Raw genomic sequence first — 68,193 nt, 5'->3', positions numbered from 1 at the left:
CTGCGCAGGCCTACTTCCTCCTACCGGCGCACCTCTTCCGCTCCGTCCTCTCCTTCGTCTTCCTCGCCTCCTCGCTGCTGCTCCTGCTGTCGACGACGGCCTCCGCGCCCGACAAGGGCGCGGGCGCCAAGGCGGGCCCGGGCCACCCGTTCGAGCTCCACCGCACCGCGGCGGGCACGCTGCAGATCAAGTTCTCCGACGACTTCCTCGTCGACGGCGGCGGGGCAGACGGGGACGGGGCGCGGCGGGAGCCCGCGGCGCCGGTGCTGCGCGGGAACGTGCGCCTCGCCAAGGAGTACGAGGAGCTCGTCGGGTACGGCAAGTCCCGCCGCTGGGCGCCCAAGCTGGAGACCATCGAGGAGGTCGTCATCGTCGCGGCTGGCGCCCCGCGCCCAACTCGGAGCGCAGGAAGAGCCGCGCGCTGCTGTTCCTCGGGCGCCTCGGAAGTCGGGAGCCCTTGATCCGGCTGGGTGGATCCAGCGGCGGCGCGTTGATCCGGCGGCGAGGTCGTGGTGAGGCGGTCCGACGGCCTCCTCCTCCGGCTGTGTCTCCCCTCCCTTCACGAGCGGCGCGCGAGAGGAATGGCCGGCGGTTGCGCGGTTGCGTCTGCTCTTGCCTCCGCCTGTTGGAGATGAGTTTTTTTTTGCGTGGTTGAAGAAGTTACTGTATACGAGGCAAACAGAGTTATGCCTATCCCATTTTGCATCTTCTTGTTGACCTCAGCCTAAGTAGGGATGCTTGTTAGACATTTTGGGTTATTTCTCGATTCAAAAAGTTGATAAAATATATTAGAATGACATTATATGTAAATAATTTGGAAGGAGAAATTAACTACAGTGGTATGCCATCATAATTAATTAGCTGATCCAAAAATACTATTGGCTACCCACTTGCATCCTTACATATAAGCAACTCTCGATACAACGTCGTTTTATGACTAGTGAAAGTTTTCGAAAGCTAGGTCGCTTATACCTTACGCCAGTCTCAGCACATGGCTTCATTGCATATTTATGACTGGAAATTAGATAATCGTGCTAGCTGGATTTTATGGGGATGAAACTCTCACATATGATTAAATTTTCCTTTTCTCTCCATTATAGTGATTTGCCATGTCAGCAAAAATTGATAATATGGCATAGATTTTATTGTCATGAAATTCTCTATGAAACCACCATCAAGACTGACCTTAGAGCCTACTCCCTCTATATCTAAATAACTATCGCTAGGGAAACGTGTTCGCCTCACAAACACATATACAATTTTTTAGGGATGGATGAAGTAGTTATTAGGACCGAACCAGAAATCAAATCGGTGAAACTATCGATTCGTTAGTTTGCTGATCCAATAGTAAGCAATCGGTTGAACCGTTGGTTCAATAGATTCAGACTAGATGAATTGAGCTGCCCACAAATACTTCAAACTGGTGCAATGTCATAATAAATAACAAATAATTAGCAAGATTTTTTTTACATTTAGCAAATAAAGTTGACCACATGTACAAACAAATGGTTAAATAACATAATTATATAAACAAATTCTAACTAATCTAGTCTCCATAAAGTATATTCCAAAATTATCATTTTGCGTGTTTCTGGTTGTTAACTCAAATAATATGTAACCAAAAATTATAATAATATATTAAAATAATAATGTTTCATAATGCATAACAGCAAGATGTGTGTTAGTTTAATAAATTCCATAAGTTTTGGTGCTCTAAAGTTGTTTTACGTGACATACCAAAAAGAAATATGCATGAAAAGATAATATATGTACCATTTTATAAATTTGAAAAAATTAATTTAAAATTTTCATTTCAAAACAACCTCAAATGCTAAAATGAAAGTGCTCCATTGCAAAGTTCGTCGAAATAATCAAAATAGATATATTATTTGTCCTAGCTTGGAGCGCAAATGAAAATGTGACGGTTCAATTGAAACGGAACGGTCCACATATTCTGTGAAACGGCGGTCCGGCCGATTTTACTGGTCCAATTGCATGTACAATCCCGGGATGCAAACCAATCCTATCGGTTCGGTCTTTTACCTGTTGGGCGTCGGTCCTGTCCAGTCCGATCCTAAGGCTGTTCACAATGGCAAGAGCAAGAGCAAATTTGCTCTTGCCTCGTTTCCCACGCCCTCTCTGTCTACAGTGCCAAACAGTGCATCTACAGTGTCAAACAGTAGATTTACTCCTCCATTTCCTCCTATCGCTGTGGACGGTCTAATAATCAGATCTTAAAGTAGCATTTATTTTTCCTTAGGAAACAGTTTTCTATTATTTCTATGTATGCAGCATGTGATGTGGTGTATAGTATTGTGTTCGCAGATGCCAGATTCTTTATCCATATACGTGGCTGGAGACTATGGAAATGCTGTCAAGTGTCAATCTGAGGGTTTTAATTATTTATTTTTTGTTTGATTCCATAGAAATTCAATAAAACAATGCCAGGAGCCTGTGTGGTTGGATAAAAAAACAGAGACGGAGATTCCTTGCAAACCGAAAGAAAAGTGATATTGATTCACAGGAGCTCCTTTACACGAATCTCAATCGGCAAAAGGTATTGAATCGCGCGACCGCATCGCGATCCTCTTCGTCAAATCGCCAAGATTTTGATTCGCTCCTCGCAAACTTTGCCTTCTTTCACCGTCACAGTTACCGCTAAACCCCAAAGCTTCCACTCAGGAAAAAGGCCCGATCATGGCGGCGACGGCTGCCGCGCGCCAGTCGCCGTTCCTCGTGCCTAGGCTCGTGCCCCGCCCCGTTCTCCCTAATCGTCACCGCGTCCGGTCATTTTCGCTCGCTCAAGGCCTCAACGGCACGGCCGGGTGGACCTGCCACGCCCTCTGATCCGGATCACTCATTCTCCTCCCCCATTTCTTAATAACTTCGTAAGATGCCACCAGTGTCGTCCCAATCCTGTTATCCTCACATGCGCCGTCGCTTAAAAAAAAACACAGAGCACGCGGCGCCAGCAGGCAGCAGCTCCAACTCCCCGGGCTAATCATTCATCCCAGCAGCAGCGGCATTTGAACCCGCCGGCCGGCCGGCCGGCCGCGCCGATCGATCGGCAGTTCGGCACGGCAGGGCATCTCGAGATCCTCGACACCAGCACGGCCTCCGGCTAAACAAAGCCGAGCTAGCAGTGGTTGCACGAGCGAGGCCCAGGTTTACCGCTAATATTATACCGGAATGCTAGACAGTTTTATTAGAGACGTCTTAGACCAGGGTTATTTTTTTCATTATTCTCCCTGAAGAACCTCTTAGACCAGTGCCCTGTTACGGGTGGTCCCAGCGATCAGTGGGTGTGGGTCAGAGTCTCAGAGGGAGGCCCACGGCCCACCGGCCAGCTCGTGCCACCTGCAGCTGCAGAAATCTCGTCCCTGCGCTCGCACGCACAGCGCGGCCTGCAGAGTCCGGCGCAGGAGATGGGAATCGGCGCGATTTTTTTTTTAAAAAATAATCTCGTTCGGGCGCGGCAATTATCAGGAAGAACCGAGTAGAATAGCCGGATTCCCTCTCGCTCTCGGGATGATAAACCTAATCGCAAGTGGCCGGGGGTATGTCTAATTGGCATGTTTTTAATTTAATTCGATTAGTAATCGATCTACGCGGACCACCGGCCTCGGAAAGCTGAGTGCTTGTCCGGGCGCTCGTGGCTCCATTGCCCCGGCAGCTCTGCGCACACGGGGGGGCCCTGCACTCGCCGCGCCCATGCATGGGGTCGCCGGCGAGCGAGTGGTGGCTAGTGGCACCAGAGGGAGGAGAGGAGGAAAGGGAGGAGAGGGAATGCTGCATGGCGTGGGTGGCGCGAGCCCTTTTCTCCGCTGCTACTTCTGGAAGCGTGGGTCGTTTGGGGTCGCATGATGAGCCGAGGAGGATGTGGCCCGGCGTGTTTCACGCTCGAGCTCACGGTATCCCGCGCTGGATTTTGCTTGTGCTGCACAGACATGGCTGCGGACTGTGGTGGGTGATTCTGTGAGAGATGGATAAATTTTGGCACCCAACCAAATAGTGGCCAAAATTTTGGCATGACATGCCAAAATTTTGGCCACTAATTTTGGTATCAATTCAAGCAGACCCTTAGCTCCAAGGTTTTTCGCTTAGAAACAGGTAACTTTTAAGTTTAAAAAGAACAACGAATTTTGTTGCTTCCGGGCATAGTTGGAGAATACCTTATCAGTTATCACCTTAAAAAAAACGGCTTTTGGTGTGCATTCAAGGTTGCACAAGTGATGAACGCGGATCGCATGTTCATTGTTGTGGACAGGTCTATCTTGTTCGGTCTCGTCATGGCCTTTGATGGCAGTTCTCAAGTGCTCATGCAGCCATGCTAGAAGAAAGCCTTGGGCCAACTTGCACAAGTGGACGGAATATCGCCATTTGTCATCATCGGCGCGTTCGGCAACCTTTGGCATCGTATTTCAGTGGCAAGCATGACCGGATTGCTTTCAGGAGTCACCTCCAATTTTTTTTTTTTTGAAAGCATCCAGGAGCACTGGGGTGTCATGTAAAATTTTTGGACGCCCACGCTGACCGAACTCAACGCAGACGAGACTGTCCGAATAGTCTCGGAATGCGCCATACCGAGGACGCACACCACCACAAGCACACACATCCAGCACACACGCACACAACCCCGGTACCCAGGGTGAGAAACGTGGAATCGAACCCGCGCGGGCCGCCCGCACACCCGAGCTAGGCTCGGTTCTCCCAAAGTCACCTCCAATTGATTGCAAAACACCTACTATACTGAAAGGACAAACTGTGCACCGTCGTCTAGCCTATTGCGACCATAAATATTGTAAACGGTACTCCCCTACAACTACAAGGAAACGAAAAAAAAATCATTCCAAGTGGGTGGAATAATTTACAATTACATCTTTCTCACACTTATTTTCTTAAAACCTGTACTGAGCGCTATTTTCTCCCTGTCGCGTCCATCTTGTTTGGATGATCTCCAAGTACTGTGTAGGAGTACCGCGTAAAATGCCTCGGGAACACGGGACGCGGCAAGCCAAAGCAAAGCATGCCCTACAACTGCTTGGACGGCGCAGGCGGTGTCCGTGGTTGGGTTGCAGAAGATCCCGTGCGGCCGTGCCAACCCCACTGGCTGGCGAGTGGCAGTGGCGACCCCTCCTCCTGGGGACTGACCCGATCCGATCCGATCCGATCCGATCTCGCTCGGCCGTTGATTCGCGTGCACGGATCGGAGCGCACGCATTGGTCGCCGGCGAGCGGTGGCGCGCCTGATTCGCGTGCACGGATCGGAGCGCACGCATTGGTCGCCGGCGAGCGGTGGCGCGCCGCGCCCACTGCCGCTACGGGGAGCCGCGAACCGTATCCCCGTCTCGCCCCGCCCCGATATATACCCTCCTCCCCTCCTCACGTGAAGGGCACGCAGGCGGCCCCTTTCTGCCGAGCAGCATTCGCAGGGACATTCATCTCTTGTTCCAAGCCACCTGCATGTGGGCGTGCGGTGGCAGTGGCAGCGCGCATCGCGTTGGCACGGCTGGGGCTGCAGCTCGAGCTGGACCATGTCGTCAGAGGCCAGCGGAACTTTTTGAGGGGTTCGAAAAATTTCGCACTGCCGCTGCCGATCTCTTCAGAGGTTTTGCGGTTTTCAAACGCCTGGGCGTCGCGTCTGGCATGCTGCAGCCGTGGTGCGGTTTGAGAGGTCTGAAAAGCCGAGAAGTACCTGTACCAATCGGCCTGTGGAGAAAAAAAGCCCCACCAATTATTCTAGAGTACGCGAATGAAAACCACCCTAATCTGGGATTCTGGGCGTCAAAACTTTCGGACGCCTCGCTGAATTTTCCCAACCATGGCGTCGTGGCAGCACACTTCCGTGCCGCCTGAGCTGCCGAACCGTCCGCGGCGACCTGCGGCTTGGCACGTCTATTTGGCTCCTCCTCCTCCTCGACACTCTCATCAGTCTCTCACTCCTGCGCTCCAGTAGCTGGAGGATTCTTTTTGTACTCTTCGTGCTCGAGCTCTCGAGTCAAGGATGCGAGCAAATCTACCATGCGATGCGACAAGCACCGGTCCGGTCGTTTTCGGGGCCGGCCGGGCGAACGGACCGGGACGCGATCTTTATTCGGGCGGCGACGGAGACGGCGACGGGGTTCGGTTCCGGTCGGTTCGCCGGTCCGTGTCCCGCCGAAGCCCCCGGTTCCCACCCGTGGCTGGCTCGATCGATCCGATCCGTCGAGCCCTTTCACCTCACGCGCCGTCCCGTTTATCTATCTACCCGCCGCGTTCCCCTCGAGCACACAGGGATTACTAGTCGCTAACTAGCTGTCGGATCAAGCGCCATCATCACCTGCCGCGGGTTGATCTGCACGTCGTGATCGTCCAGTAACACCGGGCCGCGGCGAGATAGCGGCCGGATACGGGGGTCGCGTCACGCTGTCACTCGTGTGGTGTTCGGTGTTCTGCGGTGCGGGCTCGTCGCCGTGCAGCGCCGTGCGGCGCGGAGACCAGAGAGGACGAAACGAGAGCGCCCAGTGCCGCGCAGGGTTTTTAATCCCAACCGGAAACCGGTTACCGCCGCCCTCCGGTACCGGTTTACCGGACCGGTTAGGCCGGTAACCGGTGGAAACCGGTTGAATTCAAATTCAAATTCAAATAAATTCAAATTTTCCCGTGCAACCGGTTCCGACCGGTTTACCGGCCGGTTTGATCGGTTTACCGGCCGGTTTTACCGGTTTACCGGTCGGTTTGACCGGTTTGAAATTCAAAAGCTCCCGTGCAACCGGTTTACTGGCCGGTTTTACCGGTTTACCGACCGGTTTGACCGGTTTACCGGCCGGTTTGACCGGTTTGATCGGTGGGCCTTCATGGGCCGGCCCATTTTTTTCTTTTTCTTTTTTAATTTAACTTTAAATTCCCACAAACTATACTAAATGAATGAATTTTTGAGAAAATTTGACACCATTAGATTCATCACACCTTAAAGTATTTTTAGGAATTTTTTGAGAATTTTTCATTTTTTGAATTCAAATTTAAAATTTGAATTTTGGCCGGTTGGGTACCGGCCGGAACCGGAACCGGACCGGACCGGTTTGACCGGTAACCGGTCAAACCGGACGGGTTCCCACCGGTTAGGTTAACCTGGGTGCCGCGCCGTGCGTGCTCAGAACTCGGAAGCAGACGCCCTAGCTTTCGACGCCTTTCCCCTCGCCGGGGCGCCCCAGCGCTGCCGCTGCCGCTGCTCTTGCTGCCGTGCCTGCGCGCCGTACGTACGTGCCTGTACGCTTCCCTTGTTTCCATTCCCCTGGCCCTGGGCGCTTTGCTTTGCTTTGCTTTTCTTTTCCATGCCCATCGTGTGCGTCTTTCGTAGCCGCAGTACTGGTGGTGGTGGTGGCGGCTAGGGCGATGCTGCTGCTTCTGCGGGCTGCTGCCACGGCCACCGGCGCGAAAACTCCCAGCGGCGTCTTTGGTGAAAGGTGAGAGACGTTACAGAGGTACGCGACCCGTACTGGGTCGAAACTCCTAGCCGCGTTTAGGGTGATGTTGTTCCACGCACTCTTTTTTTTTCTCCCTCCTTTTCTTTTGTTTTCTTTTTTCGCTGTGAGGAAGGACGAGCGTGCATGTGAGCCCCTGCCGCGCGCGTACTGCTCCGAGTTGTGCCGGTACATTCCGTGCCACTCTATTTTTTTTTAATCCGGTGTCGCCTGTATTCTATTCGTGCGTTCAGAGTCAGGGGGCCTGTGCCCTGTCGTGTTGGAACACGTCGGAGATGCATTATGCGGAGGGCTCGTGTGGTAACAATTTCTCCAGCGAGTGCTTAGCAGGGGCAGGCAGATAAAAAGCTGCCGGAATTTCTTATCTGAACAGGGGCGTTCTTGTTTTTTTTTTCCCATTCTCTGTTCGACGGAATCGGAGGGGGGTTTGGCAAGTGACGTCTTGTCGGGTCGGAGTGAGTGCTGGTCGCACAACACACACACCTCATCCGTGAGGGGTGAGGTCCCGTCGCCAGCTTTAGGGACGCACCCCTCTGATGAGGCCGCCGAAGCGCCCGGCGCACCAAGATGACCGTGGCCGGAGCGCACCGTCGGCGAGCTCTTATGGCGGAGCCTCTGGGTGGATGGATGGAACGGGGTATCCGGCCATGGAAGACGACGGCGGGGATCGCCGTCCGTTGGGGACAAGGCGAGCATCGTGACGCGGCGGGGCCTCTCGGATGGGCCGTCGCGGGGTTTCTTCTCCGTCCTGTGGTGGCCCGGGGCCGGCGGTAGCCACTAGCGGCAAGGAAAGTGACCGCAACAGTGCGCGCGAGGGGACGTCTCAGCGCGAGCTGCTCTCGCAGTTATCAGCTGCCAAGTACCACTTGTCTGGCCGAACAGATCGAGCCATCTGGGAGTGGTGCCGTCGTCGCTGATGGCTGCGACTTGGGGCTTGGCGGCCGGCTGCCGTGCCAACCTGCCAGCCGCCGAGCGCGCGCGGCCGGGGGCAGGACGCCGGCGGGGCTGATCGGTGATGGCCTAAGAAACCACGGAAACAGTGGCGGAGCTAGAAATTTGTGGCTAGGTATGCCAAACATAAAAAAAAATCGAAGCTAATACACAGTATAGTTGACGATGAGTTGCATAACAAATTCATAATCGCACCGTTCGGCTACTGTTGCAGCTGCCACCGCCATTTTGCACTGCCGCAACACGCGGCAGCTGTAGCCGAGCGTGCAACAATAGTGCAGTTGAATGGTGCAAATAACAACCGGTGGCGGCCTCCTTCGCACTGATGCTGGGGCGCTGGCACTGGGACGGCGAGGGGCTTGCGGCCTACCCCTGCCGGAGTTGTCATTGCCGAGTTGGGGAGGTGATCAGGATGAGAGAGCCGTACGCCGGTCGCCGGAGTGCCCCCAGACGCCGATCCAAGGGACAGGCGAAGGGCCGCGGGCCGAAGGCAGAGGGCTCAGATCCGAGGGCCGGAGGTGCACTGGGGCGAACACGGAGCCGGGGGCTCAGGGCGAGCCGCGAGCAGAGACGGAGAGAATGATTCTTTTGTATTTGGGGCTTTCTTGCTAGGCTTTGTTGAATTGGGTCCATAAGTTGTATATGATACTCCATCCGTTCCAAAATAAGTATAGTTTTTGGCATTCAAATTTTGTCCCACAAAGAATGCAGTTTTAGCTTGTAATGAAATCCATCTAATTAAAGTAATATCAAGTATACGAAGAAAGCATTGCATAAAAGAACGTATAGAGCGAATCAAATATTCAGTAGATATTATTTTTTTAGTTTCAATGTCTATGCATTCATTAAGGATCCAGAAACCCAAATAAATAATACAGTTTCCGATCACAATTGGTAGAAATAATTATGGGTAACAAAGTCATTTTTTAAATGAGTAATGTGTTTGAATTTTCTAAAACTACACTCTTTGTGCAATAAAAAGAGTATATACATCTATAAATACATGTTAACATTTTTCCCTAAATCTTGGGTATACCTAGGCAGCAGGGACATACCCCTGGCGCCGCCCCTGCACGGAAACCCACCGCGGGGAACGAGCACGGGCACGGGCACCGACCGTCATCCCGGGGCAGCGAGCACGCACGCGCGCCGCGGCGAGGCCCCCCGTGGCGAGGGCGCACGGCGTCGGGGCGTACTTGCGGCCGTAGGCGCGGCATCGCACCTGCGCCGCGCCCACCACCCCGGCCGTACAATATTATTTGCGGTGGCCGGCCATGTGAGCCTGGTCGCTGGCGATCGGCGCGGCACATGCGTGGCCGAATCTGAGGCCGGCCCGCCCGGTTCCGGTCGCCATCGCCCACCTAGCTCTGCCGAGCTGGACGCGACCGCGCCGAGCTGTTGCGGTTGACGGGTTGGTGCGCGCGTGAGACCGGACCGCGATCAGATCCATGTGCCGGCCGGCCCGGCCGGCCTCGCCTGGGCGCCAGGCACAGTCAGCCGCAGTTCGACCGGTCTCACCGGCCGAGGCCCCGCACCCCTCCTCCTCGGTCTCGGACAGGGCGGTTGCGCTGGCTTGTCATTGGAAAAAGCGAGCCCTCGTTGCATCGTCAGCAAGCTACGGGCTCACGATCGGAGTCGGAGGCCGCCGGAGGGGGTAGCGAGGCGGCCGCGGCAGTACAGGTACAGCCGCGATCGGATCGTGGAGTCAACTGGGGCTGAGGCACGCATCGAAAGCAAAGTGCTCGTGTACGGGGATGGATCCATTCGTGCTGGTTCCGTCGGCCGGCCGGGGCCGGCCGGACGCGCGTCGCGGGGCCTCGCGTCTCCGCGGAGGAACCAACAGTTGCGTCGTACCAGCAGAGCAGAGGTTAGCGTGCGTGACATCGTGTGTGAGCGAGCTAGACTGAAAGAAAGAAAGAAAGGAAGGGTGTGTTTAGTTCCCACTAAATTTCCAAACTTTCCATCACATCCATCACATCTCTTATCACATCGAAACATTAAATATAACAAATAATCCGTACATGGAGTACTAAATATAGTTAAATAAAAAAACTAATTGCATAGTTTTGATGTACGTTGCGAGACGAATCTTTTGAGCCTAGTTAGGTCATAGTAGGACAATATTTACCACAAATAAATGAAAAATAATATAGTGACTGATGTGACTTTTTCTCCCTCTTTTCATCTCATCTAAACACAGCCGAAAGAAGCAAAGCAGCCATTGCCATCCATGGCGTAGCCGGCTACTCCTACGTTAGCTAGCTAGGGCCGGCCTCTGCCTACCCGGCTGCAGGAGCAGAAGGAATCGAAACTGTGGAGGATGTGGGACAGTGAGAGGGCTCGCTCACATCCCGCCCTGCACTGCGTGTTTCTTTTGACGAAGAAGATCGCGCGCACACGCAATTACATCTATATTTAACAAACACGGCAATAAAGGTCTGAAGAAAAAAGAATCATGGCGACAAAGGTGCCATCGTTGCTACAGAAATGTGAACCTGATCAAGGATTTGCCAGGCGAGCCGGCGGCCAGCCTAGCCTAGTGTATAGCAGAGGACTCTGCTGGGATCGCGAAGAGACGGCCTACTTGCCGATCCCGTCATGGTAGCCGGTCCCGTCGACCGGTACGCTCACCATCGTCAGGTAAACACCGCGAGAGCTTAGTAGCTTGAACGGATCAGTTAACCGCCAATCGAAGCTGGAGAGGATTTACTAGCAGCAACGGTCAGCCGGGACAGACAGAGCGAGATAGATCCTGAAAGGCGTAGTTCTTCTTCTTCTGGTCCGGTGTGGAAGCAGAGAGAATTCAAGGACGCCGCGGGAACGCCGCAACGCCTCCTGCTCGACCGCGTCGAGATCCGTGGGTTCCGCGCACGAACGGACGCCGAGGCCGCGCACGAACGAACGCCTCCTCGCGCTCTGAACTGTGGTCACGGCGCAGTTCTGTTGATGCACGGCATCATGGTCCCGGAGCCGGATCAGAGGGGGGCTAGGCTCTAGGCTAGTGGCTGGCTGGCTGGCGAAGCGCGCGCCACCGAGAGGAGGAGCCCGTACCTAACCGCCACACGGAGCCTCCGGCGCCTCACGGGCGGGCGGGGAGGTTGGGCCCGGCCTCGTGCTCATGCTGGTCCTGTTGAGCGAGGCTGGCTGCCTCCCGGTGCGTCCCGCATGATGATGTCCGTTCACTTCAGTGGCGTCCTGGTGGTGTTCATCCGTTCAGGACTCCGGAGATGATTGTGATCGCGCAGGAGAAGTGAAATTCCATGGGTACTCATCGCTCATCCCACGGTACTGATAAAGGTCCTTTTTGCAACCCGCTGAAGAAAAAAAAAGACCATTCAACACACGTCTTATTGTGCAATGTTTTATTATTTTTTGTAAAAAAAATCTTATTTTTGTAACCGCGCTTGCTAGATGCGGAAAGTCGGACTTTCAGTACAACAGTTATCACACCGAAAAAAAAATAAAAATAAAAATAAGAGTCCTCACGACTTCGCGAACTGCCGGTGGGTTCACTTCAGTTGATACGGAACCTTTTTATCCTGAACCGCTCGTGCAACAAGGGGGGATGTTTTGATGTTTTCTGTGCTCCAGCTCCGAGAAAAAAGTGTGCCGCCCGTCGCGATCAGTCTTGTTTACACAACCACGCACGTACCGGTGCTCCGTTGGGCAGGGCGTGGTGGAAGCCGAGTCAAAGGAGCGCTCGCGCTCCTCTCAGGGTTAACCATTTCGTTTTCCGATCAAATCCCGGTGTCTAGCGGAAACGGAATTCCGTTCCGAAATTTCAGTAAATTTCGGCGAATTTCGTTGAATTTCGGTCGAAATTTGTTGAATTTTGAATTTGAAAACGAAATATACCGAAAAATACCGAAATTTCGGATCCCGGTAACTAGCGGAAACGGAAAATTTTCCGAAATTTCGGCGAAATTTCGCCGAAATTGGTAACCCTGGCTCCTCTCCACCGTGCGGTTGGCGATTGCTTTTTTTTTTTCCACTTCCAATGATAGGGAAACGCACCCGGCGCCGGTCGGCCGGTCCCGTTCACGTCGCCGTCGAGGAGCAGCGGCTGGACGGAGAGGGGGAGAGGACGCCGGCACTGCCGTGCTCGCCCCGCCCCGTGCCGGTCAAACCAGCGGCTGTTCTCGCCGCCGCCCAATGATTCCCCTCTCCTCCCAGGCACCCTGGCTAGGCGTAACGACTGTGAGCGATTAATCAGTGGTGTTCTCACAGCTGTTCGGCCGTGGTGAAACTGTAGCTTCGCTTCTCCCAGGACGGCATTGTTGGGCCTTTCGGGACGTGACAACACGGCCTCGAGCTACAACCGGCAAGGAGAGAACAGAATCTTTACACGCTGCACATTCAAGGATCGGGCCCACGCGACAAGCAACGTCCACGTCCAATTCTCCGTAGCCCCACAGTCAGTAGTTACTAGAACAAACAGGGAAACGAGCTAGGTAGGGTTGAGCCGGTAGCGCTGCTGTACATGCCCAAAGCCGACCCAACAGCCTACGCCACGTCCTGAACTCTATCGAGTATCGACCAACGACGGCGAGTCGCCCGTTCATTGCCACAGGGATTAGCCCCAGGGCCACTCGCGTCGCACGCCCATCGTCCGCACCACAGGGTGGGGGTGATCTCTTGTTAAGCAATCCATCCACGATGGACTAGGCACGCATCATCTGACGCGGACAGCCGCTACTATGCTGCAGGAAGCTCACCGGCAGCAACAAGCGAACAACCGAAACCGAAAGGGGGAAAGGGCTGAAAGGTTCGGCGGATGCATACTAGTTCAGCAGCCGGCGAAGCAACTGGGCGTCAGCACATGGCGGCCTAACAGCCTCCACGAGCGGAGCTCACCGGCGGCGGCCGTTGCCGGGGCGAGCCCTGAAAACAGCAGATCGGAACGGCAAAGCCGCATGGGTACAGGAAAAGCATATGGGGAAAAGGTTTTATTGGCAAAGCGTTTGAACAAATAATTGGAGAAGCTGATATTATACACGGTGGGGGACCGAGGACACCCGTAAAGCGCTTTTGAAGACATTGTTTACTGTGATCAACTTCCAAAAACTTGTGGTTTATTTTCTGCTTTTCCAAAACTTGGGGGGGGGGGGGGGGGGGGGATGGGAACCGGGTAAATTGACTGTAACTGACCACAGCTCTGGAAATCAGTTGCCACCAGCTGTGATGACTCGGTACCTTGTAAGAGCATAAAGCATGTGTACCAGGCTAGCAGCATCCGTCGGTTGAGCTCCAGGTACTTCGATCCCACTCCCCCGGACACGCACAACTTGTGTGTGCACAAAATCTGATGCAATCACATCATGCGGAGACAATTCACCGGATTCGTATTTATGGAAACAACTTCTTTAACCTGTTAATGGCAACACCAGCCGTCTTGTTCATCGGTTCTAGAATGAGGGCATGGTTGAAATCTGCAAATAAGCCATGTGCATTCCATCAGGTCCAGTTCATTAGATAACAAACTAAATGGCATGAATACCTCATCAGGCACCACGAGGGAATGGAAGTATTCCAGCTCATGGAAAACCAACAAATATGAACCCTTGTATTATAGGGATAAAGGGCATTAGGGCAAGACTGACCTTCAACAGCCTCCTTATAATAACCCATCATTTCCCTTGCAGTTCCTCTCCGTAAATAAGCTTTCACGATCTAAAAAGGAACATATGCATTAAAGTAAGAACATATAGCAAATATGAAAGTGACGCATAATCAACCAGATTAAAAACTATCTATTAAAAAAAAGGTTAAATCCATAAGCAGGTTTGAATACAGATTCTAGGAAAAAGATAAAATTTATGAATTCTAAAGATAAAATTTATGAATTCTAAAGATAAAATTTATGAATTCTAAAGATAAAATTTATGAATTATATCTTGTAACTCCAACTCTAATTTAGCCTATAAGGTACTATATTGTAAATACATTGGGATAACGCGCATTCTATAAAATCCAAGAACCCCCCACCCCAAGAAAAGAAGACCAACCTTTGGATCAAGATCGATGGCACTTGTGCAATCTGCCTCAGCTTGACGGTAGCTAAAAGGTCCAAAAGGTAAATCATCAATCAATTAACAAATGAGTGTTAAAAAACACGTACATGTCATATCATTAATAGATATTGAAGGAAATAGTTGCTAAATGTGTGTGTGTTGGGGGGGGGGGGCATACCTAGTGAGTTCAAGAAAGGCAGCAGCTCTGTTGCTATAGTATGTAGCCATTTTTCCGTTTAATTTGATTGCTTCCGTATAGAAATTTACCGCCTTTTGCCATTGTTTTTCCTTAAATGCAGCATTACCCTGTCAAGAAGCACAAAAAAGAATGAAAACCCAATAAGAACAAAACTAAAAAAGGAAAATTTTAACCTACTAATCCTTGAAGATAGATTTTAGTTTGCATTGCAACTTAGCGTTACTAGTCACAACTCACAACACCTGCCTGAGCATGCATAGTTATAGGTCGTATGAGAATAATAGGCATGCCCAATGCAGTAGGGTTATGCATCTGCAAAGTGAACTACCTTCAGGTTGTTCATGATACATTGAATTATCGAAGTGTTACTAGAGGATTTGCACAGGAGTTAGAAAATTAATAAGATGCATCCTACAAGCATGTGCAATAAGGAAACTCACTTTCTCTTTAGCAGCTTCAGCCGCTTCTTCATTCATTGCCTGTTTACTTGAAACATTAGATTTTGCTAGGATCTCCACCTGCTCTTGGATGGTTGCATACATTGTTTGAATGGTATCCAATAAAAAACGATCACAACCGTGCCTTGCAATGAATGAAACCGAAACAGGACACTTATCATGAGTACCCAGAGGAATCGAAACCTGAAATAATCAGCAAAACGCCTGCATTAGCACAGATCTAAAAAATGCACAAAAAAATAAGGCCATGTGCTATGCAGCTAGGTCTACGGTTGACAGTGAAGCTCATCATCTTAATCTAGACCATATGCTCCCCAAACATTCATGAAATGGTAAAAGTATGAACACATGTTCAGGGCATTATCCTTCTAAAAGCCACTACTATTTATACCAAGGTCCAAACCAAATCCTAGTAGTAGTAATATTTACAGCTCCATCACTCCAAAAGTCCTGTAACCTTCCATACATTGTTTAATTCTGTTGTTACTTGTTAGCATGGTAGTGATCGACCACAGTTTGGAATAACTTTTGTAGAACTTCCATTTAGAATTAAGTTTGCCTTATAAAGATTCATTTCCCTGGAAGATCTCTGTAAACTCAATTATTATGGCACCCCAACTTATGTTGTGTCAAGATCAAACTGATCATCACTCCAGGACTCTTTTCCCTGGCTCAACAATTCTTAGACATACTTAAGACACACTACAAACTGTTATGCACCAGAGGACACACATTACATGAGTTTATGTCCAGGTAGTAGTTGTGACTTATTTGTTCACTTATGTGTAAGTGTAATAGACATGCATGGAATGTTCAGCGTCCTTTCCAAAATGTCAATTGGAGATAAATAATTGCAACTTCATGAAGAAAAAGAAGGTTCCGCAGATCATTAGAGGAAAAGAAAAATAAGGCCATACAGTTTATGCGCTAGTAGCCCACATTTTCAGTGATAGATGGGCTATGGATAGACTGTATGTACCTGGCAACACCCTGACATACTCGCTAAAGATGAAAGGCACAATGTCTGAGAATTGTAGCTTTCAGAAGAGAGTTCCTTAGCATTAAGCTTCGGGGGGCATCCCAAAGCAGTTGGAATGACCAAAATCCCATCATCCTGTGGATTGGCACATCATCAGAAAATAAGGCATCAGTACTACACTGTTAAATACCAAGAAAGATGATAGGAAGCACATTCAGGGGTATCATCTTTTAAAAAGACTTATGAATTAGAAAACAAGAAGTGTTGATAGAAGCGCATGAGAAAGGAAATAATGCTCCATTATTCTACAGTTTGACAATAGATCAGGCAAGAAAAGTTAACTAATGATTCTTTATCCACAAAGAGAAAAATCAGTTGTTGCGCACACAGGGAGACATTATACTGAGCTGAAACAGCATATCCACAAAATTTCACCCCAAAAACCTTATTTTCTGCAATGCCCCTTTGAGTGGTCAGTTGTACATGCTTGTGAGTAAGAAAACATGGCATGTTTCAGATTCAACAGTGAACAGCTAAACAATACACATGCATGGGTATTGGGGATAAGCACCAGTATTTATAATTGAGCAAATAGTGTTTCTGATAACCATCAAAAGTTACTTTAGTGATGAAGCAATCTTGCCAGGACAACTTTATCACTGTAAGCAGCCCGTAACAAGATTTAGCCAGCATCTTTAAGTAATATTGTTAGCATAAGCTATTGCAAGTTCATGACTAGTAAATAGTTCACTATGAAATCAATCTTCCAGTACCTTAAGAAGTGCACCTAGAGCCAAGCGTGCTTTGTTTCTCACATCTTGGCAGCCGTCAATATCTGAATCACCATCCTCAGACAAATTACTGACTATGCGAGCATCCACAGCAGGCTTGACTGAGTTTATCCACTCCATATGCTGATCTTTGAATTCACACCTGGATCCATTTATGAACTAAAATTACTACACTGTATAACGCCAGCTACAGTAGGATGAAGAGGGAGCTAACCAATACACTCGGAACTGATGAGCTGAAAACTACCAGATTATTCATTAATAAAATCAAGTAATGATATATATGACAAAAGACATATGCGGTGGGTACATGAACAAGATTTGCAATCATTATGGAGAACTAGAGCATTCGCAATCTTACACCACAGCATTTCCCAAATTAGGGCCTGAAGATGGGTGCTCTAGAAGTTTTTAGAGTTTAGTTAAAATATAAACTAAATCTTAGTATTTGGATCCTAAACCTCTTCCCAAATGAACCATCACAGTTTGTGTCAAAATCTATGACCAGCTTAAACAAAGTTACTAGACTACTGCAAACCATGATTGAATAGTACAAATAATATTTCACATCGAACCATCAATCCTTATTTCTGAGCAACAACAGCATGGCTTGTGTTAGAAAGACACATACTTGTGAAGCGATCGCATGGCATTACAAAGTGCCAACAACGAAGGGAACTTTGAATCCCCTTTCTTATGCCCATTTGAAGAGTTCCTCAGGCTGGATATTTTTGAAGACAAATAATTTTCAAGATTCATACGAGTGACCTGTCCTGAGAAAATAAACAAGAAAATTGTTCACTACAAGTTAACTGCAAGAAATAATTCAAAAAACTTTAGAATTAATGAAGTAAACTGCAAGGAGTGAACACATACTTCCAAAAAGCTTCACAGATTTTGTCACCACCTGAGTAAGCCTTCTAGCAGGTACCTTCGAAAGTTCAAAGCAATCATCTGCTATGTAAAAATGTCTAGGTGGGCGAATATCAGCATAATTAAGTCCAAGAAGAAGATGCCCAACACGACGCAACACACTTGGATCCCTTGCAAACCAGCCTGTAATAGAAGAAATAAAATATTGGGGCATGAAAATTCAAAAGATTGAATCCAGAGCACAGCTCTGAAAGGGGTCAAAATATCCAAAACACATAAATTCCATACTAAGAAATATACTTCCAGCAAGTACCTATGGTGTCCAGGCTAGGCGCAACAGGAATGACACCACCACTGGAAACAACAGCATGTGAAGGCCTGAATGCCAAGACACCACAATAAGCACCTGGTATCCTTACTCCTCCTATTGAGTCAATACCTGCAAAACCATTTTTTTCTATATTATTCTCTATTAGCATTAATCAAATCAAAATGACATCGTAAGATGCAGAGTAATAATAGATCAAACATAAAAAGGTTTCGTAGGAACCAAGGCTCTAAACAACCAGATTACTAAGTTTTATTGGTTCAGGTTGGGATGACAGGTAACTTGTTTTCAGTCTATTCTGGTTAGGGATGCAAGGGGGTATCCAATGGTGATTAATTCTGATGGCATGCAATTCTAATTCTTCTTTGTAAACATTGATTCGCCAATACACCATCTTTTGTAAACATTAGTACTAGAAGTTCAAAAATAAAAAACCAGTATGAAACTACCTCTTGCCTGCTGGTATGGTATTTACCAGCGGTTAGCACCAGTTTTTGGTTCACAGGCAGGATCTTCATAAATTTTTACTTCTAAAGATCATATATTACTAATGTTGATTTGGATAATTACCACTAGAAAGGACACAGAAAAAAGAAACAAAGTGGCATCATCCCAAAGCATATACAGCAAATAAAGATTTCAAATTGTTAGTAACACAACACCAGATAACCAAGGGACAAGAAGGAATTGGCTGTGATGCATGCTTGCATGGATCGTGATGGTCAAACAACTTTAAAGAGGCTGTGGAAGACATGGTGCCGGACGTTTTTGCATACTCGATGGAACTAGTCAGTGGTCACTCGTGTCCATGAAATGCTCCATGATGGTAGGCAAAGCTTTGGATCGCCCACTTTTCTGGACATTATCATTATTGCTGCCAGGACTAAGTGTCAGTGTAATAGTACCATCTTTGGTGATGCAGCTCATCACTAAGCGATATTGCTTTAAAATCAGAATTTTCTCTCTTTAAGAGCAAAGCCTAGCTTAGGTTGCTTTATCAGATTGGCTGGGTTGCATCCTTTACAATGTCTTTCTTCCCCTTTTTTGTTTGGGATTTTCAGTCCTTGTAATGTATGTTTCTGTGGGAAACTCCCCAAAGTTTCTGATCAAAAGGAAAAAGAAATACTAACATGAAAATTAGTGGAGAAGATATGCAAGACCTTTTTGAGGAATAGATTCTTCAGACCATCTTTAGTGAACAGAATTATGTGACCACATCATACATAAAATGGTATGCAATGTGAGAACTATTATGCTCTTTCTTGGATGGGACTGGAAAGACGTGCAACAAGGGCTTTGTTTCAAATACTGAAATTATCGGTACCTTTATCAAAAGCTTATGATTTTGGGTGAACTGGTTGGTGCACCAAACACAATATGGACCAGAAGCCAAAAGGCCAAGTTTGAAACTTGTCTAAGGTAATTTTAAGAAAATAAATAAATTGCTGTCCATGCTATAGGCCTGTGGAGCCTAGATGTGAGAGGGACGTTAGGCCCTCCACAATGTTGGTCCAGAGTGATGCTAGAACATGAGAGAGGACATATAAGCATCACTGTCTACACTGCAACGTGCGATGCTAACACCAAGAAAAGTTGGAGCGGTGCCTGTTGAAGCACCAATGCTTGCTCAGTAAAAAAAAGTTAAAAGTACACGCAGCAAGCAGCAAGAATCCTACAGCCACACATCCAGCCATCTTCACTGTTTTGTTTTCATTTTTTCACTATTTGGTGGGTCCTACCAGTAGAGCTTGAGAAGAGCTTCACACTGCGACGTATGAAAGTGATGCCAAACTATTTAACCTGGGCCCATGTTTTATTTTGGGCATCACTCCACATTGTGGAGGGCCTTAAAGTATGGTTGTAGAGGCATATCCGCACCGTGCATGAAGGAATAGCAAAGATCAGGATCGGTGTGTTACTCCAAAGCAGTTCTGGTAAAATTAAGAGATTTTAGGTGAACTAGCTGGTGCACCAAACTCAATATTGACCTGAAGCCAAAACAAAGTTTGAAACTTGTCTAAGGTGATTCTAAGAAAATAAATATATTGCTGCAGGCCATAGGTCTGTGGAGCCTAGATGTGAGAGGCCCGTTAAAGTATGATTGTAGATTTTTAGGGGCTTATAGGGCTGAGCATGAAGGAATGGCAAAATCACAGTATCAGGATCAGGATCCATGTGTTACTCAGAAGCAGTTATTCTGGTAGAATTAAGATACACTAAGAAGGCCAGTAATAAGAGAGCTGCAGATAAGAAAGCACAATGCACGCACTAGCTGTCCAACAATTCTACAAATAACGAAAAGAAAAGGCTCACCCAGGGCAAAATCTACCATTCCACCAGCAACTGCAACAGCCGATCCGCTTGAGCATCCACCTGGTACTCGATCCAGAGCAGCAGGATTTGTTGGTGTATCAAAATGCTTATTCTCTCCATGGATACTGAAGAAGTCATGTGCATTAAGTCAAACGCACAACAGGCAAATTAAAACTAAAAAAAATAAATCTAGCAAATTTGAAGAACATTTGCTGTCATTATGATATGTACGAAAAATTAGAAGCAGCAAGAGACAAGGAGAATCCAGCTACTATGAACAAACGTCCAGGAAAAATCTTTTATGTTTTACCTGTATGCCATCTCGTCAATAACAGTTTTCCCAACACAAACAGCACCACCATCAACAAGAGCTGAAACCACTGGAGATGTTTGTGTCTCTGCATCATGTGTCTTTGCCCATTCAAGACTGCCGAAACTTGTAATATAACCACTGACATGCAATCTGCAAATCATCAAAGAAGATATTTATGCTCAAGGGTAAATAATGCAAGATGCAGCAACATTACAACTATACTAATGATCTGCCAATTCTCAGTTCCAGAAATCATGATATTAACTATTTTTATGTAACAATTTGAAAGGAAAAAAATCTGATATCTGGATTGGGCAAACACTTGTATTAAATCTCTTTGACATGGTGTGTTTGCAACAACAGCAAACATTTTATCTACATTTACAGATTAAAAGTCTCCCAAAACAGCAGCAACCTTTTGATATCAGTTGAAAGAATCAGGATCTATTTTTCTTCCAAAAAATGTTATGCACATGAACACTATCAGGGAGTAGCAGAGGCAAATCAAAGAATAAAAGCGGCTGAATGCAACTCAGCAAAACCAATGAGGTAAATTCCATCAAACATCTATTTTTTAGTGCATAAAAACATGCCACGCTGATATATATTAGATATTTATATTTAGAAATGCATCAGTGAAGACAGTGAAGGGCAATATATCTAATGAGGGGCGGACCCAACAGGGCAGCAGGAAGGGGAGGGAAGGGAATAGTAATTCTTAATAACACACAGTCCCTACAGTGCACCAGAAATAGTTGACCATGGCAATTGTCGCGCTACAGACAGAGTAGTGACAACAAATACAAACAACAACAACAACATAGCCTTTTTTCCCAAGCAAGTTGGGGTAGGGTAGAGATGAAACCCGAAAGAAATAAGTTCAAGGTTCAGGCACATTGATAGCTAGTCTCCAAGCGCTCCTATCCAAAGCTATCTCTTTAGAGATATTCCAATCCAATAGATGTTTGTAACCCTTCATCAAACTGACACCAAGTCATGATCCAACTAACAATTTAATGCCATGGACAAGCTAAGGGAAATATTTCACGAAGAGGGTAACTTGCTCATCATGATGACAACGATTTGAAACTGAAATACTAGTAACCAGAGTGAGCAAGCCCCAAACTGCTTTCTCATGCTTCACGCAGAACTTCACCTCACTATAACGTGTTCTGTGCTATTGACCATGCCTAGTTTTATGGCAGGTAATTGCAAAACCCATCATCAAGTGAGCTCAATTCTATTCATGTTCCTTTGCAGTCCCTTGTCTTGGCATCAGGAAAGTTATGCGTGAAGCTGTCTGTTGTGAAGCTGCAAAAACATATTCACTTTTGCAAAGCAAACGAAGATGCACGATCATGTTTCATTGCAATAGATAAGAGCAAAAGTATGCAATATTTCGATGTGAATGGCATCCAAATCATGCCAAGTGAATTTGTGGCGCCCTAGCGCAGTTCCAATGAAAAATCCCACAACGCACAACATCAGACCTGATATTGATTATCGATACAATGCCAATATAATCCAAGTGAATCAAATTACCAATCATGCAGCTCTACAAAGCTTCCCACTAATCCAAATCAGATGCTAAATCATATAATTAGCTAAACACGATGGTTCGGGGGGCTCGAGAGCTTACGCGTCAGCGATGGCAAAGCAGAGACCGGTGAGTGGGTGGGGCGCCTGCGGCGGCGGAGGCTGCGGCGGCGGGAGGAGCTCGAGGCGGGCGATGAAGGCCCCGTGGTCGGGGCGCGCGGGGCGCCTCAGCTTCCGCGCCGCCAGCAGAACCCCGGCGATGCCGAGTCCGAGGAGCACCCATAGGTTGGAGGCGGCCCCCGAGGACGCCATGGGCGACAGGGGAGCGGGCTCGTCTGCTCCGCGCGGGGGAAGAGGAATTCGAGGGCTAGGGTTTTAGCGCGGCGCAGAGGAGGGCGAGGCCGCGAGGGACGGCGAGGGGTGGAACTTGGAAGGGGAGGCGAGGCGGCGTGGGAAGAGGAGTTCGCGTGGGGGTATCATACAGCGGGCGTTTGGCTTGCCAGACCTAAATACCAGCCGAGGAAAAGAAACTTATAATCGTTAATTCGTTATATACTGATGAGATTGAACTGGAAATTACGTAGAGTACAGCTCAAAGAACTCTGCACTTGCATTAAAAATGTCTTTGTGATCACAAGCGTAAATTAATTTTAGGGTAAATTTTACTGGCAGTCCTTAAACTTGTCCTGAGGTCTCGTCCTGGTCCTTAAACTTACTTTGAGTTCTCATCCCAGTTCTCATACTCACATAATTGCTTGTAAACTATTCCACACTCTAAAAAAAATCATATATTTACAAAATATTTAGAAACTTTTTACGAATGTTTCAAACTTTTAGGATTTCAAATCAAGTTCTAATCTCACTCAAAATTGATAAAGAAAATTCATGAGCCATCATCTTGGATACAATATTTGTTGATTTCTGGAGTTGCCATTTAATACCTTTATTTAATAGTTGATTTTACTTTTAAGAGTAAAATAATATTACAATCATTTATCCTTTGTCCTTTGCTCTAAAAAAACCTAAAGAGAATCACAAAAAGTAATTCAAATCTAGATTAATTAAAGACTTCGATATTTCACAATAAATTTTGGATCCACTTTTTGTGAGAATCAAACTTGATTTGAAATCCAAATAAGTTTAAAACAATTCGCAGAAGTTTTCTCTAAATAAATAATGCATTTTAGAAGCATATGGACCAAGATAAGAGTGTAGGACAAGTTTAAGGACTAGGATAGAATATGGGACAAGTTTACACACCGTTATGTGCATTAAGAGAGTATGAGGACTGGGATTAGAACTCAAGATAAGTTTAATGATGTGTATTTTAAGAGTCCAGGATGAAAATTTGGGACAAGTTTATAGACCACCAATGAAATTTACTCTATGTTATGTATCTGTTAACTAAAAGCTTTCAAAGATGAATGAGACACTCTAATGCCTACTCACTACTAAATGATCTTTTCTCTAAAGCCAAAAAAAATCTGTTAATATCGAGAAAACAGCAATCAACCATCAATGTATCCTTTTTCTCATTGCCCTTAAACCCATTGGATCCTTAGGGTGTGTTTAGTTGGTGAAAAAGTTTGGATTTTGGTAATGTAGCACATTTTGTTGTTACTTGACAAATAATGTCTAATTATAGACTAATTAGGCTTAAAAGATTCAGCTTGTGTTAATCAGTTAGACTGTGTAATTAGTTATTTTTTGAACTACATTTAAAGCCCCATGCATGTGTCTGAAGATTCAATGTGACGGGTAATGTGCAAAAATTTTTGAGAACTAAACAGGATCTTATTTGAAATTCTGCCATGAAGTATCTGCCAACTGTAAGCATATCCTGCGTGCCAAAGTCGCTGATCACATTTCACATGATGCATCTAGCAAGTCTTCATTCCTTTTCTCCGTCATTATCGTGGGCTGGGGGGAATCAAATACTTGAGTTTATTGTCCGGCGTGTTAAGCTGAACTTGTAATATACCGTTTGAAATTTTGTCTATAAAAGTATAGTGTATAAAAAAAACTGATTTGAACATTTTCTTTTTTGAAAGTTGGGGGGAAAAGTTTAATGTTTAAGGCCCTAATCTGTCCACGCAGACAACAACTTCTGGATAAGCTGTTTATACTTGTATAAAAGTTATAAAAAAGCATTTTATCGTAGTAACAGCAAACTTGTATAAAGCACGTAAAAATTCTCAAAGCAGTTTGTTTCCTTTCTTGTCCTCGTGGAAACTAAAACAATATTCCTGTTTATTTTTTCTTCGACATTGATTACCCCAACAAACTTCTTTACTTGCACCAATGGTTCACTAGCGTGCTAATCAAGTTTTCACATCCATCATTTAGAGTACTGTGAGAGCATGAAGTGAGCAACTACAACCAAGCATGAATTTTTGTACCATCAAATGGAGTACTTCGATTGTTTGTTCTCCAGCCTTCGTATTTGCCCCCGGGGACCAATGTTATCCATTAGAGAGACTGTTTCTTTAAAAATCGCTGAAAATCCAAGGGCCGCTAGTAGACATAGCTCCGAAAATAATGAAAAATGTGCAGCATGCCAGCATCGTCATGAAACACAGTGCAAGATCGATGCCTCGTGTAATCGTTTCAATCGAATGCTCTTCAAAGTCTCCTACTTTTGGCATACTAATTTATATACTCGATGGTACTGTTATTTACTTTCTATTTCTAGCTTCGAAAGAGCAAATCATTGCACTTCATTAATTTGTTTGTTTTCTACTTTTAGGTTCTGTTTGTTTCGGTTCGCCGGTGTAGGCAAGACTGCATAAGTTCATGAGATAAGCTCTAATGATCCGTACTCCGTAAGACTTCTTTCTCATGTCTCTCAAATGATCTGAGAATTCCAATGATGTATGGTCCCAAATGGTCGCCAGTTCTTCTCTCTTTCCAAAAATTACTCTTCATTTTGGAGATCCAATAGCAGATAGATCAGGAAACAACGTGAACACGTACAGGGGGAGGGGGAGAGAGAAAGAACAACACTTTTGCTCTAGTTCCGAAAATTCTGAATAATAATATGTCATCTTTCAGAACTTGCCATTATCAAACACATCCACACCCTTGGACACAAGTATCAACAGCTTGATGGTGTCCTCGCACAAAAGGAAGAACCCTGCGCACCCATCCGTCCCACGACAAGGTGAGCTCGAGCACACAAGAAACACACGAGAAAGAAAGGAAGCAAAGAAGAAGGGCACGGGCGGCGGCGGCGACGAGCCGGTCGGGCCTGTTTGACTGCGGCGACGATGGTGGTGCTCGTGGAGGAATTCCACGGGCAGACGCTGAAGCGGAAGCTCCGGGTTCTCGCTCTCCTGCCGCGCGACCATTGCTGCGAGGAACACGCTCGCCAGCAAGACGTTGGGAACATGAGCTCGAACCCGGCCCAATGCTAGCGCCACCACCGCCGAACGTCGAACTGGCACGGACTCAGCGCACTCACCGGCAGGGACCACTCGTTCGGCGGGTACCCGGTTGATAGTCAACGAATTAGCCTGATCAAAATCTTCACAGAATCGATCACGAATTCTCCGTCGAACTCTTCCTGAACGACAGTGCGATTCCAGTAGTGGTGCTTCCCACATTCGAGATGCCGTGTCTGCTTCCCGTGCGGAGCAGCAGCCGGGCTAGAGCGATTCGCCAAGCGTGGGTGAGCGGTGGCTCGATGAAGGGAGAGGAGACGAGCTCAGGAGCAACCCTGCTCTGGTACTATCGATAAAGTTGAGAAAATGTTTCAAGCCATCAGAAACTGAAGAGTAAACTTTTCAAGGATCCCTAGACGTTTTAGATTTTTGTCACTAATATTTGGGCATAAGATCACTTTATTATTACTACTGGATAATCGATCTTTATACAAATTACATGTTCATCTACTAGTAGCCTTGATCTCTCATCTCTCCTCCTAGGCTCCTTACTACACTAGCGTCAGATGTTTCTTCAACCGTTAGATGCCACCCTCGTCCCTCCCACCTCCTTGCTTGTCACTCGCACATGGCAACAGGCGCACAGCAATAGCAGATCGACGACGGGAGCATGCATGCGCGGCCGACTGCGAGACCAGAATCCTAACTAAAATAAGTCCCGGCCCGTGAACGCAACAAAACGTTTTATTCTCCCGGCGAAAAGAACCATCCCAAAGAGAGCAGCGGCGACCCATCCCACCGTTTCAGCGCAGGCCGCGCTGGCTCAGCCGGTGGTGCATGCACAGGGCACAGCACACAGCGCGCGCGGCGTCTCTTGTCCCCGCCGTGCGCTGTCACTGGCGCGCCCGTGAGCTAGCCAACAAGGCCCGGGGCGGTCACGGGACGAATACAACCAAGCGCGCGCGCGCGCCACGCCACCGCACCCCATCTTTTCTTCGCTCACCTTCCCCGCTCCTGCCCGTCTTCCCTTCCCGATCTCCAGTCTTCTCCCCTCAAAATCAGCGCCAGCCCCAGCCGCAGCTGCAGTCGGGATCAGTTCGCTGCCCCTAGCTAGATAACCTCGCTCGCCTGCCTCGCCGAGGACGACGGCGCGCGGCCGCGGCGTCACGAGACTCGGAAAGCCGCGCGGCGCGAACATCTTTTTTTTCTAGGAGAGGTGGTTTTGCGAGAGGAAGAGGATGGCGCGCGGCAGCTCCTGGCGGCTCGCGGTGGCCGGCGTCCTCGTCGCCGTCTGCGCGGCGGCCGCCCTCGCGCCGCCCGCCGCCGCGCTCGACATCGGCATCCAGTCCGCCGGCGACGGCGCGGTACGTACACGCAGACCAAACTAACCATGGATTAATTAGGAGCACGCGCTACCATAATTACCTCTCGTTAATCGTGCTCGCTCCTTGATTTGATCCGCGCGCGTACGTGCAGAGCAAGCAGCAGGCGTGCAGCCGCACGTGCGAGTCGGACCACTGCACGAGTACGTACTACCAGTCTACCACCACAATTCCCTATATTAATTACCCAGCTTATTACTCGACTAGGCTAAGAGCGTTCGACGGCTGATCTGCACAGCGCCGCCGTTCCTGCGCTACGGCAAGTACTGCGGCATCCTCTACAGCGGCTGCCCCGGCGAGGCGCCGTGCGACGCGCTGGACGCCTGCTGCATGCACCACGACAACTGCGTCCAGGCGAGGAGTGCGTTCAGCTGCTTGCCACACTTACCTTCTTTCCATCAATGGAAATCAACTCAACTCAATAACGACACGCGCATGTGTATGCTGCAGAGGACTACCTGAGCACGGGGTGCAACGAGGCGCTGCTGGACTGCCTGGCGAGGCTGCGGGAGGGCACGTCCACGTTCGAGGGCAACAAGTGCATGATCGACGAGGTCATCGACGTGATCTCGCTCGTCATCGAGGCCGCCGTCGTCGCCGGCAGGGTGCTGCACAAGCCGTAGCGCGCGGTGGGCGTGGAGCACAGTGCTTGCTTGCGCGGTAGGTGGGTGGTACATCTTTTGCGTGCTCGGTGTAGGGTGGTGGTGGTGTTGGTGTGATGGTGTCCTGGCCGGTTGCTGGCCGGGGGCCCGACGGCCCGGGCCGCGTCGGCTCACATGGCGGCTTGCGTCGTGCGCTAGCTAGTGGCTCTCCCAGCCCGGCCAAAACTTACGACAAGCTATATGACGGGGGCAAAAAAAGAAAACTTGGATTGGGTGTTTTTGGCTCAATGTCAGCTCATCAGTGTCACTGTATTTTACTGTATAAGTATAAAGAAAGCTTGCTCGTGCTGGTTTTGGTTTTGGTAATCTGCATTCCATTACTCTGCTCAAGTGCATCAGCAACTCGCGTCGTTGAAATAGATTTATGCCGTGTCCTTTGCTCGGATCATGTGATGGCAGAACCTTGATTTGCATTGCGATCTTGGACGTGTACTGCATTATTCCATTACTTCCTTTCTTGAAAGGGCATCTGCGCCCACTGAAGTACTTAGCCGGGTGGTACACTGCTAGCCATCTCAGAGCAATGTACAGATCACGTCCACGCAACGATGTCAAGTGTGAACCGTCATTCATTCGGATGCAAACATACTGGGATTCCTTCCCTCATAGGCTCAGGTGTGGCCGAAGCTCCAAAGCTGATACGACGGCGAAGAACAAAATTAAGCAGGGCAACTGAATGAACAAGAAAACTGAAGTAAGATGGCTTCATTTTCGCATTTCCTTCGTCAAATACAGAAACATCAGCATTCAATGATCATCTGAAAAGTGACTTGTGCTGCTCGCTAATATTGATTTGGACATTTATTGCACGCTAAATATGATATCCCCATGACAACACGGTAGCAAGGAAGAGTAGTATTTACATGTTTCAAGGTGAAAGGAAAACAGCATGGCTCGGCAGGATGCCCCAATTTTATTGCAACAAACTACAAAGATAAGCGATCCACGAATCACTTGCAACAAACTTCTCTGTTTTTTACCGCACTGCTGGTGAGTGGTACCTGGTTTGGCTAAGATACATAAAGCGGTTCTGGGGCAGTTTTCCTCTGTATCCTGATAAAAAAACAAAGCAAACTTGTTAGTAAAATGAGGGAAATACAGAAACTATTGTTAGCAATCAATGTGCATCACTGTCGCGGTGTCGCCTGGATAAGAAGTACATGTTCAGCAACGCTCAGAAACTCATAGTTGCCTAATTTCATATTTAATGATGAGTGTACCATCACGTTGAAACACTACCTAATTATCCCCTGTAATAAACTCATCCAAGAGCAACATTGTAAACTCAAACAACACAATATCATTCTACCATCAGTGTCTTAGTGAGATATGCAGCAACACAAATGAACAAATGGCAGCTAGCATCCAGATCATAAATCATTTTGTTTTTTCTATGGGAGTAACCAAAGCGCTAATATGTTTTGGGTTACTGCAAAATGCAAATTATCATTCAAATGTACCAATGACAGACAATGAAGCAGTTGTCAGTAGCTTGATTTAGGTGGAAAACAGTACTGGTCATGTCCAATACAAGCTTGAAGACTGAATAAGACTTGTATATAAGCACTTCCAAATTCCAATGCTGATAGTCAATTAAGTCAAGATCTTCTAGAGCTGATGGATTTTTTTTTTTTAAAAAAGGTATTGTAAAGAAGCACTCTTCATAGTGGCTTATGAACTAACCAGTTGTCCTTGGACCATTTACATCCTTCAGTATCAACTACATGTAAGCTCAAAGCATGTCTTGACGTTGGAGAAAGATTCTCAAAGCTGTACAAGAGAAGTTAAAACATTTTATTAAAAAACTGAAACATACATCACATCTAGGAAGGAGTATAGTAATATAAAGAAGAATCCCACCTCTGATGTATAAGATCACCATGTATAACCACCAAGGCCCCTGATTTTACTTCCAGTGGCACAAATTCTTTCTGATCATATGATGGGGAAGGGCAATCAAAATGAGTACCATTTTCATCTCTGATCATTCGTCTTACCAGACCCTCTGACACAAAACATTGAAGATAACAAAACGTTAGACGGTTCCACTTTTCAAAAGAAGATTTTCGGCATAAAGCAATAATTGGGTAAAAGGCATACTTTTATGTGATCCTGGAATTGCCCAGAGGCAACCATTGTTAATTGTTGCATCTTCAAGTGCAAGCCACAAACCTGTGCATGTTCTAGGTTCCGTGTAAAGGAATGTACTATCCTGGTGTGGCACCACCTCACCACCAATACCTGGTTGCTACAGGAAAGAAAATACCCAAAGAGGGAACCAATAAATTGAATATCATGTCAAAAGAAAAAGAGTAGAGCCTGCAGAATCTACCTTGAAGATGTACATAGATTGCATAACTGCAGGCCTCTTGTAGCCTAGAGAAGTGAACAAGCTAGCGATGCTCTTCGAGAAAGAAAACTTTTTAAACACAGGGTCAAGTTCATGTAATGCTGCATATCATATAAGATGATGAAGGTCAGAAATCTAGAAGCTATATTATCTATGCATTCCTTCTTGAATGGCTTACAAAATACATCAACAACATGGAAGATAGCGACTACTGTAAAGCAGGTGAGGTTATATTGTAACTCAAAGTCACAAAGAAAATGGAACCACGGATATTTAATTCAACATAGTATAGATTACAGGAACTGCAAACAATAAAATTAAAGGCAACTCTAAAGAGGTAGGTTCAGGATAAAGATAGCATAATGGATTGGAAAGAAATGCAGCAGCTTGTTACATTATGTTTTTTCACTGAATCTGATTGCACCGTGTATATACTTACCATGCCCAACTTTATTAATTGAAAGTTCTTTTGCCTGTTTCAAGCATCCATCATCTCCATACGCCTTTTCTGTGAGTGAAATAGTGTGAAATTTAAAAATAAGGTCCTTAATCATATGACAAAACAGCAAAAAAAAAAATAGTGGAACTTCAATATCTAAGTCAAACTTTTAAAGGTTAGGATAGGAAGAAATAGAGTAATAACAGAACTACTAGTAATATAGTTACAATAGAAAAGCCTTTTTCATTTAAATAAACTAACTACGAGCTACATAACCTATAAACAGTAACAGTTCCTAGTTCACAAAGTACAATAGTGCCTCATCCCTACAAGTCAGATGCGGAATAAATCACATACCCTCAAAGAAGAAGATATTCTCCGCGCTCTTGAAGAAGTAGTCATCCTTTAACTGTGGCTGCAGTGAAAAACAATATACCACATCATCCTCAATATGGGCTAATACATTCCAATAGCTATTTACAAACTGTGACACACATAATCAGTTGGGGCTTGCAATACCAGAGATTGTAAAGCATTTGAGCAATTCAAATCTAGCAATGCAATTTTTAAAGAGACCTGAGAGCTGTATATGCTACGCCCCTATTAAGTTTGTTATATTGAGAAGGTAATCAGGGGAAGTTAGGCATTATTAGGATTCGAAACCATCCCAATCGGGGGGCGTACATGGTTCTTGGTGGAGAAGACGCTGGTATTGGCGCCGTCGAACCCGGCGACGAGCTCGGCCATGCGGTCCCGCATCTCCCGCACCTCCTCCGCGCTCGAGAACGAGTCCATCACGAGGTACCCTGGAACCGAGCAACGAGATTACGAGTTAGGGTTCCTGCTTCGATACGAGCAGCGACATTCGGCTCCGATTGCCGGGAGACCAGGAGCGCGAGGTCGAGGAAATAGGCATGAGAGAGCGGTCGGCGCGCTCACCATTGGTCTCGAAGAAGCTGAGCTGGTCGGCGGCGAGGCTACCGGCCGGCGGCATGGCGGCGGGCGGAGGCGGAGAGGAGGGGAGAAGGATGGACCGGAACAGTATAGTGACGGATACGGAACTCTTCCCCTGATTGCTAACTGCGTTTTGTTTCAAGTCTGCCGTTTTCTGTTCCCTGTGCCATTATAAAAGATTCAAATTACCTATGGTCGTATTTACTTCTATAGGATCAAGAACACCGACTAGAGGGGGGTGAATAGTCGGTTTAAAATCTAAAACCAATAACACTAGATAAATTTAATTAGTAACAAAGGAAAGCCCTATGTCAAGCTATTACTATCTCTAGATGGGTTTGCAACCTAGGGTGACAAAACACAATTCAAGCTCTAGTAAAGAAAATTGCTCAAAGTAAAAGCAAATATTAAAGAGAGCAAGAAAAGTAACCAAGCTTGACACAAGAAATTATCCCGTGGTGTCGATGACTTGCCGGTCACCCCTAATCCACGTTGAGGTGGATTCCAAGAATCAACCGCTCCCCTATCAAGAATCCTCTTGATCTTGAGCCGGCTTGAATCAAGGAACCGCTCCACACCTCGATTCCACTAGAGTTGCTCTTCACCACTCCGGTGAGGTGAGCACAAAACCTCTCACAACCGAAATCGGGGCTCCTCAACAATCTCCTTGGAGGTGCTCCACGAAATCCACTTCTCCAAGCCGTCTAGGGAGCAGGCAACTCCCAAGAGTAACAAGTTGATGACGCTTGCTTGAAGTTTCCCTAATGCCACAAAGCTCAAACTCTTGATGCAATGCACTAGGAAGCTCTCACACTCTCAAAAATGCAATCTCTAAGCAAGTGTGTGTGAGAGAGGGATGCCTTAGCTCTAATGTGTCAAGAATGCTATCCAAATGGCCAAGAGACCCACCCAATGGCCGGGCATTGGGTATATATAGACATCATTCCAAAAACTAGCCGTTACACTCTTTTCTGCGAAGTCGCGGACCGTCCGCGGTTCAAAAACCGGACTGTCCGCCGTTATAAACCAGTGAGTCAGAGTGCATTTAATGTGTGTCAGAACTAGCCGTTAACCCCTGGCGGACCGTCCGCGCCCTAGTGGCGGACCGTCCGCAGTTAAGAGTTCCAACCCACCAGAGACTAACAACGTCTCTGGAACAACTTTGAGATTAGCCTGCGGACCGTCCGCTCCTCAGAAGCGGACCGTCCGCAGTTTAACTTTTCAGCCCAAACCAGAGAAACAACCTCTCTGGTACAAATTTGAAATTAGTCGGCGGACCGTCCGCGCATCATGGCCGGACTGTCCGCCGTTCAACTTTGAAGCCCACACCAGTTAGACACCCTTTCTGGTACAAATTTGAAAAACAGTGGCGGACCGTCCGCCCACCTGGGCCGGACTGTCCGCTAGCCCACCAGAGCCTCTGCAAGCTCTCTGGAACGGGCGCGGACTGTCCGCCCCTCAGGCGCGGACTGTCCGCCGTTACTCAGTCAGCACTCGAACTTAGTCAATTTCAAATCTTTTCAAAACGCCGTTAGCCCTCATGCATGCAACTAGACATTTTGAGCAAAATGGCACTAAAGACCCGTCAAGCATGAGTACACAACCCCTCTTGATAGTACGGCTATCTATCCAACAAATCCGGTCACTTTTCATCCACTAAACGCCTTGTGACCGGTAAAACGCAAAAGCCCTATTTTATACCTTTGCCTTGAGTCCGAGCTTTGCCTATCATCTCCAAAACTCCATACGTTCACAACTAAATCTCTTTCACTCGTGGATCAATCTATACTCATTATCTCAAATGAATTCGTTAATCCACAAACCGTTGTCATTAATTACCAAAACTCGAATTAGGGGCCTAGATGCTTTCAACTTCTCAAAAAAAATTACAGTATATATCACATTAAATCTTTGGACACATATACAGAGCATTAAATACAGTTAAAAATAACTAATTATATAATTTAACTGTAAATGACGAGACGAATCTTTTAAGCTTAATTAGTCCATAATTCGCAAAACAAAGACAAATAACAACGAAAGTGCTACAGTACCAAAATCTAAATTTTTTTGCAAACTAAACATGGCCTATGTATGATTGATTCTTATTTGAAGTTTACTTGTGTGTCACTTCCATCAATTCTAAGCTAATTTGCAGCGGAAAAGACAAGTTACCCTCGGTTGCAGAATGCAGCATTCTTTTTTTGTTTTAACTATAGTACCACATTAAAATTTGATATGCCCTCAGAACCACAAGAAAATATAATATTGCAAGATAGCAAAAAAAAAAATGAACAATTGAGACAACCACGATTAATACTTAAGTAAACCACGATATGTGTCCAGAAGGATATGTAATTGTCAAAAGATCTAGCTCAATTGAACCTGTTGCAAACTCCCTGGTAAAAGAGACATTAGTATTAGTAAAGTGGTAAAAGGATAATTTTAGAAAATTAACTTACCTTAGAGAGGGTCACTAGGCACAAGAGTTGAAGTATTGGAAGTACTCTTTTGTTTCTTCGCATCAGTTACTGAGAATGATTTGTTAGCAACTAGTAATGCAGCAAACATGTTACGACAAATATCTTCTTTTTCCACTTTTTAGGTGGACCTCTGCACGATTCTAGTGTTATGATCGAGGCAAGAACAATGCAGAATTTACGAGAGCTTAACTGATAAAGCCTCTGTTCGGCTGGTCACCAGCTACAGGATTTCTTTCTCACATTCCTCCAGCTCCAGCCTGCCGAACAGTATTTTTCTCTCACACCACTCCAGCTCCAGCCTGCCGAACACGGTGAAACATAGGAACGCGCATGCAGGTCCCGTGCGATGCCCAGCCTCCCCGCATCATTGCCTCGCGAAGCCTTGCCCATCCAAACGCAGGCACCCAGACGCAGGGGCGTGCCGACCTCCCTCCTTCGCGCGAGATGCAGCGCCTCCACCCTCAATTTCTATCTAGGGTTTATCTTCAGGTGGAGAATGGGGAACGAACCAGAGAAGAGTGGATGGGCAAATGACCAGAAAGGAGACACGATGGACAAAAGAGTAATTTTAGATCCAGTTGGAAGCATCTCGATTAGAGTTTAATGGTCTGAGTGACATAAGTGGCATATTGGTAATAGAAACTTCGAACAAGAGTGTTGAGGAACCTTTCAAATTTTCGATTGTATGTAGCTAATTTGGAACTTTTATAATGTCACTTATTTTTGTTTTGAGGGCAGGCAGTATCCGAAGCTATTTTTTTTTGTCGATGTCCGAAGCGATTTGATCGTCTGGGGAAAGATGTAGCGTGGTGGCAGGTACTGGATAGACATGGAGATTTGACTCCATTATCTTGGTTAGGAAGGAATTAGTTTTAAGTTTCACCTCAAAAATAACCTGGTAAAATTTACCATACTAAATTTTAGTTTTAATCTTAAAAGCTTCTCCTTTTTTTGAAGTAATTAAAAGCTTTTCCCTGAGTTTATGGCATAAGAAATGACTCATGCTTGTGAGTTCATCATTTTGTAGTCGTCCTAATAAGCTTTTAAATAATCTAGCTTTTAATTGACAATAATGTAGCAGCCTTTTCCAATGTACTTCATACGAGGTTGAGCATATTTCTTTATTCCCCTCTGAATCCATGGCTACCTATATTGCTAGTGGGATTGAAGTTCATTTTCTGACAAAAGATGTTTTCAATTACAAGAAGAGTTCCTTTTCAAGAAGAAGAAGAAGAAGAAGAAGAAGAAGAAGAAGAAGAAGAAACTTCAGGTAGTTGAGGCATCATGTGGATCATCGTCCAACTAATGAATATTTATTTCTAAATGCATCAACGCATACACGAATTCGCAAAGAAATAAGCAACAACTTCGTCACAATGTCCAACTAAGGGGAGTATTTGCAAAGTTTAAAGTGAATGGAGAATTGAATAGGTCGACAACATTCTCATTGCAAGAAAGATAGTGAGTAAAACCATCATATAATAACTTGTTTGCTGGAAGCCTGAAAGTCCCTTCTGCTGCCACACTGCTTATTCAACTAGAAACGTAAAATGCTTCAGGGGCAGTTTTCTTTTGTATCCTGAGTACAATAAACATAGAGAAAGCTTGTCAGGAGAATGAGAAAAATCAGACCATTCACATCCTCCGATCTAAAAAAATCTCATCATGAAATAACCAGTTTCCCTTGGACCATTCACAACATTCGGTATCAACTACATGGAAAAGGAAAACGAATGCGTGTCTTGATGTTGGAGAAAGATTCTCAGCGCTATAAAAAATAAACTAAAATAAGTTACTAGATAGAAAATAAAAAGACAAATCATAGCTTGGAAACAAATATGATATAAAAATCATAACTCCACCTTTTATGTACAAGATTTCCATGTATTACCACCAAACCCACTGATTTTACTTCCAATGGTACAAATTCTTTGTGGTCATAGGACGGGACAGGGTGGTCAAAATAAGTACCATGTTCATCTTTGATCATTCATGTTTTCAGACCATCTGATGCAAAACAGTAAAAATAGCAAAATGTCACAGGGCCTAGCTTTTCAAAAGAAGAATTTTAGCATCAACTACACACATATGAAAGAAATACTTTTATGTGATCCTGGAATTGCCCATAGGCAACCATTGTTGACAATTGCATCTTGAAGTGCAAGCCACAACCTGTACATGATGGAGGTTCCGTGTGTAGGTATGTATTATCCTGATGTGGTATTGCCTCACTACCAACACCTAGTAGCTAAAAAGAAAAAACAACCAGTAAAAATAAAACAAAACAAAGTAATGAAATATTTCCTAATAATAAATTAGGATATGCAAGCTTACCTTAAAGATGTATCTAGATTGAACAATTGCAGGTCTCTTATATCCCAAAGAAGGGAGTATACTTGAAATATTATCTGAGAAAGGAAACTTTTTGAACACGGGATCATGTTCATGTAAAGCTGCATGGCAAAAATAACATGGTGAGGATTATATGTCTTAAATACTAGTATCATCTAATGCTATATTTGTTCCTTGCTGAAGATGGCATAAAAGCCCATCAATGGGATAGAAGATAATTACTGCTTTAAAAAAAAGGTAATTGTGATTATAAAACAAACTAGTTTGGACGATAGATATATAGTGCTTGCGATGCGTTAGTAACATCCAACAACCCCAGATTCGACTGTGAGCGGATTTTCAAGATTGGGTAAAGAAAAACCTGGCCACTATGCAGTGAAGTACATGGCATGTCCTAGCATCTTTGTGGCATGTCCTGATACCTAGGGTTATAAAGGTTTTTTCAGTACTGCGGATGGGTTTCACCTTACTGCAACATCCGCGGGAGGTCTTTCCCCTATGTCTGAGTCTTTTTAAAATGAAAATTGAACATACCGAAAGATATAATTTATCCAACATATCACTATTCTAGATTATATGTTCATGGCAAAATAAAATCTAAAGTTAGACAACATCAATATGAAGCTGCTGTCTTCTATAACTGTAGCCTCCGCCACCTTCGTATGTAACTACGGCCTAGATGTATAACATTAATAATTAAACAATATGTCTCCATTCCATTTATGACGAAACACTTCTAAGTTTGAAATAGAATACATAGATGAGTATGCAGCTGAATTTGTGGGAAAAGAGGTAAATATTTGTATTGTATATCGACTATTTGCATTCCCAGAACCTTAATATATACTGCTATAAAGACCAGTAGATAAACGTAGGCAAGACAGGCAGACAAGAAAGGCTTAATGGCTAGTTGTGACCGCAACGTTTGCGTACTTACCATGCCCAACCATTCTATTGAAAGTTCCTTTGGCTGCTTCAAGCATCCATGATCTCCAAATGCTTTATCTACGGATGAAATAGCAGGAACAAGTAAGGCCGTCAAACTTCCCGAAATCAAAACATCCTCAATGAGAAAACATCAATCTCGAGAAATGGCATAGCAATACCAAAGCTAGCAATTAAACTAAATGTATTAGTACTAATATAATAGTAGAAAATCCCTCTCATCCCGTTTTTATGAACTAACAAAACAAAGGAACCGTAACTCATTCCTACAAGTCAAATAGAGAGGAAAAAAAGATCTGATACCCTCATAGAAGAATGAGATGTTCTCGGCGCTGTTAGAGGTAGTCATCCACCATTTCCATCCGCTGCAAGAAAAGATTAAGATACCAAACCATTTGTCAAGTTGAATAACATAAGCTGCAAGATTATTCTGCAAGTCGCTTGCTCTTTGCCATATTTTGAACTTGTGATAGATGTCACTTATATAGATTTGAAGCTAGTTCTGTAAAAATAAAACAGCTTTGACGCTAAATTAAATATGCATACACGCAGCAGTTTGCTACCAGCAATGCAACTCAGGTTTATTTAGCAATGCAATTTTGAAGGCAGCAGAGTTTGCTGTGTGCTCTCACGCAGAACTTGGTGTTGGGGAAATGAAACAGCGGAAGCAAGGCAGGGGTGCAGATAGATGATGATCTCCTACGTGATGCTGCGTGCCGTCGTCTAACCCCGCGATGAGCTCGGACATGCATGTCCCGCAGCGCCCGCACATCCTCCTCACCCTAGAATATATATTTGTACTTTTAGAATTAATTTGATTAATATATATTTGTACTCCATAATATCCATTGTCTAACAAAAAAAAATATTTCTACGGGCGTTTTTTGATGCAAAATCATCAAGACGGTATTGAGATCAATAGTGTCCAATATAGCCTTCTCAAGGTTGCACATTGGCAAGTCATTTAATCTTTTTTGTGACATAGTCACATAGTTGATCTCAAATAGTTGTTCAACAACTTCATTTTTGAGAAACTTCTTTAAGCTAAAGCTACAGTCACACGTACAGTTAAGAGGATTCGATAGGCAACCAAAATATTTGAATAGCAATCTACAACCATAACAAATTTAACTCTAGAATCTTAAGCGCTGGCATCAAAGAATCTGCAAAGTGACTTGCAACACCTTTAATGTTTAGCTCTTGGTCTCTTAGACTGCGATCAGATAGACCGGCTGGTCTGTAGCCGTACTACAAGTACATAATTGATACCTGAGTTTGGATCCCTTCTGGCTTGGGCCCTCGACCGTCGCATACGGTGGCCTACCTCTAGGGCGACACTGCCTTAAACATTCAATATAGAATAGTTAAGAGGATTATCCGAACTTTGGTTACAGTTAGAATCTACGGCGCTCTATAGAGATTTTTTTTAGAATTACTCTGTAGAGAAATTAAACACAGAGAGGACAGTGTGGCTGAAAGAGGCTCATAAGTCTAAATTTCTAGCACATGCACAACTATATGGATTGGACCTGAGATGGGCTATCACATTTTTTCTATTTTTTATTTTGGAATCAAAGGGTCCGTTTGTCTTATCAGAACAAAATTGCTCATTGATCAGAACGGGCTTAAATCCATGATGGGCCTGTGCGGAATTTGCTCGGTCCAATCGACCAGCTTAGAAAGTACGCTAAAAACAACCAAACCACCCCCAAATCCACGCGCGTGAGGAGTAATCAACCCCGGGCACGGAACACCTCGATCCCAAAATCGGCAACCGCCCCGCGACCGCCTCTCCTCCGCCGCCCCTCGCCGGGATCCCCCCAATATAAGCCCCCTCCGCTCGCCCGCCCGACGTTACGCGCGATAGCCATGGCGGACTGGGCGGGGCTCCACGGGGACCTGCTCGACCTCGTCGTCGTGCGCCTCCCGTCCTTCGACCTCCTCCGCTTCCGCGCCGTCTGCGCATCCTGGCGCGCCGCCGCCGCCGCCTTCACCGCCCGCCGCGGCCAGCCGCGGCCCGACCGCCCCTGGCTTCTGCTCCCCACGGATGTCGCCGGGGATGCGGAAGACGACCACGGCCGCCTGCTCGTGTGCCGCGACCGCGAGGTCCCCGTGGCCGCTCTCCCCACGCGCCTCGGCCGCGTGGCCTCGCGCCGGTTTGTGCGACTCGGCTCCGCGCGCGGCGCCATCGTGGCCGCAGACGACCTCGGCGAGATGCACCTGCTCGACCCCGTAACCGGCGAGCGCAGGCCGCTCCCGCTTGTCGCCACGCTCCCGCTCGTCGCCCGCGTGGAGGGCCTCCAGGTCCACCACCGCGGCGGCGGCGTCGCCCCCGTGGACGCCCTGATCCAGAAGGCCGTCCCGGTGCCCACCCCGGGCGGCGGGGTCATGGTGGTCGCCATCTACCGGCAGCTGCAGCACCGCAACCAGTGGGCCACGGCGCGTCCTGGCGATCGCGCGTGGAAGGCCGTGGCGCCGACCAGCATCCCCGCCGTGGTCGACGTGGTGGTCCACCGGGGCCAGCTCTACGCCAACACGCGGTACGGGATGATGTACGTGTTCCCGGAGCTCCACTGGCTGGGGTCGGCGTCCCCCGAGATCATCCCCTCCGTGACGCGGCGCCCGAGCGCGTACGTGGAGCGCAGCTTCCTGGTGGAGTGCCCCCGCGGCGAGCTGATGCAGGTGGAGCTGCTCCGCCCCGTGGCGGCGGCGGGCGGGGAGGGGTTCGTGGTGCGCGTGCTGGACGAGTGCGGCGAGACGTGGGAGGAGACGGAGGACATCGGCGACGCGGCGGTGCTCGTGGACGCGGCGGGCGCCGTGGCCGCGTCCACCGCGGAGTGCCCCGCGCTGCGGCGCAACACGGTGTACTTCGCCGTGGACCTCGAGGGGGAGACGCGGGTGTGGGCGTACAGCCTCGCGGGCAAGCACAAGCGGATCGAGGTCGTGGAGGCCCTCCCGACCGCGGACGGCTACAGGCCGCCCTGCTTCTGGTTCGCGCCGGTGTACTCGCACCCGTGAGACACGATGATGATGCGTTCGAGTCCCGTTTCCTTGCTTGCTGCATTAGCATGTCGTCCGTCAGTCATGTGGGTAATGGACTAGGTTGCATCTGTCTGTCAGGAGCATGGCGTTGCCGCATCATCTCGATCGAGTACTCTTTCGTGTCTGTGTTCTTCAGGCTTCCTCAGCTTCGCTTGTTGATGCTTCTTCCATCAAATGTGTCAGCATGCGCATACAGTGTTTTATTTTGCTATATGATTCCTCGGTGACGTTCCATCGATTTGGTGCAGATTTAAGTCATATAGCGGTACAATTTAACTTCTTTCCGCATGAACAAGGATCAGTAAATTCGTATAATACTGAATGGACCCTTTGACAACCAGATAGTACTTCTGAAAAGTTCCTATGTTGACATTGTTCACCAATCATCAACAATTCCAAGATGGCCGACTTAACTTCTTCGTCTTACAAGTCGTACAAGGTTGGCGATATACACTAGAGGGCGATCTCGTTCTCCATCTGCATCTCCATCTCCATCTCCGCAGATACTACGACGTGGCGATCTCGTTCACTTCCTCTAAACCTTCCCTCTCTGTTCAGTTCTACTTTTCTCGCTCCCCGCGCCTTTCGCTTTTGGGCCAAGCATTTGCATAGCCCGCGCCGCAAGTATTCGCGGTCGCACAGCGGAGCTGGTCCAGTCCAACACCGGCCTCCCTGTCTCAACCCTGGCCACAAGCGCGCCCGGGGCTGTGGGGATGACTCCCCAGTCCCCTTGTCAAACCCACCCCGCTAAATACTCGCCTCGCCGCAGCTCTCCCCTCGCAATTAACGCGCCTCCATTGCCGCGAGCTGCGTCGAGGTGGTTCGAGGAGAAGAGAAACAGAGCTCACGGGGGGCCATGGGGACCGTGCTGGATTCGCACTTCCTGGCGCTCACCGCCATCGTCACCGTAAGCGCTCCCGACTCCCCCCGTCGCTCCATCCCTCTCGTCTCCGTTGAGCGGATTCTGGAGCGCGCGGTTCGGTTCCCGGGGAGGTTTTGTTGACCCCTTGTTCCCTTCTCGGTGGTGGTGCCTGCAGGTGGGGTACCAGCTGCTGTTCTTCATCGTCACTGCTCTCCTCCGGTTCGACAAGGTCACCGATTTCGCAGGTACCTACGGCCCCGCTCTCGCCTAATTGAGACTGGAATAGGTTGCCATGATGCCATCGTTTCCCTTAGTACTTGTAAGGCACAATTGCTAGCATGATTTGTTGATTCGGGTGGGGAATGCGCATTTAGTTCATTGCTGCTAATGCTTGGAGGATTTTTTTTTTCCTGTCGCGATTTGGTGACCGTTAGCAGGATTAGTTATTGACAGTTTGTGTGGCCTCTGTTACTCCAGCAATCCAACTGCTGCCTCCTGTCGCGGATCACCGTCATATAATAATCTCTCCTGTACTACAGTTTTCCTACTTGTTTTGTGAGCTCACGTGCAACGTCATTTGTTTTAAGGCAACCTTACGTTCTGGGGAATCCATCTGATAAATTTCAAAATTTGGTTGTCTGTGTACCAGCCTCTGAGTTGACAGTTGACACAGGTTCTATGTAGCATACTAGCTTTGCCGTTTTTCTCTCCCTGCAATGATTTATGTTCCTCTTTCCAGGCAGTACAAATTTTGTCATAATCGCCATCCTAACACTAGCTTTGAAGGGAGCATGGCATTTCCGTCAGGTAAATAGCTGTTCATGGTATCTGTTCACTTCAATGTAAACATAGTCAGGTTGGTTATCTGAGAAAAAGAGGGCCTTGAATCCATCAAACCACTGGTGCCTTTTCTTTTATGCCGCATGCCTTTTCTTTCTTAGTGAACACTCGAAAAATATCTGTGCCAACTGCCGGCAACAACTTTGCTACCAGTAGTTGACTTTTTTTGTTTACATAAATTGGATTTACTTTTTCTTTATTGAATTTCTATCTCTATTTGAAAATGTGAGTTACAGTAGCTGCCGCATGCCCCGCACGGCAAAGCTGTTTCTTGGGAATGTTGAGTTGCATTTTTTTGTTTCTCTAGGTCATACATCTCTGGATTTACCATGATCTCATTGATGTTTATTTTGGAGATCGCGTGTACTGTGGTATCTGTAGTAATCTAGCATGGTTAAAACTACCACTGCAGTATCAAATATAAAAATAATAAAGTTTATAAAGCTAGCAGCATTTTTTCATCACTTACATTAAAATTAGACGCTGCAAATTCGACGATGTTTCTAAAGCTAGCTGAGTTGCTTCGCCCACTTACATAAAATTAGATGCATCAAATTGTCAGTTACTTTAAAGTTAGACTAGAAGTATTGCTTCATCACTTACATTAAACTTGGATGCTGCAAATTTAATATTGTTTGTAAAGCTAGCAGAATTGCTTCGTCAGTCGTAACTTACATTAAAATTAGAAACTCAAATCTAATCATGTTGATTTGAATCAATTGAGATATGGTCATAACATCCTCATAGGGAAAACAATATAGGTATGTTTCTGTTCCTATAAAATCTAAAAAGGAAAAAACAATATAGGTGTTTCTTATAGAAGGAAATGGAACAAAAGGATAGTACTCTGACACTGCAGTTGTTTCTTTTATTTGTGGTATCCTTTTGAAGGAAGAAATCATGATTGTTTTAAAATTTGAAGGAACAAAAGGATAAGGGTTGACTTTATTTCAGATTGTGCTGACAGTCCTCGTTGTAATCTGGGGCCTTCGCCTAGGACTGTTTTTATTGATGAGGTATGCTGTAACATGACCTCCTATATATAATCACCAGCATGACAAAAATCGTGTCGATGTTGTTCAGTAAATTGCTCATGCTTCTCTTTCCTTGTAACATACAGGATTATGCAATGGGGCGAAGACCGTCGGTTTGATGAAATGCGCGATAATTTGGGAAAATTAGCAGTTTTCTGGATTTTCCAGGTAATTTTTGCTACCTGTGCTCTGCTATTAGATCTGATCATGCGTTTTCTCAGGAACTCACCAGGCTGTTTTTTTTTTTACCGTTTGTGCAGGCTGTCTGGGTTTGGTCTGTCAGCTTGCCCGTCACTGTTGTGAATGCAAGTGACAGAAACCCCTCGATTGAAGCCAGGGATATAATTGGTTGGATAATGTGGTTGGTTGGGATATGCATAGAAGCAACAGCTGATCAGCAGAAGCTTGTGTTCAAGAATTCTGCAAGTAATAGGGGAAAGTGGTGTGATGTGGGACTTTGGAAGTATTCTCGCCACCCGAATTACTTTGGGGAGGTTAGTTAATTCATGTATCCTCCCTGTCCTTGAATGCTCCAGTTGATTCAGTAAGTCAGTACTGATATTGACTACAGTGAAAACTAGCTATCCTTGAACAGCTACTTGTTAATACTATCGGGTGGTGATCTCAATTCGTATTTCTGTTTACATGCTAATGAACTTTGATTACATGTACAACCTTTATGATTCCAATTAATTAATATATATCTGTATAACAATTGAATTTGGTGCAGTTATTCCTTTGGTGGGGAGTATTTGTAGCATCAACCCCAGTTCTTTCAGGTGCGGAATGGCTTGTGATTTTGGGACCTATACTCCTGACACTTCTACTTCTTTTTGTCAGTGGAATCCCACTCCTTGAGGTAAGCAATTGTTTTTGCTGACTTCAAATGATGCAGCTAGTGCCTGCAAAATGCTAAAGCATAACATCCTCCATATTGCTATTGTAAAGTCATCTGCTGATAAGCGCTATGGACGATTGGAGGAATACCGTGTATACAAGAATACTACAAGGTAGACATAAATCTCTCTCCAGAGTCCAACCACTGGTTTTCAGCAGCACAGATTAACTAATTCGCGCGTCGATTGTTCTCTGCAGCCCCCTTATCCCGTTGCCACCTGCTGTGTATGGAGCCCTTCCTGTGTGGTTCAAGCTCGCCTTCCTCCTTGAGCTCCCCCTCTACAATCCTGGCCCGGGAGATGATCCTATCAGTTGAGTGAAGCATGCCGAATTATTCTGCCGGTCCTCATCAGTGACAAACATGTACAGTACATGTACATACCTGCAGAGTATTTATGTTTTCTTTTTTTGTTTTGTTTTTGACAGAACTACAGTGAGCCCATTGACGGGTCAACCCTAGATTATGTTGTTACTGTGTACGGGGCAATTATTTCACATTTGATGCCAAGGGATTACACTGAAGTTTATCCTTATTTATCTCTCATGAGGCTCAGAAACATGTATCTTGTGGGGTAAAAGATTTCCTTTTTGTGTCCCCTTGTCTCCATATGCAGATCAGTAGAAGATCGTGCAGTTTGTATCTGCTAAACGATCATGTGAACTGTGAGCATGGTATTATCTGTTATGCAGCCATGGTATTTTTATACCCGACACAGTTACACTCTCCTGTCAGTACGCTACGCCTGAGCTTGTACCTTCTTACCCCGGCCATTTTCCCTTTCAGAAACTCTTTTTTTAGGGGGGGAGGGGGTCTTTTTGCAGGTCGTTTTTGGACCAAGGAAACAAAAGCTACTAAGGCAGGGGGGGGAAATTCTGTTTCTAAGCGGAAAATTTCCCAAAAACAATTCATTTAACGAGATAGCAGTGTGAAGTTCACAATCGAGTAGAAACTCGTCTCATGGCTTCAAAAGAACTGTGATGTATCAACTCGCCCCTCAGTCGTGCCTCACGCCGGCGTGATGGACACCTTGTCGACCTGCACGACGTACTCGAGCGTGGCGCCGGGCGGTATCTGCACGTGCTCCTCCCCGAAGTCGGCGCCGTCGTCGCCGAACCCGAGCCCCGGCGGCACGACCACCCGCCGCTTGCCGCCGGCCCTCATGGTGCGCAGCGCGTACTCGACGCCCTCGCACATGCCCCTGGTGTAGGGCCGGGACCCCATCACCAGCGCCAGCGGTCGCTTGCCCTCGCCGAACGTGTCCACGAACGCCTCCCCGCCGCCGGCCACCCGGCCCTGCAGGTCGATCACCACCAGGTCGCCGGGGCGCGGGGCGTCGCCGCCGCCGACGCGCAGCTCGTAGTACCGGATCCCGTTGGGGAGCACGACCTCCTGCTCCTGCTCCACGTCCCTGCGGCGCACGAGAGCGGCGTGCCAGTGTCAGGCACGGGATGAAAACAATGGCGGGTCTTTTTGCAACTGAATTACTAACGAACGCGGCCACGACTGGATGAGCGGCACTGACTTGGTGTTGGCCTGCTGCTGCGCGACCTCGAAGCGGGTCTTGAGCTGCTCGGACACGACGCCGACGGCCAGTAACCCCGCCCACGCCAGCCCGGCGCCGATCCCGAACCGCCGCGTCAGCGACGAGGCCACCCAGTCCGTGGAGTCCGCGCCGCCCGCGCGCTTCGGCCTCGCCGCCGGCTGCGGCTGCGCCTGCACGGACTGCTGCTGCTGCTCGCCGGGCGGAGGCTGGTTCTGGGCGCTGGGCGGGCGCGGGGCCTGCGCGCAGGAGATGCTGTGCGGCTTGGCGACGGGGCGGGCGAGGAACGCCGGCGAGCTGCCCAAGAGAGTGGCCATGGCGCGCTACGGTGCTTCTCGGGTGAGGTAGCTAGGATGACGGTGCCGAGATATTTCCCGATTCTATATCCAAATCCGCTTTTTTATGTTTCCGAGATTTTTTTCCCCAGCTAAATGTGGCCACACATGCAGCCGACTGCATAAAGGCTTATCTTGTTTCACGTTATAGACTGCATAAAGGCTTATCTTGTTTCCCGTTATCTCCTTGTTTCCCACAGGCACATTCCGACCCATGAGCAAGGAGCACGGGAGTATCACACAAGGCAAGTAACCAGGAAAGAAAGTCTGAATCAACGCAATTGCACACACGTATATGGGAACACGATAAGACAGCAAAACATGAGCATATATAATGACATGAAAGTTATTTTATTAACCGAAGAAAACTTGAGATGCATGGATAATAATGAGTAAATTACCATTGCAATCCAAAAATTAAGGAAATATATACCATACAAACCATGCCATACTTCATCAAAATATGAAGTTCAACGTTATAAAACTTTATACCCAACAATTTTATGAGTAGCAGGCATCATCTTGTTGTCCAATGCAACACCACAGCTAAGATAAATTTTCAGAACTATTTTTTCTTTTTCTTTTTTGCGAAAAAAGCTATATTTTCTATATAAGCATATAGATACACGATATATAAGGGCATAAAATACTTGCTAAACAGAATACATGCTATGTTAGTATTTGACACCATCTACAAATATTGTATTAGATTATTCTGCAGGAACACTTGTTTATAACAAAACAACAACACTTGTTTGGTACAATCAAATTATTCCCTAGCCAAAACACTAACACTTGTTTGGTATTATACAAAAGCCAGAACTATCCACGACACTGACACTAACGATTCAACTGGATTTAACACCAACAACATTGCAAGTACCCTAGGCTCATAAGTACAATGCCCTACACCATATTGTTCTGCATACTGCAGTATAATGGAGATTTTAAGACCCATAAACAGGGAGCCACTTGGTTTCATTTGTACTGCCAGATTATAGGCCCAAGAAAGCTGTAAAATTGATCACTGATTCACATTGAAAATAGCACATAGCAGGAAAATAAAGTGAAATAAGAAATTAAATTAGCACCTCTTTGGATCAAAGGCATCTGAAATACATGCTTACATCTCCATAATTAAGATAAGGTATTATGCTCTCTGCAAAATAATAAAAGAATGGTTCTGAAGCAATATGGATGGTACCTAAATGAAACAAAAGCATTTATAAAATATAAAGGGAATGCTAAAATTCAGCCATGTCAAAACTTGCATAATAGCACAAAGATCATGATAGGATACACATGTCCATAACTACATCATCACCAAGATATACTAAAGTTACGACAATATAAAGCCAGTATCCGAACACAAATTAAAACGACTCTAACAATCATGGTCTTTGTACCTCTTAAATACTAATCTAGATCCCTCTCTTTCCAGTAGAAATTGTGCTCATAATAGCCCAAAGCCCCTACTGGGGTAGGTTGCTTCAATGATTTGCGAAGACTGTGTCATTACGCCTTGGAGGTCTATCAGGAATTGAGCCTGGCTTAAATTTTGATGCCTCATGTCTTGCAAGTTCAGGTGGCACAGGACTGTTGCTCTGAATGAGCATCTGTTTCAGATCAAAGAAAATGTCAGTATTCTCCAGCGTTAAAAATGAAGTTGCTACTCCCTTCTTTCCAGCACGTCCTGTTCTTCCAATGCGATGTGTGTACGTGTCAATTGAACTAGGCATCTCATAGTTAATCACATGTGCAACATCAGGAATATCAATACCACGCCCTGCAACATCAGTAGCCACAAGAACATTAAACCGCCGGTTTCTGAAACCATCAAGGCTGATCTCTCTCTGGTCCTGTGACTTTCCTCCATGTAGGGTTGTCACACGGAAGCCTGCCTTGTCCAGATCCTTAGCACGCATGTCCGCTGTCTTCTTAGTATTGCAGAACACAATGGCTGTCTTGTCTCCGAGATCGGTGAGTATCTTCTGGAGCCGTGGCATCTTCTCTTGCCCCTTCACCATGATCACATTCTGGGTGATCAGATCAGTGGCCTTACCAGCTGTACCAATTGTCACGACAACTGGGTTCCGGAGATACTTCCTAGCAAGACGCTCTACAGCAGGTGGCATGGTGGCACTAAACATATAAGTAGTCCTGTAAATCCTCTTCTCGTCAAGTTCCTCGTCCTCATTCTCAGGTTTCAAGTTACTTGATGGCATCGCGTCAAGGACACCAACAACTTGTGGCTCAAAGCCCATATCAATCATCCTATCAGCCTCATCAAGCACAACATAGTTGCACTGGTTGAGCACAGCATACCTCCTTTCCAAGCAATCAAGAAGCCGGCCAGGTGTTGCAATTACAATCTCACAGCCCTGCCTAATCTTGAAACCCTGCTCCTCAATTGATTGACCACCAACAATTGAGACAACTTTAATGCCTAGGTAGGTTGCAAATTTCACGGTTTCTTCCTCAATTTGCTGAGCAAGCTCACGTGTAGGTGCCATGACAACAGCATAAGGACCCTCAGCCTCATTGTCCTCGCTTATGGGCGGCAGTCGGGTAATGTAAGACAGCATAGGGAGTACGAAAGCTGCAGTCTTGCCAGAACCTGTCTCAGCAATACCAATGACATCACGCTGCTGTAGACCAAGTGGAATGGCAGCCATCTGGATCGGTGATGGTTTTTCATATCCAGCCTTGTCAATGGCACGAAGCAGCTCAGTCCCAAGCTTGCTCTCACTCCACTTCCGCATCGGCCGGGGTATGCGAGAACCCTTGTAGGAGATATTGAAGTCCTCACGGAAAATACGCCAATCTCGCTCGTTCATCTCCTCAAGCGCCTTCTCAGACCAGTGCCTGTCCACACGCATGTCAAAGGCATCATACATTTCAGCAGCAGCAGCCTTCTTCTTATCCACCACATCATCCTCTGGGCGGTCCTCCACACCAGCCTTGCGCCGCAGCTCTGCACGAGTCTCCTTCTCGTGCGCGGCTGCCGCTTTCTTCTGCTCACGTCGGTCGATGCCAGCAAGGAAGCCCCGCCCAAAGAGCAGCCGGGCCTCGTGCGGCGACTGGTAGAGCGTATTCATGTCGCGGCTGGTGTCCTCGGTGTTCTCCCAGTCGAAGGAGAAGCGGAACTTCTCCGAGGGCTTGATGACCCGCTTCTTGGGCTTCTTGGACCCCAGGTACTGCTCCTTGATCGCGTCGAGCTCCTTCTCACGCTCCCGCTCCGCCATCTTCTCCAGCCGGTCCCTCTCTCGGTCCCCGCGGTCTCCACGCTCCCTGTCCCGGTCTCGGTCTCGTTCCCTCTCCCGCTCCCGCTCCCGATCCCTGTCACGGTCGCGGTCGCGCCGGTCTCGGTCTCTGTCCCTGTCCCTGTCGCGGCGGGATGAGTCGTCCCGGTCGCGCTCCCGATCCCGATCCCGATCTCGGTCGCGGCGGGAGTCGTCGTCGCGGCGGCGGTCCCGGTCCCGGTCCCGGTCGGAGGAGTCTCGGTGGGAGTTGGAGGAGTCGCGAGGAGCGGAGCCGGAGCCGGACGGGGGCAGGCCGGGAGGCGGCGGCGGAGGGGGCCGGGGCAGGTACTGGAGGAGGTCGAGCGCGGTGCGGCGCTGGTCGGAGACGGCGGCCTGGCGGCGCTCGAGCGCGAGGCGCTCCCGCTCCGCCTTGGTGAGGAACACGGGCTTCGCCGGCTCCGTCATCGCGTCGGCTGAGCGCTTCATGGCGGTGGCGGCGGTGCGAGGCAGATGCGGCGCGAAGGGAGGAGGGTTTGCGCCTGTGCGGCGGGGCGACAGATTGGGGGCGCAGAGCGAAGGCCGCGTTGCTAATCAGGGCTGGAGTTACCGACTTGCCCTGGTCTGGGTCGTGTTGGGCCAGGAGTCATCGGCAAACACCGGCGTACTAGCGTTTATTTTTATTTTTTTATTTTTCAAAATCGATTTTATAGAAATATATTTTCGATTTCATAATTTACGGGCACTGACGGGGCGGTAGGGGTTTATATGTAATTAAAATTTGTGTTTTATTGCATGGAGAACCCTACCGCCCGGCAGGGGGGCGGCAGGCTCCCCCCAATATAAAAGTCGAGGTCCCTCCCACCTGCATTTGCAGCAACAACATCCATAGAGGGAAAAATGAGAGATGTGAGGTGAGGGAGGGAGTTGCAACAGCGAAGTCCTGCCAGATTTTGGATCCGAACCGCAGGTAACCAATATTTCTCAACTTTGTCATTCTAATTTTTTGTATTTTTAATTCTATAATTAGTGTTTTTTATAATTATAACCGCTTAGGATTCGGATTAGTAGTTATAATTGAAGCCGTACCATGGTTTTAGAAATTGGTTTAATTAAAATTAAGTCTTTGGATGGTCAGATATGTCGAGTAAGGTGGCGTTTCAAGTTCATTACGGTGATTTCTATAGAATTACTCGTGATTCCTATGGAGTAAATCTATCAGCATTGGAACGAAGACAGTGCAGTCTAGATAAACCCCTAGAGAGGAGTTTTGGTTCCATACGCAAATGGCTTCACGGGAAGTTCAATGTGAATCCAAAGACTCATTTGCTTACGATTCATACCGTGACTTCCTGGGAAACAAATGAGGATTTCTGGGAGTTGACGCTTATAAGTAGATGAGGATTTCTGGGAGTTGACGCTTATAAGTAGTACGGAAGAATGGAATCATTACATGCACGCAGCTCTTCAAAGAGGGTGGCCTCTCGCGATGGTAATTCAGATTCACCAGAAGGTCGGTGATTTAGGTGAAGGATCAACACACACAACATATGACTGGAATGAAGAGTTGGAAGAGGATAAAGAAGAAGAGAACGTGCAAGCTACAAAACCAGAACCAGAATCACAAGGTTTAGCAGATGAAGGCGAGCGGATACCTAAAATTGTGGAGGACATGGAGAAAGAAGACCATGATGCACAAATAATGGAGCAATGTGGGGACTCATCGGATGATGAGCGCTTCCCAGTGCTAGGTGAATGGCGTGAAGAGGGTTTTGGGAATCCAGTGGTACAAGATATTAGATGTCCGGAGTTTGAATACAGAGTGAATGAGGTCATATAAGGGGCAAAGTATCGTACCATTGAAGATGTGAAGGATGCTGTGAAGGTCTGGGTTATATCTCTGAGGAAGGAATTCAGAGTGTTGAAGTCTAGCAGCAAAGAATACGATGTGAGGTGTGCAGATAAAGACTGTACATGGCGAGTGCATGCCTACAAGGAGAAGTTCAAAACACACTGGGAATGTTCAATTGTTACACCACATACTTGTAGATTGACAGGTGTTGTGGGACATCACCGTAATATCACATATACTTTCGTGGCCAAAAAGATGTATGGGGTGATTCTTGACAAAATGGATTACGAGCCTGCATTGATAATTAGGGACATTGAACAGAATTTCCAGTATGTGATCAGCTATGCAAAGGCTTGGCGGGCTAAACAAAAAGTGTTTGAGATGCGGTTTGGCACTTATGAGGCTTCATATGACAACCTATCTAGTATGCTTGAAGCAATTGTGCACAGAAATCCTGGAAGTGCTTTTGATACATACAGTGTACCGAGCTTGTCAGGGGAGCCAAGCATTTTGCTGCGAGCTTTCTTCTGCATTGGTGCATGTGTGAGGGCCTTCATTTACTCCCTTCTTATTCTGTGTATTGACGGCACTTTTTTGACAGGGAAATATAAGGGAACAATATTGACGGCGATCGGAATTGATTGCAACAAGCAGATAGTTCCCATCGTCTTTGCCTTTGTTGAGAATGAGAACACAGAAAGCTGGTACTGGTTTCTTGAACGTCTGAAGAATCACGTTGTTGCTGGAAGGCCTAATGTTTGCCTTTATCAGTGATAGGCATGCATGTCTACTTGCAGCTATAAGGCAACTCCAAAAAGATAGTCCATTTTCACCTCATATATGGTCAGATGTTGTCAGTAGGTGGTGTGTGAGGCATATGGCTGCTAACTTTTATGAGCGGTTCAAGAATAAGGATCTAATGAATTTGTTCAAGCGATTGTGCACTCAGAATCAGCAGAGGAAGTTCGATGCTTTGTGGGGTATAATTGATGACATGAGCGCCGAATTGCTTAAGAGTCAGGCCTCATCATCCAACAGGAGACGTTCTACAGATTTATTAGTTCGAGGTGCCAAACCATTTACACAGTGGATTGATGGTGCACCTAAAGAGAAGTGGTCACTTATGTATGACACAGATGGGAGGCGTTACGGGATCGAGACGACCAACCATGCTGAGTGTTACAATATGGTAATGCGTCGTGTTCGTGGATTTCCTCTTGTTGGCATTGTTGAGTTCATCATGTATGAATGTGTTAGGTATTTTATGGAGCGATACGCATCCGCCGCTTCCTTACTTCATGATCCAGGAGTGTGTTTTTGCGGAAGGGTCAATGAGTACATGGAAAAAAAGATGGAAAAGACTCGATTTCACTCAGTTATATCGATGGGCACAAAAGAGCAAAGGTTTGAGGTATCATGCAGGGACAAGACCGGACAGGGTGTCCGCAGACAAAGGGTAGTTCAAGAAGTTTTCATAACCATTGACGGGAGGGTGTTCTGCAGATGCCAGAAGCCAAAGGTGCATCACTTACCATGCTCCCATGTCATCGCGGCTTGTTCTGTATCTGGGTTAGATGCTGCGTCGTATGTTTCTCACTATTTCACAAAGGAAGCCGCTGCACAGACTTGGTGTCATGAGATATACGGCATCGATATTCTAGGACCATTCATTCAAAAAAATTCACATCCAATGCTCATCCCAGATCCAGCTATGAAGAGGGGCATAGGCCGACGGCAGACACGTCGTATGCAGAACGGAATGGACGAGTCCGAGGTTGGAAAGAAGAAAAAACGTTGCAACTTGTGTGGAGCAGACGGTCACACTTACAAGAATTGCCCACAGCTTTCAGTACCCACTACTGCTGCCGAGGCTGGACCTTCCGGGAATCCGACGGATGGATCGGCTCCACCTACAAGAATTCGCCGCATCTAGTTGTACACGTAACAGCTTGCAATGTATTTGTGTGTACGAAACTAATTATATACATGTATATACTATGTCTAGATGTCTTGTTTAATTAGTTGGCAGTGCGTATTTCTCTCGAATTTAGTTGTAACGAATGAAACCTTCAATGTAATATGTTATGTGGTATTTTGTTTAACGTTCTATTTATATTTTGTTCATTGTATCTTATGTGGTATTGTATCATAGATCCACATGAGGTTCAAGATTCATAAATAAATATAATCATTGCAATCAAACATAGCAAACATATAAGTATTGCAATTAAAGGTACATGAGGTCTGCCGTCCCGTCACAATTTACATCACAATCTAAAACCGATGAACATCATATGTTATAGATCATGTCATGAAATTATCTAAGTCATCATCCCAGTTGACAGATGGTGGTGCTGCAGGTGGTGTAGCATGACTTGACGAACCTCTCGACTTTCCCTTTCTCTCTTTTCTGGTTGTAGATTCATGTATAGGGGGACAAACATCATGTGTTGGAGGCCATGGTTTTGGGGGCATGAAGTCATCCATATCGTCATCCCAGTTAACACAAGTTGGTGCTTGAGGTGATGCAGCATTACTTGACGAAACTCTTGCCTTTCCCTTTCTCTCTTTTCTGGTTCTAGGTTCGTGTACAGGGGGGGAACATTATGTGTTGGAGGCCATGATTTAGGGGCATGAAGTCATCCATATCGTCATCCCAGTTAACACAAGTTGGTGCTTGAGGTGGTGCAGCATGACTTGACGAATCTCCGGTCATCTGTTCTTGCGGAGGCCAAGAACTATCACCGGAAGATCTTTTCCACCTCCTTCGTCTAGTTTGCGGCATAACTCCACCGAAGATACATACCAATTTACGAAAATTTGGTATCGATTTGTTAATCAACTCCGTGTCCTCGGGGTAATCCTAGCATATAATTACACAATAAATTTACTATTTCGTAAATATGAATTACAAATAACGGATGGGATTAGAACTGAATAAGAGTTACCTTAATGTGCATCTCATACACATCTGACCGCATCCATATCTTACAAGTACTTTGTAAGAATCCAATAACATTAGGATGATTCGCTAGTTCACACACCCTCATGTATATCTTCCGACGTTCTAGCAGGTGTTCCTTTACATCTTGCGTTATAATACCTCGAAACAATGTAAAATTTTTAAACTGAACTAATTTTGACAACACCATCTCTATCGTACCATCCGCTAATACATCCAACTTCTTACTGATTATAAGATGTGTCATGATCTCAAGTATTATACTAGATTTTTCTTCGGTCCATGAAAATCCTCCAAAATTGGTGGCAGCCATTGCCTTATGCTGCAATATTTAGAAACAAATTTAATACTATATTTCACTATCCAAAACTTAATTCTATTTTAATTTATAATTCATTTAGAAATAAGTTTGTAATAAACTTAATTTTTAATACTGAATTGAAATTTTAATACTATAGCATTAATTAAATTAAATTACTTTACAATATTAATGGATTCATACGTAACTTACCTGCATATCACAAGTGCAGAATCCGGCAGGGCTTCGCTGTTGCAACTCCCTCCCTCACCCCACGTCTCTCCTTTTTCCCTCTATGGATGTTGTTTGCTGCAAATGCAGGTGTGGGGGGACCTCGGCTTTTATATTGGGGGGAGCCTGCCGCCCCCCTGCTGGGCGGTAGGCCCCCTGCCACCCCCTTGCCGTGCAGTAAGGGTATAAACCTGTAAATTGTGACAACAACAACAACATAGCATTTTTTTCCCAAGCAAGAACCTGTAAATTGTGAAACCGAAAATATATTTCTGTAAAAACGATTTTGAAAAAATAAAAAAATAAAAAAAAACTCGGTGTACTAGAAGATATGGGCCCGATTCCTTCCAAAAGAAAAAGAAGATATGGGCCTGATTTTGTCGGCGGGTCTATCCCGTTGTCGCCACAGCAGCCAACGGAGGGAGTATGATGCTAGATCGTGTCACTGGGTCAAATTCCTCTATAAACAGCTGACAAGTCTGAGAGAAAGAGAAGCAGAGATAAGGTTTGGGTCGAGATTGCAAAGAAAGTTAACCATATATCTAGCAGCCAGTTTCTTAGGAAAACCAGTATACCAATCTACCAACTCCAAGGACAATCCCATGATCTCCTCTGAAACTGACGAGTAAGCACGGAGCTCTGTTTAACCGCAGGTGTTACTTGCCTTCCCACACACCACATGCATCTACAACCCTCTAGCAGGAGGCAGGAACAATCACCGGCGACCTGTCACCCCCTCTGCCCGATCCATGCTTAGAAATAAAGCAAGCACCACCCTTGTGCCTTCACAGAATCACAGCCTCAATTCACTTAATCATTTCACTGGATGCGACGCATCTCGCAGTCTAGGGGTGTTAATTGATGATTTTTAGGTGCACATTCAACTCTTTTTAATTTAAAATTTTATACTAATTTTTTGAAATAAAATCTGATTTTGAAAAATAGATAAAATTTTAAACTAAAAAATTAAAGAATTAAAGTACCTAAGATCACCAATTGACAGCCATATCGCAGGCCACGACGACCTCCGGCCTCGGCAATCATCCAATCCAACACACCTCGGCTCCTCCCTCACCTCGCCCCCAGCCAAAGCTGCACGGCTACGGACAGACAGATTCGCTCCCGCACTGCCCGGACCAGCCAAAGCTAGGAGATCGATCGATCGACGGGGAAGCTGTTGCTGACAGCTGACAACCTAGTAGTACCAGTACCGGAGCAGAGAAGGTATTGCAAAGGACAGGGCCAACAATGTCATGCATCGGCGAGCAGCACCGGAACATGGTAGGGCAGGTCCACCCCACACCCAACAGACTGTTTGGTGAGCTGCATCGGCGTTCTGGCCAGCGATCAAGTGGTCACCTTACGATCCTTGACAGCTAAACCAATCATGCATCAGTGTATGACGCAGGTTGCTTTCAGGGCTTAATAACTAAGCAGCACTTGCATCAAAAGGACTCTACTAGTTTTGTAGCATGTCCACAATAAAAGAGAAGAAAAGAAAAGAAGAAAAAGGAAAGGGCCGGCACAGCGATGCTCTCCCATCAAACAGCAATCATGCTCTCCACACACACACACCCAACACCTCACCATTCCAAAAGCCGAAAGCGCATTACATACAGCTAGAAGATTTACAGGAAAAGAAAAAAAACAAAAACTAGTGAAGCCCGCCGGGACTACCTCTTTTTATACTCACTCTATACCTGGCAACAAAGCTGGCAGCGGCATGTTTTCGGCTAATGAATTCCAAAGCTTGCACAAGGCCATGATTGCCGCCACAACCCACAAACACACCCCATGGGCCCCCGGGCAGCTCACCAACCAACCTATTGCCCTTGGGCAAAAGCTTGGAAGCCACCCGGGGATAACTAATAAACCGACAAAAACAAAGCGGGAACGTGCAAAGTGGTCCACAAAAACCCTGGACCTTGGAAGGCAGAATTGCTCCATGATCTGCCTTCTGGATGGCGTCGCCAAACCGACTGTGATGGCATCTCCTGGAGGAGCTCCTTTCTCTCCAGGAATGAACCGACTGTGAGCAGCAATACTAGCTAGTCGGCAATCCTTTTTTTTTCTTATCATTGTTGTATGTTTTCCGTTTTCGAGCTATATTGGTCAGACATGAGCACCAGGGCCTGCAGCTGATCTGGAACCAGCAAGCAAGAATTAAGGTTCTGGTAGAATCAAATCAGGATAGAATGTGGTATTGTTAGGCACAAAAGTTTGGCGCAAAATTTAATACTGCGCAAAAAGACATGAGGGGTGCCTAGCTACTTTAAGAAAGTAGAATTTTGTTTATTCATCATGTAAGGAATGCTGGAATGGAATAACGATGAACTAATTTTCTTAGAATCTAAAGATCAATGATTGTATCACCATCTCCATGTTGAAAAGAAAATTCAGATGACCATCAATATTCAACACTAAGTATAGCATGTTACCTTTAATCTGTGTAAAGATGTAAATAGTGAGGTGAAAGCTCTCCAGAGTTCCTTGCACGCTGCTCAATCCTTCTCAGGTCTCGAAGATGCTGTAAGATCTCCTGAAGAAGATCGAACCCTTTGCCTCCCTTTTTCAAAGACCTCACACACTGTTTTATATATTCCCTATCTGCTTCAAGAGCATGCAGCCTTTCATGGACTTGATCAATTTCATTGGCGATTGCAAGTTTATCTTGCTCTGTAGCAAGATCCAATGTGACTTCTGTCAACTGATCTGCATCATCAACTTGCTTATTTGGAAGGATGTCTCTAGCTTCCACAGTAGCATCATCAAACAGTGGCAGGAGCTTCTTTCCTTTATAGGTTACGCTTTTTCTTTTGTCATGAAGTTTAAAGCAGCTATCATCATCAGAGAAACCATTTGAGGCACCGCTGAAATGGTTTTCTTCTGAGAAATGCTTGTCCGTCTTCATGTTATCAGAATCTTCATCATCGAGGTCAAAAAGTTTATCCTCTAGCACTTTAAGTTGTTCTAGTATGGAGAGTCTCTCTTCCTCAAAATCAGCTAGTGAGCCATCAAGGGTAACTAGATGTCTGGCAGTTTCGTGCAGGACAACATCTGTAGGGCTACTCCCATTGCTTCCGTTGAGACCATGGGCAGATTCATCCCCTTCATAGAAACTTTGCGAAAGGTCATCACTGTCCTCAGCACTTGACGAAGCTGACGATGACCCATTCTGGTCATCGGCCTTGTGTCTGGACATTTTCCTTGCCTTTGCCTCATAGAGATGAACCTTGTGACGATACATCTCGAGTTCTCTCTCCAGATCTTGCTTCTCCTTCTCTCTCCTCACAACTAGTTCATTCAGTCTCTGCAATGCTTCTTGATCATACTCCGACTGTTCCTCCATAAGACGCTGGTACTGGATCGCCTCCATCTGCATCGCAGCTTTCTGTTCTTGCAAGCGGTTTATCATTGCCATGGTTTCATCAGCAGCTATAGCAGCAGCATTCCTCTCATTTTCGAGTTCAGCATATAGGCTGTTCAATGACTTGCGTGCAGATGCCAAAGCAGATCTTAGTTGATCAACGCTCACAAATTCAGTGCTTTCCAGATCAGTAGAGATAGTAGCAACACTTGCAATGGATTTACCATCAGAAACAGCTGCTTTATAATCCAGCAATTCTTGCGAATCACATATACCTTCAATATGAGTTGGTGTCTCAGGCTCTCTCTCTTCTTCTATGACACTATGATCGTGAGCGAACTTATCCAAGATTGTCAAAGGTTCATAAGATATTTGATGTATGCTTGTTAGAGTAGCTTCAGTTGGATCTTCTTCAATATCTCCTGTTCAATATGTAAGAAAAAATTTAAAAATTTACACAATCATAATAGAAATAACCATAATGCATTAAACTGGTGGGAATAAACAAAAGAATTCTTAAGATCTCAGCATCTTACCTTTCCATGTGTTTGTGTCATCATTAAAAGTGTCTGCTGCATAGTCCAGTACATCTTCCTTCACAGAAGTGACTTTCTGCTTCCTCTCAGCCTGCTCATCATCAGTATGAGCATATGAAGTCATGAAAGTATGTTCCCTAGAATCAACTGGCTCAGAGTCCCACTCTTGTTCCAGCACAGCCTGTACAGTTTTCTCTCCTTCAAGTTCTTCACCAGAATGCTCCCTGGGATATATTGGTATTGAAGCCAACTCCTGATTCACCTCTGCTTGTTGAACCGTCTCCTCAGGCTGAGTTGCCGAGACACGCACACAAGCTTCCATTGGCATCAAGTTCAGTTTTTGCTTCAACTCAGCCTGTTGAAAATGCTCCACCTCAACACTTGTGTCTAACTTCTCAACAAATTCATGGTCACTGGGATTTCTTGGCATGGTGTACAATTTCTGCTGTGGAATAACCTGTTCAACTTGATCATCTTCAGATATCTCATCCTCAATTGATATTTTCATATCCTTATCTTTCAATCCACTGTCATCCTCAGGAGCTGCATTTCATATTTTGAAAACAAGGCAGATGGCTTAGTAACTTGAAAAAGGAAAAAACATCAGCACCGAACAACTTCAAGGACAGTAAGTGACATGTGCTGCCTTCTATTTTGTTAAGAGGTCCATTTCATCCTTTTAACTTTCTTATAGTACTTCTTTTTTCTCCAGTTCTACTATAGATTCACCAGATCAAATATGACAGCAAAAGTGCAGTGGGTATACCAGTACTATGCAAAATCTAATATAACTAAAGGAGTACAGTAACAAAGCTCAATAAACACCCGAGCAGAAAACTACATTCTAATTAATTACTTAGGTGGCTAGCAGAATAAACATAAATGCGGCAATGAACACAAGCACAATAAATACATATGCAGTGAAGTAATTGCAAAAGCTGGTGATATTCACACCCATAGACACATCATTGTTAAACTGGAATGCCAAAAGATAATGACTTGCCAAAAAGGTTATTTATCAGAGAGGGAGTGACTTACACTGGTGATCACCAAAGCCCTCAATGGTTTCGCCTGCATTTATCCCATCATCAAATGTACCTTCCATACAAGCTGACACGAGGGCTACATCAGCAATCTGTTCATCAATCAGCCGATCAACCACACCATCCCCCTTGTCATCATCAGATGTCAACACAATTTTCTCCTCATTGGCATTAGCCTTGTTCTCCGTGACCGCATCGTTCTGCCTTACATGATCAACCGCTTCCTTCCTCTCACCACAATATTGGGATGACACTGAAGCCATGTCGACAGCCAATGAGTCAATGGATTCAAGAGGCACCAGACGCTCAAAATTGGCAACAATCTCAGCACCCTGAGCCAATACATTGATCGAGTCATCCCCCAGCAACGGTTTCTCATCGAAGAGCTCGATCACAGGGCCTTCCTCGGACACAAAGACCACGTCTCCATTTGGCATCGCTGTCTCTTCCTCTTCCTTGTGGCCACAATCTGAGCCACGCGCCGCCGGCGTTGGGAGCAAGAACGGCGGCGAGTAGAAGCCGCTCTCGAGCGCGACGCCGCAGCAGGCGCACGCGAGGTCCCGCTCGCCGAGCTCGCTCCGGCCCATCCACGACAGCAGCGCCTTCCCGGGCGCTGCCGCCGCGGCGCAATCCTCGCACATGTCCCCGGCGTCCGCGAGCCGGCGGTGCGCGCTGCAGTAGCCGAGGCGCGACAGCTCGGCGGCGTGCGCGTCGCACAGCACGCGTCGCAGGGCCTCGGCGCGGGCCCCGGCTCCTCCGACGCCACGGTGTGGGTGGCGCTCGAAGAGGCTGTCGACGCCGAGGCGGGAGCAGAGCGCGCACGGCGGTGCGAGGCCGAAGAAGGCGGCGAACCTGGAGATGAGGTAGGAGAAGACGCCGTTGGCGAGGAGAAGCGCGATGAGGATCCACTCCAGCAGCGCGTACGCGAGCACCCGCGCGACGCGGTTGCTCTTCTTGCACAGCGCCGCCGTGAGGTTGGCGCCGGCCATGGGTGCCTGCGACACCATCCCCGGAGCCCGGCCCGTGGCAACCGGCGGAACGCGACGGAGAGGGACGCCGACCTCGCAGCCGGGCTTTGCCGTGGAATCCAAGAAAGCACAAAACAGTGCCTTTCGCCCGAATCCCGCCTCCGGCGACACAAATTGAATTGGAGCGGAGCGGAGCCGGAGAACGCAATCCAAGCGCGATTCTTTAGTGGCAAGCAACCACTACAAGAACTCCGCTTCGGATCGAAAAAAAGAGAGGGAAAGAACACTCTACACAAACTCCTCCCTTCCCACTACTACTGCAGATTGCCACAAAGGCGAGATTTTCACACGCAAAATAAAATCAGGACTGCGAACGGGATCAGAAATCCCAAGGACGAACAGACAAAATCTTTACAGGTAAGAAGAGGAGGAGGAGGTTGGCGGGACTAATGATACTGACGGGATGACGAGCGCAATTAACAAGAACAGAGTGGGAAGGAAAGGGCCGAAGGGGAGGAGGGGAGGGAGATGATGGGGAGGGGGAAAGGGCCCGTTTGGTGGAAAGCAAATGGAAATAGAGAGGGGAGGCGCGACTTGGAAGCCGAGAAATATCGTCGCGAGAACGAAAAAAAGAAAAGAAAAAAAGGAGTAATTCGCATTAGTGGGGCCCTAATGACCGTGATTAAGCAGCTCCAAACGAGATTTGAACGTTGGGACGACGCCGTAGTACCCGCTGCCGCCGTTTCCGTTGGAGTGACCAGACCGGCGGTAGCTTCGCCTGCCGTAGGCCTCCGTGGGCGTCATCACTGGTGAGGATGTAATTAAGGCTCCTTTTCTCAAAGGTCAGTGGTGAGTTCTTCCGAGATTACGCGGTGGCAGCAGCAAGCAGCGATGACGTACTATGGCTCCGTCAGCAGAACTGCGAGTAAGTGCGCTAGTAGTTTTTTTTTTACAGTAAGCGCTCGCTACTTTATTTAACTAGCCGTGAAATCACGGCCAGGACAAAGCTTGGAAGGGGATACATCCATACTACGACAGGATGATCCGGTTTCGATCACGACCAAAACCAGCTAAATCATGAGCCAAAGTATTACACGACCGATAAACATGGGTAATGGTAGTGGTAGCTAGCAGCACGCAGTGTCGTTCAAAAAACAAAAAAGTAGCAGGATCACAGCTCGTTTGCTCGTTTCGGTCCTTGGGTTTGGGTTTCTGCGGTGGGGTAGCGGCTGATCTCGACTCCCCGATCGTTTTCCGGGGGACCGGCGTGGCGTCAACCGGACGGCGAGCCGGCGAGGCCTGGTTGGTCGGCGTCGCGATGCGGTTTGGACCGACGGGCTCGATCTGCTTCCTTTTGCTCTTCTTCTTCTTGTTTTTCCGAATCCGCGACGCCACCACGGCATCGGAGGGGAGAAGAAGAAAGGCATCGGAGAGGAATTCGGCACGGGGATGTGGACCGGCACTTGTTTATTTGGTGTCCCCCGGAAGACGACTGGATCGGAGACATTCATACGGGGCCGTTGCCCGTTGGTCTCTCAGGTCGTGCGTGGCGGTGCCCCCGCCGCCTCCGCCTCACGTTCTGGCGGCACTACTGGTGGATGGAGGCCCGGCCCTGGCGGGTTTGACCCAGCCAAAGTCGCCAGCCCGATCTGTTCCGTTCGTAACCCTGCGCATCGGCGTTCTCAAACTGCAGGCTTCAGGTTCAGCAACAGGAGATGATGGTGTTGGGTTGCATGGGATAGGACGGAATTAGCTTCTCAATCACGACGAATGTTTTTCTAATTTCTAAGAGGGATGGTACTGGGCACCAGCGCGTTTGGCGGGGCTTCTCGCACGCCGCTTTTGTGTGCAGAGCTGACCCGGAGCCGCTCGCGGGGAACAGGGTTCCTCGGCTCCTGCATGTATGGCAGAAACGGCTCCGGCTCCTCTACTACGACAGCAGAAGCCGTTCCACCGCCCCTGCTTGTTTGGTGGAGCTGCGACTCCGAAGCTACAGGCGCGAGCAGGAGTCGGAGCGGAAGCTTCATAAAATGTGATAATTGTTGTCTATCATGACCTAACTAGGCTCAAAAATTCGTCTCGTCGTATACATCAAAATTATACAATTAGTTTTTTTTATTTACCTATATTTAATACTCCATACATGAGATAAAAGATTTGATGTAATAGGTGAATAGTGAAGTTTGGAGAGAGAAATTTTGGAAATAAAACACAGCCTTTATGCGTCGTATACATCAAAACTATACAATTAGTTTTTTTTATTTACCTATATTTAATACTTCATACATGAGATAAAAGATTTGATGTAATAGGTGAATAGTGAAGTTTAGATAGAGAAATTTTGGAAATAAAACACAGCCTTTATGATTTTGGGTGCCCATCTCCATTTGTCGGGAGGCCGAAAGATTCTCCATTTGCCGAGGGAGCAAGAGCGGAGACAGACAGACAGAGATGCTCTGACCTCTGAGCACGGCAGCGCAATTAACATTTTTCACTCGCCTGCACGGCCGTTCCGGATCGTATCAGTAGGAACGTAATTGCTCATGTGGGCCGTCCACTCAGCTTGGATTCTAGTATAATCATGACACGAACCGTTGCCACTGGATCACGCATTGTTTCTTCAGCAGTTGAAAACAATCAAGAACATACAACACTCCTCTCTTCCGAGGGTATGTTCAGTTCAGACAAACTCCAAAACCCAACGAAAACCACTGTTGGTCAACACGACGTGCTCTGCTATCCCTGCTAGTCTGCTTGGTCGCCGTCAGGCTCGACGTGTAGCACGGATCAACCAGGAAATCAATATCCAAAATGCTAAACCAACTGAAACACTGGCATCGACCTGACGATGACGCTAGCCAGAGAGGCGCCGAATTCAGGTGCCCATGAGCCGGGCAGTTGGGTCTCAAAAGGATCGCGAGGATTTCTCCAATAATGCAACGCGACAGCTCAGGGCCCCCCTGACATTTGAATGAGGTGGTCAGGGGTGAGGGCCGGCGCCGGCGGCGTACGCGGCCGAAAGGGCAACGGAAAGCACACCGGCCTCGTGTTGGCACAAACAAAAACAGCGGGGAATGCAGTGGGGCATGGACTCTAGTGCTAGGTACACGCATCCTGATTTCAAAGCTTTTTGTGCCATGTCCCTGAGAAAAAGAGGCCGAATTTATTCAGCAAAACAGGCGGCAGTACCAGACACAAGAAAATCTTACAATATGGGTTTAGATCACAAATTTTATACATAAAAACATCACATCGAATATTTAGACAAATACATGGAGTATTAAATAAAATCTATTTATAATTTTTTTTGCACGGATAGGTAGTAAATCGTGAGATGAATCTAATGAGCCTATTTAATCCATAATTTGTGACAGTAATGCTACAATAATCATCTATTAATTATAAATTAATTATAGATTAATTAGGCTCATTAGATTTATCTCGTGATTTACAATCTAGCCGTGAAAAAAGTTTTATAAATAGACTTTATTTAATACACCAAATTAATAAGATCCCCTTTCAAATTTTTTTGGCATAGTGATCTAAACACACCCAAATTGCAAATATTTCAGCATAAGTTAGTGAGTTATTTATAGGACAGGAAAAGCCGGTTAGAGAGGGTCAGACTTGCACGAAACGGATGTGAGGTGGTGTGTGCCCGGGCGCCCCGAATGAGCTCAGCTTTTCCTTTCGGCTATCCATCTAGGTGTGCGTGACAAGTGTTTACTTGCTTAAGCTACAGCCTTCCAACGTTAATGAACTTTCTAAAGCTATCTTTTCCTTTGGTCGCACGTACCCCGGCTTCTTAAAGAATTACGGAAGCATGATCGCAGAAGAATCTGCATCATCTCGCAGAATTCTTTGGCCGTTTTAAGGACGGAGCCGGGCAAAGATGTCGTGAAACATGATTACCTCCAACGATGGTGCCTGCACGTGTAGGCTCAAACAAAGGACAGCTAATATCTAAACTAAAAGAAGGATGCCACAGGGAACCTAGCAAATCATCACGCCAAGCATGAGTACTGGCTAGCCTCCAGAATTTCCTAATACCATCACCAAACACCCAGAATTTCATAAGCCTATCACCACCTGCCTCCAGTACCGACTGGATTGTGAAGCTTATGCCGGATTGGAAATAGAATTCAGAACGTGGAAAGAATTGTATTTCCTGAACATTAAAGAAACAGAAACATACAAGCGACGGACACCAATGCTCCCTTCTTCAGAACGGACGCACAGACACAGGAGTCAGCGGAACCCAATCATGTAGACCAGACCGGCTTGAGGTGATGAAGACCAGTCATACATGAGGAGACCTCCTCCCCTGTATTGCCACTCCCCACAGAGAGCAAGATAAATCAGCAAAGAATAGAGCGTGACTCACGTGCAATTGCAGCATCTCCCAGCCGAGGCGGGGCGCAACACTCAAACACTAGCATCCCATCTGAAGACGTGTTGCCAAGGAAATTAAATGGCGCATCATATTTGCATGCATGCGAACTAAAAAAAAACTTGCTTACAGTCACACGATATAACTGAAATGGAAGTCGAATTGATTAAAACATGGGCCAGCCAATGCACGCCTACGGGCCGATCAAGCCTGTTCTTTGATAGTCTCCACAAGGCCCATCACCTCAGTCTTATCTGAAGGCCCAGCAACTCAACCTCGACTGTGTCCTTCCTAATCAGACACGTGCATCATACATTATCAAAAAAAAAAAAAAACTAGGACAAGTGCCTACACCTATCCTCGGTTCGAAACTGCAAGTAACAAAACCACCAGCATCATATACATCACAAAACCACCAGCAGTTAAATATCAAATTTGCCACCCTGTACTGCTGGCAAGACATGATGCTTTAACTGACAAAAGACATTTCTGCAAGACATGCATATCTGGGCACAAATTGGATCCCAAAAGACATTTCTGCAAAAAAGACAGTTCCGAGCACGAAAGAAGTGTCGGGTGGCACGATTAGGGACATCCTAATCAGAGTACTAAAGTCACCCTAAAAACGCAAACACATGTTAGGCGACTGAGGCCACGAAGGCCCACGGCCTCCTTCCAATCTGGAAGAAAGGAAAAAATTCAAAGAAGCCCAGCATGCGGCCCACCCGAACCCTCCTTGGACTCGCGGGGTGATCTCCGTCTCGCTCGAGGGCTCCTATCGAGACCCTCGACCGCGCCCCGTGTCTCTGCCTCGCTCGAGGGTAGCGAACCCACCCTCGAGCGGGCAAACATCTCCGCCTCGCTCGAGGGTAGCGAACCTACCCTCGAGCAGGGCGAATCATATCCGCCTCGCTCGACGCCACCCTTCGACGCAAAGGACAAACGGCCCTGCCGCTCACCCGCCCGTCGTACGGAGACATTAAATGCCAACCACTCCTCCACAAAGCCCAGGACAGACGGCGTCAGGCCGCCATTCCCCACAGTGGCTGTGACCGGAGTCCCGTCCGCCAACTCCGGTCACTGCTCCGCCATCCCGGACGCTGTGGCGGCACTGTGGGAACCTGCGACGCGGGACGAGATGGGCTCGGCACAGCTCCCGTTACTATTCTGCCAACTCCGGCTGTCTGGACTCCACCTCACCACACGTATGGCCCCGGACCCGCCCCTGCTCGGGAAGGGGTCCTGTGTCGCCACGTGCCCCTCAAGGAGGGACGCTCAGCACTAGCAGCCGGAGGCCCGGACCTCCCCCCTCGAGGGGTCCGGGATCCCCATGTGACTCCCGGACCTCCTTAGTGCACACGCCAGCACTCCGCCCAGGGGGGGTCCGGGATCGCCACGTGCTCCGTTACCACTGGCGCTCATATATATGCAAGACCCTGGCCTGCGGGGCCCACGGAACGCCACCCCGCCACGTTTGGAAGACTGTACACCCAACAGCGACGACCACGCCGCCTGCTGGGGCTGGCAGGGCGCCGGCGCGATCTCCGCAAGACCAAGGACGATACCCAGGACAACTGCCACGCCCGACGCCATGCCCCACAGTGTACTTCCCACAGTGTTCGACCACTGCACCCCCGCGATTCGGGGGAAAGACGACGACTTCCACGATCCCCTGTACATTGTACACCGTCCCTCCTTATGACTATAAAAGGAGGAGGCGGGCTTCCTTTCAAGGGGGACGTCTTTGACATCGCGCAATCAGACCACTCGATAGAACGCAACGCTCAGCTCCACTGGGCACCCGATATTGGCACCCGCCTCAATCAGCTTCTCCTCTAGCAGAGACCTGGGAGCTTCCCTCCCTCTCTCGCCTCGCCTGTACCCCCTACTACGGGCACCTCCGGTGCAAGATAATACAGTGCCCTCGCACACCCCCTTGCTGGACGTACGGCCCCGCGGCCGGAACCAGGATAAACCCGTGCATTACTGTGTTGCCTCTTGCATCAACATATGGGACGAGGAAACACGCATCATTACTAGTTGGGGTCTGGACCGCCGGTTCAGGACACCGACAGTTGGCGTGCCAGGTAGGGGCGTCGCATGACATTTTTTCTTGTGTTCCCATTTGATCTCCAGGGATGGCGGGCAGATCCAACCCATTCCCCATGGGCATCACGGATCCGCTCCCAGCAGGGTACGTGATCTGGTTCGGGAGTCTCGAGTTCAGAGCAACCGGCAACGGTTACCTCATGGAGCTCCTCTCGCCCAGACGCAACCCGGACATTCCGGCTTCACCAGCCCGGCGCAACAGGCGCTCGAGCCAGCACTCGCGACACGCGCGCGCACAGCGGTGCCGGGCGGCACGCCTCAGCTCCCCCACGTGGGTTGAGGTTGCCATGTCGCAGCTCAGCGTCGCGGCCGACGGGGCCACCGCATCATCATCTCGTGCATCGGCATCAGCAACGCCGGCACCGTCATCGACTGCAGCCCTAGTGTCTCCTAGGGGGGTGCGACTGCGGCGTCACCCTTCCCCATCGGGATGCGCAACGCTGCGTCCTTCGCTTCTTTGTCCAGCACCAACTTCGCCGCGTACGAGGATCTGCCAGGACATCACCTCCTGTCGATCCGTAGCCTCATCGCGTCGTCTCCTAACGACTCCTACCTCGAGACGGCGAGCTCAATTGCCGACGACATCAACTTCTTCATGGACAACTTCACGGCCGAGGACCCCGGCGCTTTCCGCTCGTTCCAGCTAGCGACGGCTTACTGCCTCACCTGCTCTGAGGACTCCAGCGAGGGGGATTACGATCCCTCCTGGGAGTGCTTCATGGTCCAGCTCGCGGACGGGGCAAGAGGACAATGCTCCGGGTGGTGACGGGAATGGCGGGGCGGACGCGCAGGCGAACCAGCCAGTGGTGCCGCCTGCGGCCCCTTCTACTTCGTCAAGCTCAGCGGCGCGGCAGGCACAGCTGGCGCAGCTCAAGGAGCTTCAAGCCAAGCTCAACGAGCAGCGTCGGCAGACTCAGGAGCTACGCACCGCACTCGAGCAACAGTGAACCGCGCGTGGCGCGCATGCCCAGGCTGCGGCACGCGTTGCTCGGGAGCGGATCCTAGCCGACGACAACGTCGACAAACCTCCGGAACTGAAAACAGCCGGCGAAAAACTCGTCGTTGCGGCCTACCTACTCCAAGCGATGCCCAAGCCATCGACGACTTCGGGACGCAACCTGCGCCGCGAGGCACAGGCGCTCATCGAGCAAGCTGCTGTGCAGCAGGCCGAGAGCTCTGCGTCTCGCATGCGCAAGATAGTCCCAAAGCAGCCCGGTGGGACTGCACGCCAGGACCACGAGGCTTCGGTGCACACTCCGCCAGGAGGGAAGGGAAAGGCAGCCGCAGCGCATGACGCGAAGGCACCCTCGATGCACGACCACATCGGAAAGGCTCCCGCGAGGGAGCGACTCCACGACACGCGCGGGCATGCTGGCGACGGCGACGCCCGTTACATCATCGACGGCAAAAAGTACACCCTTCGACGGGGTGGACGCTTTGACCCAGAGCACGACAGGGGCGAATCACCGGAGCCCCCGGGCACCC

At 47.4% G+C, this 68,193-nt stretch overlaps 7 protein-coding genes, 1 long non-coding RNA gene and 1 pseudogene across 12 annotated transcripts; 3 read left to right on the top strand and 6 right to left on the bottom strand.

Annotated features, from left to right (window-relative positions):
• The first annotated feature begins 7,114 nt into the window (after positions 1 to 7,114).
• LOC120692010 lies at positions 7,115 to 7,685 on the top strand. The gene is made up of 2 exons (XR_005682444.1): positions 7,115 to 7,238; positions 7,346 to 7,685. It is a non-coding gene; the product is annotated as an uncharacterized LOC120692010 (long non-coding RNA).
• A 5,656-nt stretch (positions 7,686 to 13,341) lies between these two features.
• On the bottom strand, positions 13,342 to 22,733 carry LOC120691193 (outer envelope protein 64, chloroplastic-like). Its single transcript, XM_039974206.1, has 13 exons — positions 22,319 to 22,733; positions 20,677 to 20,829; positions 20,367 to 20,491; positions 18,039 to 18,164; positions 17,729 to 17,908; positions 17,484 to 17,625; positions 16,835 to 16,994; positions 16,062 to 16,196; positions 15,065 to 15,265; positions 14,604 to 14,731; positions 14,420 to 14,471; positions 14,015 to 14,084; positions 13,342 to 13,843 (listed from the first exon to the last, which is right to left on the bottom strand). Exons 1-13 carry the CDS (start codon positions 22,525 to 22,527, stop codon positions 13,761 to 13,763), a joined length of 1,764 nt encoding a protein of 587 aa, XP_039830140.1. The 5' UTR covers positions 22,528 to 22,733; the 3' UTR covers positions 13,342 to 13,760.
• Positions 22,734 to 26,547: 3,814 nt separating this feature from the next.
• On the top strand, positions 26,548 to 27,945 carry LOC120690914 (phospholipase A2 homolog 3-like). 3 transcript variants are annotated; one of them, XM_039973809.1, is made up of 4 exons: positions 26,548 to 26,959; positions 27,072 to 27,120; positions 27,186 to 27,338; positions 27,428 to 27,945. In XM_039973809.1, the coding sequence occupies exons 1-4, from the start codon at positions 26,834 to 26,836 to the stop codon at positions 27,598 to 27,600; spliced, it is 501 nt and encodes a 166-aa protein (XP_039829743.1). In that variant the 5' UTR covers positions 26,548 to 26,833; the 3' UTR covers positions 27,601 to 27,945. The 3 variants fall into 3 exon arrangements, with proteins under 3 accessions (XP_039829743.1, XP_039829744.1, XP_039829745.1); XM_039973810.1 differs by having other exon boundaries at positions 26,551 to 26,959; positions 27,216 to 27,338; XM_039973811.1 differs by lacking the exon at positions 27,072 to 27,120 and having other exon boundaries at positions 26,551 to 26,959; positions 27,185 to 27,338.
• A 384-nt stretch (positions 27,946 to 28,329) lies between these two features.
• LOC120690913 (phytanoyl-CoA dioxygenase 1-like) lies at positions 28,330 to 31,524 on the bottom strand. Its single transcript, XM_039973808.1, has 9 exons — positions 31,368 to 31,524; positions 31,113 to 31,234; positions 30,786 to 30,843; positions 30,429 to 30,497; positions 29,972 to 30,090; positions 29,740 to 29,887; positions 29,500 to 29,644; positions 29,323 to 29,409; positions 28,330 to 28,692 (listed from the first exon to the last, which is right to left on the bottom strand). The coding sequence occupies exons 1-9, from the start codon at positions 31,420 to 31,422 to the stop codon at positions 28,650 to 28,652; spliced, it is 846 nt and encodes a 281-aa protein (XP_039829742.1). The 5' UTR covers positions 31,423 to 31,524; the 3' UTR covers positions 28,330 to 28,649.
• A 3,874-nt stretch (positions 31,525 to 35,398) lies between these two features.
• LOC120688704 lies at positions 35,399 to 37,518 on the bottom strand (annotated as a pseudogene).
• A 1,359-nt stretch (positions 37,519 to 38,877) lies between these two features.
• On the top strand, positions 38,878 to 44,433 carry LOC120691179 (F-box protein SKIP23-like). Of its 2 annotated transcripts, XM_039974188.1 has the most exons (10): positions 40,870 to 41,111; positions 41,242 to 41,311; positions 41,806 to 41,873; positions 42,861 to 42,922; positions 43,027 to 43,108; positions 43,201 to 43,434; positions 43,671 to 43,799; positions 43,889 to 43,950; positions 44,036 to 44,148; positions 44,264 to 44,433. In XM_039974188.1, the coding sequence occupies exons 1-10, from the start codon at positions 41,061 to 41,063 to the stop codon at positions 44,272 to 44,274; spliced, it is 882 nt and encodes a 293-aa protein (XP_039830122.1). In that variant the 5' UTR covers positions 40,870 to 41,060; the 3' UTR covers positions 44,275 to 44,433. The 2 variants fall into 2 exon arrangements, with proteins under 2 accessions (XP_039830121.1, XP_039830122.1); XM_039974187.1 differs by lacking the exons at positions 42,861 to 42,922; positions 43,027 to 43,108; positions 43,201 to 43,434; ... (2 more) ...; positions 44,036 to 44,148; positions 44,264 to 44,433 and having other exon boundaries at positions 38,878 to 41,111; positions 41,654 to 41,874.
• Positions 44,434 to 44,690: 257 nt separating this feature from the next.
• Positions 44,691 to 46,186, bottom strand: LOC120691180 (peptidyl-prolyl cis-trans isomerase FKBP17-2, chloroplastic-like). The gene is made up of 2 exons (XM_039974189.1): positions 45,361 to 46,186; positions 44,691 to 45,246 (listed from the first exon to the last, which is right to left on the bottom strand). Exons 1-2 carry the CDS (start codon positions 45,693 to 45,695, stop codon positions 44,844 to 44,846), a joined length of 738 nt encoding a protein of 245 aa, XP_039830123.1. The 5' UTR covers positions 45,696 to 46,186; the 3' UTR covers positions 44,691 to 44,843.
• A 197-nt stretch (positions 46,187 to 46,383) lies between these two features.
• LOC120691178 (DEAD-box ATP-dependent RNA helicase 21) lies at positions 46,384 to 49,562 on the bottom strand. 2 transcript variants are annotated; one of them, XM_039974185.1, is made up of 3 exons: positions 47,120 to 49,546; positions 46,805 to 46,872; positions 46,384 to 46,725 (listed from the first exon to the last, which is right to left on the bottom strand). In XM_039974185.1, exon 1 carries the CDS (start codon positions 49,439 to 49,441, stop codon positions 47,204 to 47,206), a length of 2,238 nt encoding a protein of 745 aa, XP_039830119.1. In that variant the 5' UTR covers positions 49,442 to 49,546; the 3' UTR covers positions 46,384 to 46,725; positions 46,805 to 46,872; positions 47,120 to 47,203. The 2 variants fall into 2 exon arrangements, with proteins under 2 accessions (XP_039830119.1, XP_039830120.1); XM_039974186.1 differs by having other exon boundaries at positions 46,384 to 46,872; positions 47,120 to 49,562.
• A 6,264-nt stretch (positions 49,563 to 55,826) lies between these two features.
• LOC120687839 (myosin-binding protein 2-like) lies at positions 55,827 to 60,785 on the bottom strand. The gene is made up of 4 exons (XM_039969911.1): positions 59,237 to 60,785; positions 58,199 to 58,741; positions 56,734 to 58,084; positions 55,827 to 56,438 (listed from the first exon to the last, which is right to left on the bottom strand). Exons 1-3 carry the CDS (start codon positions 60,246 to 60,248, stop codon positions 56,736 to 56,738), a joined length of 2,904 nt encoding a protein of 967 aa, XP_039825845.1. The 5' UTR covers positions 60,249 to 60,785; the 3' UTR covers positions 55,827 to 56,438; positions 56,734 to 56,735.
• Between the last annotated feature and the right edge of the window lie 7,408 nt (positions 60,786 to 68,193).

This window comes from Panicum virgatum, chromosome 9N, assembly GCF_016808335.1.
Source record: "Panicum virgatum strain AP13 chromosome 9N, P.virgatum_v5, whole genome shotgun sequence".
Taxonomy (NCBI): Eukaryota; Viridiplantae; Streptophyta; class Magnoliopsida; order Poales; family Poaceae; genus Panicum; species Panicum virgatum.
The sequence above is the reverse complement of the archived record's forward strand: the minus strand, read 5'-3'. Positions and strand labels throughout refer to the sequence as shown.

What these genes read in the sequence shown, in the direction of transcription:
- LOC120687839 (XM_039969911.1), bottom strand. Translation starts at nt 60,248, where the DNA reads ATGGTGTCGCAGGCACCCATGGCCGGCGCCAACCTCACGGCGGCGCTG. An exon ending in GGGCTTTGGTGATCACCAGT is followed by an intron (nt 58,742 to 59,236) that starts GTAAGTCACTCC and finishes TATGAAATGCAG; the next exon opens with CTCCTGAGGATGACAGTGGA. An exon ending in TGACACAAACACATGGAAAG is followed by an intron (nt 58,085 to 58,198) that starts GTAAGATGCTGA and finishes CATATTGAACAG; the next exon opens with GAGATATTGAAGAAGATCCA.
- LOC120691179 (XM_039974187.1), top strand. Translation starts at nt 39,032, where the DNA reads ATGGCGGACTGGGCGGGGCTCCACGGGGACCTGCTCGACCTCGTCGTC.
- LOC120691193 (XM_039974206.1), bottom strand. Translation starts at nt 22,527, where the DNA reads ATGGCGTCCTCGGGGGCCGCCTCCAACCTATGGGTGCTCCTCGGACTC. An exon ending in CTCTAGGTGCACTTCTTAAG is followed by an intron (nt 16,197 to 16,834) that starts GTACTGGAAGAT and finishes GCCAATCCACAG; the next exon opens with GATGATGGGATTTTGGTCAT. An exon ending in CCATCGATCTTGATCCAAAG is followed by an intron (nt 14,085 to 14,419) that starts GTTGGTCTTCTT and finishes GTTCCTTTTTAG; the next exon opens with ATCGTGAAAGCTTATTTACG.
- LOC120691178 (XM_039974186.1), bottom strand. Translation starts at nt 49,441, where the DNA reads ATGAAGCGCTCAGCCGACGCGATGACGGAGCCGGCGAAGCCCGTGTTC.
- LOC120691180 (XM_039974189.1), bottom strand. Translation starts at nt 45,695, where the DNA reads ATGGCCACTCTCTTGGGCAGCTCGCCGGCGTTCCTCGCCCGCCCCGTC. An exon ending in CAGCAGCAGGCCAACACCAA is followed by an intron (nt 45,247 to 45,360) that starts GTCAGTGCCGCT and finishes CGTGCGCCGCAG; the next exon opens with GGACGTGGAGCAGGAGCAGG.
- LOC120690913 (XM_039973808.1), bottom strand. Translation starts at nt 31,422, where the DNA reads ATGCCGCCGGCCGGTAGCCTCGCCGCCGACCAGCTCAGCTTCTTCGAG. An exon ending in GAATATCTTCTTCTTTGAGG is followed by an intron (nt 30,498 to 30,785) that starts GTATGTGATTTA and finishes TTTCACTCACAG; the next exon opens with AAAAGGCGTATGGAGATGAT. An exon ending in AAATGGTCCAAGGACAACTG is followed by an intron (nt 28,693 to 29,322) that starts GTTAGTTCATAA and finishes TTTTTTTATCAG; the next exon opens with GATACAGAGGAAAACTGCCC.
- LOC120690914 (XM_039973809.1), top strand. Translation starts at nt 26,834, where the DNA reads ATGGCGCGCGGCAGCTCCTGGCGGCTCGCGGTGGCCGGCGTCCTCGTC. An exon ending in AGTCCGCCGGCGACGGCGCG is followed by an intron (nt 26,960 to 27,071) that starts GTACGTACACGC and finishes GCGTACGTGCAG; the next exon opens with AGCAAGCAGCAGGCGTGCAG. An exon ending in CAACTGCGTCCAGGCGAGGA is followed by an intron (nt 27,339 to 27,427) that starts GTGCGTTCAGCT and finishes TGTATGCTGCAG; the next exon opens with AGGACTACCTGAGCACGGGG.